The sequence below is a fragment of the Mercenaria mercenaria genome, unplaced genomic scaffold (assembly GCF_021730395.1).
Source record: "Mercenaria mercenaria strain notata unplaced genomic scaffold, MADL_Memer_1 contig_2041, whole genome shotgun sequence".
Lineage (NCBI taxonomy): Eukaryota > Metazoa > Mollusca > Bivalvia > Venerida > Veneridae > Mercenaria > Mercenaria mercenaria.
Window position 1 is genome coordinate 5,222 of NW_026460072.1, and position 65,152 is coordinate 70,373.

Here is a 65,152-nt window from a genome sequence, read left to right on the forward strand (position 1 = left end):
CAAGTGTCTATTCATTTTCCATTTAAATTTCAGATGAAACAGGTATTGTTTTTCATTTGAATAAACCTGTATGTTTCTTTTTTGTAACTTTAATCAATGTTTTTTTTTTGTCAAATCAATTTTTTTAACTTCTGTTTGATTGCCATTACTATTTAATATCTGTCAGGTGCGGGGAAGAAATTGACTGGTCAGTTCTTTCCCCCTTGCATATGCTTGACCTATCAGGTGGGGGAAAAATTGATCAGTCACTTATTTCCCCCCTAGCGTATATTTCACCTATCAGGTGGGGGAAGAAACTGACCAGTCAGTTCTTTCCCCCGTAGCATATAGGTGGGGGAAGAAATTGACTAGTCAGTTCTTTCCCCCCTTGCATATACTTGACCTATCAGGTGGGGGAAGAAACTGATCGGTCAGTTCTTTCTCCCCTAGACAGTACTTGACCTGTCAGGTGGGGGAAGAAATTGGTCGTTCGGTTCTTCCCCCCCCCCCCCACACCCCCCTACCCAGTACTTGACCTGTCGGGTGGGGAGAAGAAATTGACCGGTCAGTTCTTTCCCTCCTAGCATATACTTGACCTATCAGGTGGGGAAGAAACTGACCAGTCAGTTCTTTCCCCCCTTACATTTATTTCACCTATCAGCGGGGGGGGGGAAGAAATTGACTAGTCAGTTCTTTTTCCCCCTTGCATATACTTGACCTATCAGGTGGGGGGAGAAATTGACCGGTCATTTCTTTCCCCCCCCCCAGCCAGTACTTGACCTGTTGGGTGGGGAGAAGAAACTGACTAGTCAGTTCTTTCCCGCCAAGCCAGTACTTGACCTGTCAGGTGGGGGAAGAAATTGACCAGTCAGTTCTTTCCCCCTAACATATACTTGACATATCAGGTGGGGGAAGAAATTGACCGGTCAGTTCTTTCCCCCCTAACATATACTTGACCTGTCAGGTGGGGAAGAAATTGACTAGTCAGTTCTTTCCCCCCTAGCCAGTACTTGACCTGTCAGGTGGGGGAAGAAATTCACTAGTCAGTTCTTTCCCCCCTATATATAGTTAGTACTTGACCTGTGGTGTGGGGAGAAGAAATTGACCGGTCAGTTCTTTCTCCCCTAGCCAGTACTTGACCTGTCGGGTAGGGGGAAGAAATTGACCGGTCAGTTCTTTCCCCCCCTTGCATATACTTGACCTGTCGGGTGGGGAGAAGAAATTGACCGGTCAGTTCTTTCCCCCCTTGCATATACTTGACCTATCGGGGGGGGGGGAAGAAATTGACCAGTCTGTTCTTTCCCCCCCCCCTCCCCCTAGCATATATTTCACCTGTCAGGTGGGGGAAGAAATTGACTAGTCAGTTCTTTCCCCCCTTGCATATACTTGACCTATCAGGTGGGGGAAGAAATTGACCGGTCAGTTCTTTCCCCCCTTGCATATACTTGACCTATCAGGAGGGGGGGGGGGGAGAAATTGACTAGTCTGTTCTTTCTCCCCTAGCATATATTTCACCTATCAGGTGGGGGAAGAAATTGCCTAGTCTGACTGCACTTATTTTCTAACCCTTTGACATGTATTAATAACCAGCGTTTAAAGTAATTGCTCTACTAGTAATAGTTATGACTAGGTGTCATAGAATTGTCATTACGGGTTGTTTTTGTAAATATTTCATCTATAACATTAGCTCTCGCTCAGGTTTAAAGTATACTTAAATATGTAATTTTATCTGAAGAAAAGTCTAATTGAATAAAGAGAAAAAAGTCTCTCAGTGAAAAATTCTGTTTTAAAGCCTTACTTGATTACAGACTGATAGATAAAATCTATAACTCAGTGTAAGTTCTGTAACTACCATTTATTGTCATGAGTACAGTAGATTTGTTTTGATTGAATATTAACATTTTGGTATTGACTAAAAAGGTTGTTATTAGCTTAGTAGGTTAAATGTATATTTGATGCATTTTTGTTGTTGTTTTTTTTTTGTTACAGATGTGTATGCAATTCCACATCTGAGCACTGTAAGGTCTGGCAGCAAAATAAAGATATATTCAAATGGATCTTGTGCTGTGTCTCACATCTGACATCATACTAGAAAAGGGTATAATCATATCTTTGTTACTATCGCTTATCAAGCTTATATCTTACTGTAACTTTCACATAAACATTGTCCAGCATACAAGCAAAGTAAAGTATGTGCAGGGGCAGGGCCCATTATACATAAGGACAGGTCACCAAGGTGTTTATACTTAGGTTATTTTAAGGTTAAAGTTTTTTGGCAACCTTTGTTTTTCTGTCATATCTTTGTAACTATTGCTTATATCTTACTGTAACTTCACATAATCATTGTCCAGTATACAAGCAAAGTATGTGCCAGTGTTGGGCCCATTATACATAAGGTCAAGGTCACCAAGGTGTTATACTTTTATTTTTAAGGTTAAATGTTTTGACAGCCTTTGTTTTTCTGTCATATCTTTGTTACTGTTACTTATATCTTACTGTAACTTCACATAACATATAGCATAGCACACAGCATACAAACAGCTGCGCCCTTATACCCAAAGTCAAGGTCACTAATGTGTTAGATTATTTTTAAGGTTAAAGGTTTTCGGAAACTTTTGTATTTTCTGTCATATCTTTGTTACTGTTACTTATATCTTACTGTAATTTCACATAAACATTGTCCAGCATACAAACAAAGACTGTGCAAGGGCTGGTCCCATTATACCCAAGGTCAAGGTCAAAAAGTTTGTTATACATGGAATTATTTTCATGTTATTTTTTTTTTCAAAAGCTTCGTTTAAAGATATATCTTTAGTTGCTTGAAATTAAAAATATTTCTTTATTATTATCATCTGCATGTGTAGTTACATTCTTCATAGCTCTGATTGTATTTTTTACAGAATTATGCCCCTTTCATACTTAAAGATTTTTGGCAATCTTAGCTCTGTGGATATAACTTTACTGCAACATAAGATAAAGATTTGAAACTTAAGATGTATCTTTATCATCATCATCTGCATGTGTGGTAACAATCCCCATAACTCTGATTTGTATTTTTTACCAAATTATGCCCCTTTCATACTTTAATTTTTTGACAAATTTTGTTTTCTGGGCATAACTTTGGTACTTTATAAGATAATGACTTGAAACTCAAAATATATCTTTACCATCGCCATATGCATGTCTGGTAACAATCCAAATAAGTCTTATTTGTGTTCTTGACAGAATTATGCCCCTTAGTGTATCTTCCTTTTAAAGTAGAGGTCTCTTATTGAGATATATATTCATATTACGGTCAAATCGCTGGATAGTGGAGCACGCTGTCTTACGGACAGCTCTTGTTTAAAATTCTTTTTTAAATGTAATACTTTGTCACAAGGAAGATCTAATTAGGTCAAATTTTGCTTCAGTTGAGCGACTAAGGCCCACTTGGGCCTCTTGTTTTCTGGAAGTCTTATTATAAAACTTACTGAATGATTTTCCAGTCAATAGTCTAAACTGTGATCTTTCAGTGTAGACCTCGGGCAAAACTTTTGACTGTATATCCTGCAAGTTATGCAATAAGTGTATATTATCAGGACTCCTTATAATAGTTAATGTTGTCTGCTGTGTTAATAGTTGTGCACAACTCAAATAAGTCATTAACTTAAAGAAATAATAAAGTAACTGACAGCCATATATTCAGAGTTGAAATCGTTTGGAACTGAGGATTTTTTATTCGGACATTTAACCACAATATATGTTAGAAACGTCTTTGAATTATTTTGAAATTTATTTTATGCTATCCCGTACATAGATTTTACAACACTAAAGCAAATATACGTGAATGATGTAGTTCGAAATTTCAGTTTTGGAAATAGTCAACTCATTAAAACAACTAAGCAAATGTGACTGAGGCCATTTAGGTTTCGGGATTACAGACAATTAGAACAATAACTATCGGTAATTTCATTACGTCAGTCACCCAATGGATATCTCAAAAAAATGGCATATAACAAATGGTACTTTCATTTTCTTTAAATATGCTGGTTTTCCTGTGTTCTAAATATAGTTTTAACCTTTACCCTGCTAAATTTCTAAAATGGACTAGTCTGTCATAAAGTTTGGGCAGTGTCATTTATTATTAGAAGGGATGTTCACTCAAAATTTACTGACCGAATAGCAACCAATGCAGGCCATGATCGGCCCGCACATCTTGGCCTGCACTGGTCGCAAAGGCAGAATAACTTGCCGCCAAAAAGTACATCATTTTGCTAAGGCGTAGCCAGGGGTGGTTCGACTGGTACGGCCGCGTTGAACTTTTTTCCGGCTAAGTTTTTACTGATAAGATAAAGATACGTTTTCATGCCAATTGTACATTTATGTGTAATTACAATTTGCCACTTTTTATTTATATGTAATATGTCAGACAGTCGGTACACATTTCGGAAAGAAATCCAAAATATCTTAAGATTTCTATAAGTTTACGAAGCTGTAACTCGAACTCCAAAATGACAAGTGTGCGTTATTAGCTCCGCTATTCAAATAATAGGTATACAACTTATATAGGGACAAAAAAATATTTTTTTCTGAAAGTTCAAGGCTTACGCCTTTGATAGTTGGTATGTAGCATTTCCTAGGGGATCTCTAACAAGATTGTTCAAATTATGCCCCTGGGTGAAAAGAGGACACACCCTGGGGTCACTTGTTACATGAGTTATATAGGAATAGATACTTCAAAAATTATCAGATCATATTTCCTACACTGTTTAATTATAATTACCTGATGACCCCGAGCTTTAAGGGGTCACTTGACTGTGACCTTGACTTACTGACCTACTTCCTTGTTTTTTAAGATGCAGCCTTGAAATTTGGATGACATGTACAGTTTTGCACACTGATCTTAAAACTGACTTTCAGTGACCATGAATGTGACTTACTGACCTACTTTCTAATTCTTTAGCATCAGTTTGCCATTTAAAACATGTGGCTCATATTACTTAGGTGAGCGATTCAGTCATATGACCATGTTGTTTTGTAAAAAGATTTTTAAATAATTCGTCCTGTAACTGATTCTATTTTCTCGTGTAAGTTTGTATTCTACTTTATTTATTTTTCTATTACTCATTTCCAGGGGCAGGTCATACAAATACAATGTTTACGACATTATTGTTCTTTTTACAGGTCATGTAAACGTAACAAAAAGTCATGCGAATGGACATCAAAATGTTGACACAGATCGGTATTTGAGACTTAAATCTTCAGGATATAACTTCATAAAACTGGCGGATAAATCAAACTGCGAAGGTTCTTTCGAATGGCGAGTAAAACAGTTGTGTCTCTTCGTAGGAACGATGATACAATATTTACGTATGCACTCAAATGATGCTGTTCGAGGTAACAAGAAGAAGTTAACATTTGGCAGTGTGAGAAAGGAAATTTACTTCTGCATGACGGGAAAATGATGTTTGCATGCATATTTTATCGGAGGCAGCTGCAAAACCACCAACAGGAAACTCTTTTTGATATTATGTTGTGATAGACTGTTTGACGGTTTTCGGCCCGCTTTGGCGAGACGGTATTACGATAGTTTTATACGAAAATCTGCGATAAAGTCCGGAAATCTCGCTTGTGGAGAGAAGAAACTCGATTATGATGTTCCCGCGAAGGAAAAAAATCTTGCGTCGAACCAGAAGTTGTGTGAATATTTTTTCTTGAGGAATGTTGTCAGTGCAGTATACAAATTGAAAGAATGACTTATTTTCCGTGACAAGTTCTGTTTCTTTTTACGACGAAAATGCTACCAACATATCAAGGATATCTGTTATATAATTTGAGCCAAAAAGAATGCATCACACGAAAGGAATGTATTTCTACAGAGCCAAAACTGCGAACTATTAGAATCCGTTATTTTCTGTCATTTTTTTTCGCGCCATTTTCCTATTTGTTGATGTCTGTATACCTACTGAATTGCAATTTTGCACTTTTGAAACAAATATTTTTAAAATGCAGAATTTAATTGAATCCTGATTTTTCAAAACGAAGGACATTCAGCTATTAAAATGATAAGATCTCGTATGCTTGATTTATTGTAAGACCGATTCAGCCTTAATTTGTTCGAAAATTGAAGTAGATTGACAGTTTTCATACTTCAACAGTGTTTCTGTTATGTAATGACGGACAGTTAACCAAACCAGTGTTCATTTATTTTGTACCTGTACAAACTTGTTCTCCGCAAGTAACTGCCAACTTCCCCACATGAATCAGAGGTGGAGGACAATGATTTCAGGTACAGTGTCTTCTATCAAATCGTCACAGAGAACATACGCCTCGCCCGGGAATCGAACTCACGACCCTGCGGTACGTAGATCGGCGCATTCCTTAAGCTTAGCGGGCGGACTGAATCCACTGAATGACAGATATTACTGCACAAGACCAATTATTGCTTGGTTTTTAGCTCACCTGTCACAAAGTGACAAGGTGAGCATTTGTGATCACCCTTCGTCCGTCGTCAGTCCGTGCGTCCGGGCGTGCGTCAACAATTTCTTATCTGCACGATAGAGGTTTCATTAATGATTTTATTTTAACCAAACTTGCACATAACTTGAATCACCATAAGATCTTGATTCCTTTCTTGAACTGGCCAAATCCTTTATGGGTTGAGAGTTATGGCCCCTGAAAGTGCCAGAATTAGCTTTTTTGACATTGTCTGCACAATAGCAGCTTCATTTATTATTTGAATTTAATCAAGCTTGCACACAACTTGTGTCACCATAAGATCTCGGTTCCTTTCTTGAACTGGCCAGATCCCATCTTGGGTTCGAGAGTTATGGCCACTGAAAGGGCCAAAATTAGCTATTTTGACCTGTCTGCACAATAGCAGCTTCATTTATGATTTGACTTTAACTAAACGTGCGCACAACTTGTATCACCACAAGATCTTGGCTCCTTTCTTGAACTGGCCAGATTCCATCATGGGTACTAGAGTAATGGCCCCTGATAGGGCCAAAAATAAGCTATTTTGACCTTGTCTGCACAATAGCAGCTTCATTTATGATTTGACTTTAACTAAACTTGTGCACAACTTGTATCACCACAAGATCTTGGTTCCATTCTTGAACTGGGCAGATTCCATCATGGGTTCTAGAGTTATGGCCCCTCAAAGGTCCAAAATTGGCTATGTTGGCCTTTGCAACCATATAGAGATTTCTTTTATGGTTTGACTTGATACGAACTTCCAAAATATCTTCAACAACAATAAATCTTGGATTCCGTGAGTTATTTAATATCTGATTACCTCCCCTGATTGTAATCAAAATGGATTTATATCAGTAAGTACTTATAGGACTTATTTGAAATTTCATTATTGTCATTAGCTGGACTGAGACAATCAGGGTAGGTAACTATGGACTGATTTCAAATTACCTCCCTTTATTTGAAATTAAAATAGATATATCTTCGTAACCAACGAAGATACTGATCTGAAATTGCATTTATGTCAACAGATGGCCTTGGACAATCAGTGAAGATACATATTGACTGAATTTATGACAAATTACCTCCCTTTATTTTTTATCTAAATGTATACACCTTAGCATCTTCAAATGAGATTTGGTAACTCTTGATAGAACATTTATCGATATGAATACTTTACTAATATATTGCTGTATAGGCTTGTACTCTGTATCTTCTACATGCATATAACAATGCATCATTACCTCCCCTGATTTTAATAAAAATGGATGTTGATAGAACTCATTTGGAATTTCATTATTGTTTTTAGTTTGACTGAGGCAACCAGGGTAGATAGTATGGACTGATTTTATTTCAAATTACCTCCCTTTGTTTCAAATTAAAATGGTTGTATCTCAGTAACCAATGAAGACACTGATTTGAAATGTCATTTGTGCCATCAGATGGACCCGGACAATCAAGGTAGATAACTTTTGAGTGAATTTATGACAAATTACCTCCCTTTATTTTATGTAAACGAATATATAAGTATGTAAGGAATATCATGTTAGTACAAAAATGCAGCATTTGAGCCTAAGACCCTCTATGTCAAAACTTTATCATATCATTTTGAGCAATGGTACTCCGGTGAGCGATACAGGGCCATCATGGCCCTCTGGTTTATTTTTGTAATTGAAAAACGCACCACGTAGAGGTTGCTTATTACGAAAATGATATTTTTGTTTTAAAACTTAATTACTTTAAAATATTTTGTGTTTTTAGAATAGATGATACATCGGTTTTTATCACATGACGTGTTTAAAACATGTAAAGGTAGCTGTTCCTGTTTAATTTTGCTTCTTACTGTATTTTCTTTCGATATAATAATATTTTATAGTATCAATAAAGTTGATTTATTTCATGTTGAGATTTTAAATATTTTTATCGCCTTGTCTGTCTGTTCGACCTTTACTCACATTTTGCTACTGATGCATTACCAACTATTAGAAACATCTCTAAACCGATAAAGCGGGACAGCTCTATCTATCACGAAATCAATAATCCAATATCAGCGCTACCAGATGCATTCGTCGATTTCCGTATTAATTGTTGTTGTTGTAGTAACACGGGGATGGGGGTCGATAATTAACAGCTTTGGTCATTTTCTGATGCATTTTCTGGCGGGCGGTTTGCGAAACGATATACTTGAATGAAGTTTTAATAATATTAAAGTGTCGAAAATTTATATTATACTTTATCAGTTGTCAAATAAAAGTGATATTTAAGAATACGAATATGTTATCTAAAATATTTAGAAATCGTTACATTTTATACATCAAACACATAAATTTATGTTCTTTTCAATACATGAAACATCATGTTAAACATATATCTATGTACAAAAAAAAGAAATATTTACGCACAAGAAACTGTCTGTATATAAAATAAATATTCAAGAATATGAATAGGCCATCTAAAGTATTTTAAAAGCGTAACATTATTTTTTTTTTTAAATCTAACACATAACTTTACGATCAGTGTAGATGATGATCAGCCTACACATCCGTGCAGACTGATCATGATCTGCACTGTTTGCCATTCAGCCAGTAACTGTTTGGTATGCACCCCTTTTCATAATTTATAGTACTGTCCAAATTGAAAGATAGACAAGTTCAAAATAGAAACTTAGCATGGTAAGGATTAATTTTCTTATATCGTGCTTAAATAGAAATATCATATTTGCGGGACTTGAATAAGTACTGCTGACAAATACTACTACCATAGTATATTTTAACTATAAATACATTGAAAAAATCAACATTAAATATTAACAATAACTTAAGCAATAGCTCAATTTTAGAATAGCAGACTTAACTAAGTAATTACTTAAGTTTTTGTCATGAAATTTGGGCCAGGAACTTTACTTAGTAAATAATTACGGAACAAATCTATTAACGATTTATGGTATAATCTAAATTCATAGATGGACAAGTATAATATATTTCTGTGAATTCTAAATTTCCTACTGTCATACGATTAATAAAATAAGGGTAAAAATCATAAAAATAACTCCAGATGGAAAGGGAAAAGACTACAGTATATACATATCAACGCAAAAACCATAAAAATACCTAATAGTATCTTGTAATTGGGGTAACGTATTTTTATGACCCGATTTGAAACAACACTGACCGGATATTGTTTACCCCTAGGCAATATTGTAATACACAATAAATATCAAAGGGTAATTTTAAAACATTTACAATTAAATTATATTATGCTAAATGTGTGCAATCTTTGAACTAAAAAAATAATAGATAACGCAATTTTTAAACGAATAATTAAAAAATGTATCAAAATTATGCATTAATTTAAGAATACAGAATAAAATATTGCTTATATAGGCAAATTTATCGATTTTCCGACAGATCGATGTTACAAAAAGTTCGTAATGTACAGCCGACATTTCATTGAAACTAAAGATACACATAGATATCGTTGAGACGAAGTGCATCTTACAAGAACCTGATGTCTGTGTTGAAGAGTATTCGGATTATTTCCATTTATGTAGCTAATATTTTCTTGTCCAAAAGTACTAAGAACATCTCGGACAGTTTAACTTACATGAGATGCAGAGCAGTACACAAGAACAGTTACTACGTTGAATGCATTTAAAATTATCTCCATTTTGTACTTAATTCTTCCCGGTCCAATGCGTCATTTTCAAAAATGGTAATAAGTTGAAATCGTGATGAGACAAGTAAATTGCACGAGAATCTTTACTCAGTTTAGGTCATATCTGAAACTGTTTCCTTTTTGTCCTCTGCCAAAAGCGGAAGAATATTGCTTTTGTGTTGCCCGTCCGGCTAGCGCAGTCAGTCTGGGTGTTTATAATTGCGGATTGTATTTAAGCTAGAATCGCCACATTTTACATCACGTATTATCCCACTTGACCCGGTATATGCAGTTTATGCCCTTGATTTCTTTAATAAACATGAAAATTGTATTCAAGTTAAAATCACCAGATGTCATATAGTGATAATTTAGCATAGTGCAACTACACATTGGCTGATCATGATGTGTGTGCAGGGGCGGGGGTGGTGGGCTCTGTGGCCGAGTGGTTCTAGTCGATGACGTCAAAATATGATGCGTGTGCGTTACAATTTATATGCTATTTCTAGGGTACGCCCCCTCGGAAAGAGATAGATATATCTCAAGTTATGCAACCCGACGTACATATCATCTGATTGAGCCTTCCCTTTTGTCACAATATCATCTTTGAAGTCTGTAAATTCTAATGAAATCTCAAAGGAAAATGAAAACTATATAATCGAACTTTCGTTACTGGAGAAATTTCTCGTTCTGCTGCCAAATACGGCCAAATACACAGAACTTTGAATAGCAATTTAGATGGAAAAGCAAATGGTAGAATTTGCTGTGGCCGAATTATTACGGTTCCCCTCCCATTTTTTATATCAAACGAAATATACATTAATCTGTATTGCAGAAATAGGTCTACAACTGTTTGAAAATTTTAGGAAATATATGTCAGGTGTGTAATACGTTTATATTTTTTATAAGCCAGTAATGCTTTTCGTCTGACGAGAAAATCATTCATCCCCCGCGTTTTTAGCTCACCTGTCACAAAGTGACAAGGTGAGCTTTTGTGATCACGCGGTGTCCGTCGTCCGTCGTCCGTGCGTCCGTGCGTCAGTGCGTCCGTGCGTCCGTAAACTTTTGCTTGTGACCAATTTAGAGGTCACATTTTTTGTGGGATCTTTATGAAGGTTTATCAGAATGTTCATCTTGATGATATCTAGGACAAGTTCGAAACTGGGTCACGTGCCTTCAAAAACTAGGTCAGTAGGTCTAAAAATAGAAAAACCTTGTGACCTCTCTACAGGCCATATATTTCATAAGATCATCATGAAAATTGGTCAGAATGTTCAAGTTGATTATATGTAGGTCAACTTCGAAACTGGGTCACGTGCCCTCAAAAACTAGGTCAGTAGGTCTAAAAATAGAAAAACCTTGTGACCTCTCTAAAGGCCATATTTTTCAAAAGATCTTCATGAAAATTGGTCAGAACGTTCACGTTGATGATATCTAGGCCAAGTTTGAAACTGGGTCACGTGCCTTCAAAAACTAGGTCAGTAGGTCAAATAATAGAAAAACCTTGTGACCTCTCTAAAGGCCATATTTTTCATGGGATCTGTATGAAAGTTGGTCTGAATGTTCATCTTGATGATATCTAGGTCAAGTTCGAAACTGGGTCACGTGTGGTCAAAAACTAGGTCAGTGTGTGTGTGTGTTCGGGTTTAACGTCTTTTCAACTATTTTTCAGTCATATAAACGACGGTGTCCACTTGTAGCAGTGAGCACAATGCCCAACTTTATAGTGTTGCCTCACTGGAATATCACGCCGTAGACACTTGGCATGATACCCCACCCAGTCACATTATACTTACACCGGGCTGACCAGTCCTAGCACTATCCTCTTAAAACTAGGTCAGTAGGTCTAAAAATAGAAAAACATTGTGACCTCTCTAGAGGCCATATATTTCATGAGATCTTCATGAAAATTGGTCAGAATGTTCATCTTGATGATATCTAGGTCAAGTTCGAAAGTGGGTCACGTGCCATCAAAAACTGGGTCAGTAGGTCAAATAATAGAAAAACATTGTGACCTCTCTAGAGGGCATATTTTTCATGGGATCTGTATGAAAGTTGGTCTGAATATTTATCTTGATGATATCTAGGTCAAGTTTGAAATAGGGTCATGTGCGATCAAAAACTAGGTCAGTAGGTCTAAAAATAGAAAAACCTTGTGACCTCTCTAGAGGCCATACTTGTGAATGGATCTCCATAAAAATTGGTCAGAATGTTCATCTTGATGATATCTACGTCTGGTTTAAAAGTAGGTCACGTGCCATCAAAAAGTAGGTCAGTAGGTCAAATAATGGAAAAACGTTGTGACCTCTCTACAGGCCATATTTTTCATGGGATCTGTATGAAAGTTGGTCGGAATGTTTATCTTAATGATATATAGGTCAAGTTTGAAACTGGGTCAACTGCGATGAAAAACTAGGTCAGTAGGTCTTGAAATAGATAAACATTGTGACCTCTCTAGAGGCCATACCCTTGAATGGATCTTCAAGAAAATTGGCCAGAATGTTCACCTTGACAATATCTAGGTCAAGTTTGAAACTGGATCACGTGCCTTAAAAAACTAGGTCAGTAGGTCAAATAATATAAAAACCTTGTGACCTCTCTAGAGGCCATACCTTTCATGGGATCTGTATGAAAGTTGGTCTGAATGTTCATCTTGATGATATCTAGGTCAAGTTTGAAACTGGGTCAACTTCAGTCAAAAACTAGGTCAGTAGGTCTAAAATTAGAAAAATCTTTTGACCTCTCTAGAGGCCATATTTTTCAATGGATCTTCATGAAAATTGATCTGAATGTTCACCTGGATGATATCTAGACCAGTTTCGAAACTAGGACACGTGTGGTCAAAAACTAGGCCAGTAGGTATAAAAATAGAAAAACCTTGTGACCTCTCTAGGGGCCATATTTTTCATGAGATCTTCATGAAAGTTAGTGAGAATGTTCAACTTGATGATATCTAGGTAAAGTTCAAAACAGGGTCACGTACCTTCGAAAACTAGGTCAATAGGTCAAATAACAGAAAAACCTTGTGACCTCTCTAGAGACCATAGTTTTCAATGGATCTTCGTGAAAATTGGTCAGAATTTTTATCTTGATAATATCTAGGTCAAGTTTAAAACTGGGACACATGAGCTTAAACACTAGGTCACTGTGTCAAATAATAGAAAAAACGACGTCATACTCAAAACTGGGTCATGTGGGAAGAGGTGAGCGATTCAGGACCATCATGGTCCTCTTGTACTAATGTTTGAACGTAATTTCCGATTTGATAGTAAAACTTGAAAACTTGATAAATATGTTAAACACACTAAAACACATTTTTGTTGAAGTTTAATGAATGACTTTTTCGGACCTCGGGCAATATTTTTCCATTTTTTTACCGGCAAGCGATCCATCAAGTTTCTAATTGCATCAGGTCAGAAATAAATTTCCTTCAAGTTACGAGTTTAGTACAGGAAAATATACCGTTGTACTTTAGACCAGTTAATAGTATAAACTGTGGGCCGACGACTTAAATAAGGTGATATTTTATAAAAATTTATCCCTACACGAGAATGAAAAGGGTCCCCATAATACGAACACACAGTCAAAATATATTTGGTCCGTTTTGACATGACTTATCGCAGAATTTTCCATTCTTTCACATAATTCATTCCTTTCCCCAAATATATGACAGAGTGCACCCGCATGAACACTACGTGTTTAATTACAAAAAAAAAAAGTTGTTTTTAATTGATACATAGAATAAGTGCGTTTACTCTATTAGAAGGGTTCGAGTTTAACTGCATGAAGATAGTTTTAAACAGCTGGCCGTATCAGAAAAGTTTTCTCCAATTTACCCCAATATTTGCAATATAGAGATATCGCCCGAAGCTATTCGAGAAAAAAAAATGTACTAATTGTGAGACTCTCATTCTGATAAGGTAGATCACAAACAACACGTAACGTTCCGCCAAAGGCGGTATTGCACTTTGATCCTCTGACTGGCAGGATGGGATATTGTGTCATCCGGTTTCAATTAATTGTTTAGCGGGAGTAGCATTTTGCGCAGGTTTAAATATGTACAATCTTTAGTAACTATGATAGTGTATGTACAATTTTGCGAAAAGAACTTATGTTTCTTCTTTTTATTACGATATTTTTAGAGACATTCCTTATGATAAATTTTCTGATTTTCGTTGAATATTATAGTTGAATAATAAATTACATATTATATAAAGTTACGCATTTCTCCCTTTCTTTTTTTTTGATTGATTTTTAGACAGATGAGAGTTTATAGTACATACTAGGAAGAAAAACGTATCTATTCTAATATACGCTAGCTCCCGTATAAAAGCTGTATTTTTTGCCCTAATGTGAATAATCTATCAAATCATCACACTAAATCTAGCCTGTATTCTGTGACAGAGTTTACTCTCAGCGTAAATTTATATTTATAATTATTCAGCCTCAAAAGTTATTTAAAACATTTCATACAAGAATAATTATGATAACTTGGTATACACTCATCCTTGTAACAGTGGATTAAAAAACGCAGCAAAATCCATTAAAATGTATAAGATCATCACCGAGGCATTTGGAAATATATGGATAATTTCACCTTATACTTCTTTTTATTATCTGTTCATACAGTATGTTTCTTTTGATTTTATTTTTGTTGTGCGCTTGTATGTTCAGTCTGTCATATCAAGTAGTTTAATATGTATAGTAATTATAGGAGAAGGACACAATAAGTTACACTAACTTTGTTTCCTAATCCTCATTTTATCTTTAGAACTGTTGTACCATGTTATGCATACTTGTATAAAAATACTGTTTAAACTAATTTCACCTTTTCATTTAGACTTATGTAAAACAGCGTGTGTTTGAAATAATACAGAAGTTCACTGAAATGGAATTAAAAATGTATTTTAACACTTGTTTAGAACGAAACGATATGACATAAAAAGAAAAAAAAATTATATTTGTTCTTAAAGACAAAGCTTTAATCGGTAATTAATGAAGACCAATTAGTAAATATGTTTTGATTCCATTTAAACTTTGAAATGGAAGCAACAAAAGTTAAAAAATTCCACTTGTGATCATACACAGGCATCATGCAGACGACGCGAGCTGCGCATGCGCTTTACCATCTCCAGTCTACACGCTGCGCATGCGTATAATGCAAAAAACTCGTCTCCCGCTTCCGCACGCTTACACGGTTTAAAACTAATTTGATTGGCTGCACGATTAACTAAGCGTGTAACGTGAAACGTTTATGAATGGTGCCACGCAAGGGTTTAATCGTGTGCACGGGGAACCAACACGCGGGCGCCACTGTAACACAGGTGGTGATGTTAGAGCTCTTTTCAGTGCTTCAAAAGCTTTCTGCTCTTTGTCGCCCCACTTGAATGCGTTTTTGCTTGTCAAATTGTAGAGCGTCTGGGCCATTTCCGCGAAGTTCTTGATAAACACCCTGTGGTAGTTAGCTAGGCCTAAAATTCTTTCTACGTCTTTTGAATATTGTGGCACCGGCCAGGACGCTACCGTATCAGTGTCATGTGAAGCCATTGCGAGCTGGTTACTGCTGACTATTCTTCGTAACAATTCCACTTCTTTCTTAAAACGAACACATTTTCTTGGCTTCAACTTCATGCCATACTTCCGGAAACGACTTAAAGCTTCGGCTATATTGTTCAAATGTTCCTCAAAACTATTTCCCATTACAAAAATGTCATCGAGAAAGGCCAATACTGTTTTCCACGTCAAATCTCTCAGGATCAAGTTGACCACACGTTGCTGGAGCATTGGTAAGACCGAAACCCATTTTGATATGCTCGAATAAGCCGTACTTGGTCAGAAAACCCGTCTTCTTCCGATCTTCCTCCCTAACCCGAACTTGCCAATATGCTGAATTAGCATCTAGTTTGGAAAACCAGACACTTCCGGAAAGCGTATCTAGGCAATCTTCAACCAATGGCAACGGAAATGTATCTTTAACCGTGACGTCATTCAATGCCTTGTAATCGATACACCATCTGACTGTATTGTCACGTTTTATTATCAGAACAGGTGAGGATGCCCACTCTGATGTAGACTCCTGAATGACACCGGCATCTAACATCTTCTTCAGATGTTCCTCTTCCTCCCCGACAAAGCAAGCTGGGGTACGCCACATACGTTGCTTTACTGGTTTGGCATCTCCGGTATTAATTTCATGCTCACTCGCCGTAAAGTTTCCCAAGTTAAAGCCTTCTTTGGCAAACACATCTGAAAATTCAGAAAGAAGTTCTGCTAATCTCTCAATTTGCTCCCTGTCTAAATGCGTTGTAGAAGCTTTATACAACTCTCGAAGGTGATCTGGTATATTTGGTTCAACTGGTGCTTTTGGTGTAGCCTTCTGGCTAGAAGAGCTGAAAGCATCTTCTGCAGAAGACTGTTCTCTTTGTTTTACAGCATGGCAGGAAAATACATCAGTTTCATTCTGCAAACTCTTTTCTTCTAATATGGATTGCACTTCGTATGCTGTAGCAATAACCTTCCCCTTCTTGAACGTCTTGTAGAAGTTTGTAGGGTTGACTAAACACACCACGGGCATTGTATTCGAAGATCGGACTGTTCTTGGAATAAGAACACCAGAATTTGTAACGAGGTCGTCTGGCTCAATGAAGTAGTCTTCAAGTTGATTGTCGATCTTACATGTCATGCGAACAGCTGAATTTGGTGGTACTACAGAACGTTTAGTCACAGTGATTCTTGCTCTTGGTTTGCCCTCTTTGAACCTGGTATTCATGGGTATCCGCTCCCCGTTTAATATAAGTGTGTCAGAATGCATGTCTAACAACACTCCTAAATGATGAAGGAAATCTTGTCCCAACAGCATTTCATCACTTATGGGTGCTACATAAACTCTCTCCTTGAATACCTGGGAACCTAACTGTAAATGTAAAGGTATTGTAATGAAACCCTTCAAAACTGCATCTTTATCTGCCATCTGCATAACAACCTCTTTAACTTTAGCAGGCTTGGTCTTCAAATTTTTATAAACTTTTGTAGACAAGATGGTAATGTCTGCACCAGAGTCTATACGAGCCTTGACCTCTTGATCAGGTACACGTACGATGAACCTGCTTGAACTTGATGTACACTGACCGTTTCTTCTTCACGAACCTCTTTAACTGTAGTCGATTCTGGACTGGGAGTTGTATTGTCTGTAACTTCCTGTGAACTGAAAGCATCACAGTTAGTTTGTTTATTGCCTTCGCTAGACTGGTTAGTTAGTGCAGTTTCTGGTTTAGCCGCAGTCTTAATTGCATTTTCAGAGCTGGAAGCTTCTGTAACATGAATTGGTTCTGAGCTGGAAGTTCTTGTTGACTCTTGTGTATAATGGCCACCTACTCCTTTTCCTTTGGGCTGTGATGTTTGGCCTTGGCATCCAGCCCTTCCTTGTTTACATCCGACTCAGCTCTTCTATTTTTCGATTGCAGCCACTCTTTGTACTTTCTACATCTTCTTCTTAGATGCCCTTTAGCTTTACAAAAGTAGCATTCTATCTCGGATTTAACATGAAGTTGGTGGTTTGTCTTGAACTTCAGATTTCTTCGACTGCTCTCCTAACTTTCTAATTGCTTTGGCAGTCATATCTTCTACCCTTGCTTCTGACAATGAACCGACAGCATTGACTGAAACATCATCTTTTGCTTTTCGGCTTGGTCGTCTGCTATCTACAGCTTGCAAAATGTACTGGTGATGTTTAACGGCATTCAGTGCTGCTGACATACTTTTCGGCCGTTCAAAACAGGCGTGTTTTGCATCTTCTGTATCAGTACACCCTTGGCAGAACTTGAAAATAGCTTCCTGCATACGATGGTATTCTGGTAAATCTCCAAAAGCTGTAGTGGCGAGGGTAAGACATCTATCTGCCCAGTCTTAAAGAGATTCTTCTGTTTTTGTGAAGCCAGCTGAAATTTAGCTCTAGCTGTTTCCGTTAATTCTTTGAACCAAATCTAGTTTCTAGCTTCTTCATAATCTGACTGAAGGAGTACTGTTTTCCCATTCTGGTAGTGATTGTGGAAACGTCTAGCGCTTTGCCCTCTAAGCTCCAATTCAAATAATCTCGGCATTCTTCTTTAGACCAATTTAGAACAACCATATAACTTTCAAACTTCTGTTTAAATGACAGCCAACTGGAAGTCCCATCATACCTCAAATTTTTGGGAAGCCTTTTTGGATCGCCCCTTTTTTCTATAGAATAGCGTCTGTAAGATCTGTTATGTCTATAGTCATCTTCGTCGTCGCTATCGAAGAAGTATCTCTGGTGACGGTATGCTTCATAATAACTGTCACGTCTATATGGCGACCTTGACCTTGAATGTCGACTTGTCTATCTCTAGAAATTGAAACGTCTCTGTAATATCCAGACCCTGGTGATCTTGAATCGTCTCTTGCCTGAAAGGCTGTAGACGAAACGGGGACGTTGCCTTGAACTTGACCTTGACCTTGACCTATCTCTATAAGCTCTTGGGTCGATTCTAATATGGCGTTCAGTAGAGCGGTATCTGTTTCTATCACCCGATCTGCTTCTACTTCTTCAATATCTTGAATGTCTTGACCTTTCAGATGACCTTGGTGTGTATCGTGACCACCACAGGTTATCATCATATGACCTTGACCGATGACGCGGTGAATGGCTTGACCTGTGACTTTGTCTCGTATCCGTAACCGGTGAAACTGGTTCTGGAGATGTAGTCGTGTCATGTTCTTTCGGTTTTGTAGCATTATCTTGCCTTTCATCGTATCTATAATGTTGATGATTTCCAGTTGTCCCCATGTCATACAACCGAGAAGTTGATTTAGTGTCATCTGACCTATATTGATATCGGCTCATGTGTGTTGACCTATTTCTGGACGTTGATCTTGATGTTGACCTTCTATGGTGATGTCCATGTTTCAGTATACTAGAACGTTCACGTGACCTTGACCGTCTATCTCTTGACCTTTCGTATGGAGACAAAAGACTCTCTTCTGTATGTATCACGTGACCTTGGGCTGTAATGTTGATACGCAGACCTTCGTTCACGCCTTGGTGATCAGGAAGTCATGCGTCTTGGCGGAGATCTGAAAGACCGTTGCCTTGGCGTAGATCTCTGTTGGTAATGTCTATCATCTGGGTAATAGTCGGACCTATCAACATCTTAGTACCTGTCGTAAGATGAATCACGTGACCTTGTATGATGCGGTTTGACTTTTCGCGGTGAACTGCTTCTAGTATCTTCCGTATGGTTATGACCTGTGGTGCTACTCCCCTTTAAATTGCCTGTTTCTTTCTGCTGAGACAATCTATTTCTGAAAGAACTAGATTGATCTCCCCTGTTGCTAACTGTATCTTGGTTAAAACTGAAGGCTGTAGTTTAACAGAACTTTTTGGTCTTGCACCTGTATCTGTTGATTTATCTACAGCAGCTGTTTCAATGGTTGACAATGAGGCAATTAGATTTTCTATATCTTTATTACCTATACCTTGACTATAGCGTAAAAGATAATCAAATGCACCTGTTAGGTCATGGACATTACTACTTGAAGGTAATTGCACACCTTGGGCGCTGCCTTGTGTTGATACCCTTGGACCGGTATTAATAATGGTATTGACTGTTGTTGTTGTCGTTGAGGGGGCATTATTTACTGTTGTTGTCATAACAGTAGATGTTGTTTGGGTGTTACTTCCTAATTTTGTTATGGGTGTAGAGAATAAAGGAGCTTAATTTGACCCAGTGGTACTGAAAGTAACCACAGGTGAAATGTCTTGTGCACCTCTCACCCTTCTCGAAAGTTCTTCAGGTGACATGAAGTTAATAGAGTCTAGGACATATTTGGTACTTCTCCTGGGAATGCCAAGCAGAAGATGTCCTTTGTGATACGCCCATATGTGTGTCTGTAATTAAATAAATTGGCAGCTCTTCTAGGCCCAATGCATGGTATTGACCTCAGTTCTTCTTCAGAAGCTTGATTTATGAAAATCATGGTCAATGTCTATGTCAATCAATATCGGTCAACAATAATTAATTTTGTGTATGAAATACTCAAAATTATCTCAATTTATTTGAACCGAAATTTTATGTATGCGGTCAAGCCCAAATATTTTTCAGACAAACTGCAGTTGGTTCGAATGTAGCAGATACACTACTAATTCATATATTTAGACCGGCCACCCAGACGCTTCAATAAATATTTGATTTCTCAAAGGTCCATTACTAAAACCCGAATGAGTATTATATGAAAATCAGAGTTTGTAGCTGAGACTTCCTATTTACTGAAAATATGGCCCACTGCATCAGCTCTGACCAAATAGTCATGAATATGTTCAAGAATAAGTAACAAATAAACAAAAAATGTTGCCTATGTCAAACCGAAAGTATGTTTTCCGACTGCTTAAGAACCCGTCGAGCATCTTCGGATTTTTTCGGAAGAATCCTCCGAAACGAGGCTATAATTTATAAATAGATGCAAAACATATTATATGCCCAAACGATAACGTGATTTTTACAAACTTAGCACATGGAATTCAACAATTTTGTAACTCACAAAACCTTCATGAAAATCATTCTTATAATACACAATAAACAGCTATACTACAAGTTTGCGGGAGGACAATTCAGGCCCTTCCGTAATAAAAGTGTTTTTACAACTTCGTCTGCAAACTTTTTCAGTTAATCTCTTTTCAGTATAGTTTTAAGAATATAAATGAATAACTGTCATACACTGCCGAAACAAAATGTGATTGAAATTTACCTAAATACACTGATTTATGTACATATGGCTACATTAATTTAATAAGATTTTAGACATTAAACACATTGTCTTGGCCTAATATATGTCACTGTCAATTTTAAACATAAATTTTGTACATTTCATATTTTTCGTGCAAGTCGTGTATAATTACCAACATGGAAATAGAGTTATTTTGTCGCGCGTCTTTAAACGGATATTCGTTTGAAACAATTTTAAAATCACGTGATCCTGAAGAATTTCCGACCGATTACGGAAAAACGATAAACATGAAAGTAGGACAAAATGACCATCCATGTCAGTCTAAGAAAATACAGAAACAATCATTTGTTTCTCTGTTCTTGTGTTGATTTCAAGAGAATATTGCACGGCTATCATAATGTTTAGTACTATATTACAAAATGTGTAGTCTTTTTTATAGGATTTATGTCTATTCATTTGTCTTTATTTTGTACCTTCAAGGTAGTGTATAGGTTACATTGGTTCGAGTGCGACACTGGCCCTTTGAGAATCCAGTTTTCAAAAATAAAAAGCACTAACCTGCAGTGTCTTTCAATATGTATAGGTGGGTCCTGTAGACGTCCAGTCTATCTTGTTATACCTGTAAAGGGATTTAGTGAGTGTGGGAGACTTTCACAGAGACAGAGGTTTCCTTACCCAGAAAGTAATAAATTACTTGTCAGTAACCTGCAGCTAGATTTATATTAGCTTGGTAGAACCAATGCTCTTTGGTAGAACCCCTTGTTGATGTACAGAGAGTACTTTAGACTGAATGTCGTGAAAGCCTCTTTTTGTTCAATATCAACTTTATTTCAGGCAGAGCTGGCTTAGTGTTTAGAAAACACTCTAATATTTATGTAGTAAGGCTGTTCTTGAATTCTTCCCTAAGTAGAAAAGTCCACGCGAGTAGAAAATTCCACGCGAAAAATCCTAAGGTTAATTTAGCAGCCTTCTACCAAATAAAATTCTGCCAGCGTAATCCAGTTTATATCCATTATTGTAAACCTTGTTTCTCTGCCTAATAAAACTGGATAAGAGTCGGTTATACTTAGCAATTGGTTGTTGGCTCCTCTAGTTGTGCACTTCTGCTCTGTTGGGCGATCAGCTGTTCAACTGAAGTTCCGTGCGCAGTTACCGCCAAAAGTTACCCCTACACCGGCTAAACTTCCGGAGGTATAACACCACTAAATACCGATGGTGTCTGCTAGATGGAGTACCGTCACAACACAAGCAAGGGCAACAGTACTGCACGTGACTAGTGTGCACAAGCCTAGGGAGCTGGTGTGGAAACAGGCAAAAGTTTGTACTTCGCCAATTTGTGTGATAAATAATAGATGAAATGGATATATTAAAAAACACAGAAGGCGGCATATTCTCAGTCAAATGCATTTATTTCAATAAATGAGTGTAGATGTTATATAGGACCTACTTAAACAATAGAAAATCTACAGCGATATTCGCTAAAACTCTACGGGACACGCAACATTCATACGAGGTTTCGCTAATTCGAGCTATAGAAAACATAATCCATGATCTAACGAACAAACTTTGTCTATAACTTTAGTAATACTTTTTTATAGATTAAAAACCTCCCTGTAAATCTAAATACGATGTTTCAATACACAGAGTATTATTTACAAATAAACTTTGTTTAAAATTCACATTTAACTTTTTTTAATTAAAAGGACAAGCCGTGAAGTTTTAACTAATACTTTTCGTTGCTTGATATTGTCAGGATCCTGGTTATATGACCCAGGGAAGTGCCTACGCCTTTAGTATCTTGAAGAATGAAATGGGTCCTATCCCTAAGGTGACTATGTCTTAGACTAGCTGACAAACGAAATAGATTGTCATTTGTTAAAACGTATAGCTGGTGAGACCAAATTATTCATATATAGAATTTTCCTCTGGCTACCTTGCCTAAATGATTCGTGTACCTATGATTTGTAAATGATTTCTATTATGAACTAGACAATTTCAAGGATCAGGCAAATCACTAAATGTTTCAAACTAACAATTTTCAATCAGCTCAAACTTCTATAGGCTGGAGACTTGTTCCCGTCAGACAATGTCTTTGAATCAACAACATACGAGTCCTATCGCATAGATGCTCGGCCTCTGTCCTCTTAACTCTATATTAATGCCCTGACTCCTGGATGCTCAGCGCCTATATGCTACCATATGTAGCATTCAACTACCATATAGGTATATCGCCGATGCCTTGGCTGTACTTCGCTAATAATGCTGAACCTTCTATAAGCTGGAACTCTCCTACTATCTAAGTAGATTACCAAACTCTGGGTCTCTGTCTCAGCTTCCCGATGTTCAGCCTATATATGCTATTGTCTATAGCATTCAATTACCTTTAAGGTTAAACTCCTATGCGCTGGCCCTATAGCTCGAAACCTTATCGAAATTCTGCTACTCTTCTTTAGTCTAAGAACTTCCAAAGTTTTCTTTTTAATAATTTATCCGCCCTGACAGGGTAACTGCAATAGTCTCCTTATCAAGGTAGAGATTATAGATTATTAGTTAAATCCTCGATGTGTCTTCTTCAACCGCTGGATACCGAATGAGCTCTCTGTCATCCATCTATCTATTTATACCCGAGCAGACGTGCTATTTTTAGAACTTGTTTCTGATTGGTCCAAATTTAAACATAACGTCTTACAACGAGTACCTGCTCTATTAAATGTCCGGTTCCCTTTAACTATTGTATATGACTCAATGTGTGATGCTGGGATACAGCTATCGACATAATGAGCCCAAATCAGCCACAAATGACCCAAAGTCTATTATTAACAGCAATTCAACAATAATTATAACAAAGATAGCATGAAAAGGGAGTCGAGCACTATATGTGCTTATATGTTAAGTTAACAATACATCAATTATAAAAATTATTCTGACAGATATATTATTTGCGTATTCTAAGCGAATATTTCGGACTTCCTGTTGTAATAGTGGTCCCAGGTTCTAGCATAACCTCGGACTGACGGACAGCAAGTGATAACAATGGCGTTACACGGACAGACGGACGGATAATCATGAACACACTTGTAGACAGTGGGACACTGGATGTTGGGCACTGTTATTAAAGACGAACTAAATATATAGTGACTAATATATTTTATTTAGTATATATTCAATTATACTAATATAGAAGCTAGCTATTAAATGAATGATAATTATATTGTAAGTCCTAACTGTATTTAAAGAATTATATTTTATATTGATTTAATTGAAAATATAATGATATGGCCGTATTTAATGGTCAACGATATTCGTTTATGAGCAGTGGACTAAGTCCAAGTTTTAGTGTCAAGGCTAAGCCCTGTTATACTGACCTTAGAGGTGCAGTATCTAACCGACCGATCGCGATACACTATTGTGTCTCGGTATATATATGGTCAGTGGTAGAACAAAAACAATTGATTGGTTAATCTAAGGAATAAACAAGTTCTTAAACCAATCAAATATGTTAACCAAAGAAAATAGAATATAGTAAAATTCTGACCAATGACAAAAGGCGTATTATCTTAACATTAGCTAGAGTTTCCAAAATGGCGACTTCCATACTGAAAATGACAGAAAATTAATAACATATAAAAGTGGTAAGAATTCTGTCCTATTACATTCCTATCTCCTATGAAAAATAAGATTAAGCTGAAAAATTGAAAATTTAAGTAAAATGAATTTCTGAAATATAGCCTAATAGTCTGAAGTTATACTTAACAAACAAAGACAAATATCAAACAGGGAATGCCACGTACCAAAAACGCAGCCTCCTCAAAACGAAACCCCCAGCACGCGGACGCGTGCACCACACACACACACACACACACAAAGCCAGCACTCAAGGACAAAACGAACAAACAGTGGGGCACCGCCTTGTAACGGTCAGTGGCAAAAACACCACTGGGGAGCTTAAACCGGTTTATGGTGCGCACCCAACCTCACTCTTACCCCCATCATGTTCCAAAGACACGGGACAGTGTACATAAAAGTTATCCCCTCCAGGTGAATCTCTTACACATGTAATGGAAACAAAAAGGCATGGCATGTAGAACACAAAAATGTTCGTGTATAAATATATAATAAGCAAACCTTAAGAACCAAAAACGTATGTACTCAATGCCTTTTCAGAAGACAGAGCAACAAGAGAAACACCCTTAAGGGCCCGACGAAACAGGCCAGAAGACAAATATCAAAACAGTTTAGTCCTGGTAGGATTTAAAACTGCTTATCATAGAGTCCCCCCCCCCCCCCTCTTCCGTCAGACGCAATCAAAGGGAGAAGCGTAGTGTACAACTGTAAACGGGTTGAACACTAAACATGCGGTATGTCTCAAAACAGTTGTGTCGTAACCTCTTTTAATAAAACGTTTGATAATTTTTCCAAATACATTTGGAAAATTACCATGACCAAAGATCTTACGAAGTTTGTAAACCACATCCCCATAAAAAAACGGGTTTAGAAATACCTTCTCGCAGGTGTCTTTAAATTACTATTGAATTTTAAAACTAAATCAGAATTACGATAGTAAAATTTAGCAAAATATTTACGCAGTATGTAATAACGGTAGCCTTACAGAAGAAGTTTACTTGTAATATATTGATTACGTTCATTGAAATGCTTGACATGACTACACGCTCTGGCAAACCGAAGTAACTGAGAAATATATATCCCACCAGATGTAGCCTGAGGTACACCCCCATCCAAATGGGGAAACTTTACAATACTAAAATTAAAATAATCCCTCTTGTCATAAAGTTTGGTATGTACAATATTGTCATAAATAGAGAGATGTCAATCTAAAGTGAAGCATCAGTATCCGAAGTTTTAATTAACTGAAGTTCCCTAGGATAAATAGTACCCAACAAATGACCAAAAAAACGGATTATCCATATTAAGAATATCATCCAGATAGCGTGATGTATTGTTAAATGCAGTTATAATATCTGCCTGCGTATCTGGAGAAAGGTTCAACATAAAGTCTCTTTCATAACAATATAAAAACAAATCTGCGACAAGGGGTGCACAATTTGTTCCCATGGGAATACCACCAACTTGTCTTAAAACTGCATTCCCAAACCCGATGTAAATGTTGTTCAATAAAAAGGAAAGGGCTTTACAAACTTCGTCACAGGTCCACATTGTATAATTTTCAATAATATTGCTAGTAAAAAAAAAGCTTTATCAAATTTGCAAGCGAAAAATGTAGCATTCTCTCTGGCAAAAGTCAAAACTTACTTATTAACTTAAGACTAAACTTAAAACAAGTATTATTAATAGAGCTGTATGCTTAAGGAATTCAAACTATACTTAAGTAAAGGTAACCAAAACTTAAATGAAAGATGAATAATAACTGAATTTATAAAGTTTAGTAAATAAAACTTTACTATTGAAATATATGTGTAATTTCAAATTTATATGAACAAAAAATGAAAAATTCTGACACTGATAAATCCTAACAAGATTTTTGAGAATTCAAATGGGAAATACCTGAAAAAAATATTTGTCACACAAAACAACAACATAATTTCATTTAATCACTTCAATCAAAATTTAACTATCTATCGTAATACAAGTCTACAATGTCATTCATTGTCCTATTTCTTCTCTCCTCCGAATCCCTCCTCTTCCGTTCCTCCTTCTCTCGTCTGTCCATTTCCAGCCTCTTCTGCTCCACCTCTTTCCGTCTCTGTCTCAGTATCCTTGCAGCCGTCTCCTTCTCTTCTGCAGTGGGCAGTCTGGGCTTTATAGAGATCCCACTGGAAATATAATACGAATTTAATACTCTATGTTCCTCAGACAGTAATGATAAAGTAAAATAGCACAATCAATAGGCAATAAACTAGGGCATATTAGGTCTCTTAAAATAGTAATAAGATAAAGTAAAAAAAAATAAAAAAAGTCAACTGAAATGTTTGTAGGTAAATAAATTTTCAATATTGAAGTATAAAGTGTATTGACCATTAATTTAATCGTAGGTACGATAAGTGTATATATAATACTCGTTTAGTTCGGGTAGAACTGTGTTGATTATGGCAGAGGGTGTTAAAACATGTACTTCATATTCTACCGATGGTATCGGACCATATCATGTACTTGACATGACCAGTTTTGATAGACAAAATGCCGTCGAATTTTGTATCATAGATCAATATATTCATGGTTTAGGTAGCTTTGAACCGTAGAAACATGTGCAATATTTACATCCAATCACTTTAGACAAAGCAATTCGGTATAATGTCACACTGACACAAATAATGGTCATAAGGCGACTTTTGAGCGTTAATGATGAAGGAAGACCTCAGGCGCCCATAACTATTGCAAGGTCGGGTACCTTGATAGATCCAATACATTTGATAGATCAATGACTTAAGCCAGCAGGATGGCTTTCTTACATCAAGAATTTTTCCTTTATACCAAGCAAGGCTCGAAAAAAAAAACCGGTGATGGGCAAGTAATATAAGGTCAGAGACTTACAGCACTGGCCAAAGATGCCCATTATCATGGTATATTTAAATAGTAACGTATTTGTCAGTGAACTTAGCTTAAGCATTTTATATGTGCTCAGATATGTTAAAAGTATAGTAATTTATAATTACATGTCATATGACACATGTGACCGCCACCTGCAATAGTTTCTGTACTATTTAACAGTCCGTCGGACTTGTAGATTACCAAACGCTATTTTGAAACTGATCTATTAACTGACATCAGTATATGTACGTATTGATTTGCACTCTTTAGAAGAAGAAAAAACGTAATTGACAAGGTTAAATGTTTTAAGAAGTTTGTCAGATGCCAAAAAAGTCCCTCTTCTTTTCTCAATAAAATGGAAATTCTGCTTATAATGAAAAGAAAACCAGAACACAACTGCCTGTGCCATTAGGTACATTCAGTGTTCAACATTATGACTCAGCCAACTAACCTTTTAAAAGTTAAACAGTTCCTTTTAAATGCACCTTTTTAAATGTCATTTGTCATTGTGTGAACTTGTTGATTATAAATTAATGGAAGATAATTAAGATTAAGATGTGTACAAATTGTTTATTTGTTCCAAACATGCTTACTCTTTTATGAACATGAATTTTAAATAAATTCCCTTTACCACTTTTACAAAAGTTTTAAGAATATTTAAAGATTGCCATTGTCTCAAACACAAATAGATAAAGCGCATGACCTTGATCTCATTTACAGACATTTTAATTCTATTTTTCATTTTCTTTTCTAGTACTGCATGAGGTTTTAAATGACTACAGATGTTTCCAAATATATTTTATGTACTTTTTTAAAAGATGTGAGTACGAAATCAATAAAATATAATCAGAAAAAATCAGCATTTTATGCCATTCCTTACGATCCCTCTTTTTAACATAAAACATTGCTATATATTGGCGACAGCTATATAGAAGTTATCGTGAAAGTTCCAGTTTTAATATAGATATTGTCTTCGAGCTTTAACATGCCGACCGCCATTGGACGATTGCTATGGCGTATTTATTGGAAAGGCCATCTATCTAATACACTTAAGAGTTGTTTAAAAAACAACTTAGTAAAATAAAACGGCTGTATCTTTCGTTTCATTCCGGAATCAAAATCTGAATAATTAAAGAAATCAATGGAAAGGAAAAGACGGATTTAGGAAACATTTGTTGTAAGAAAAAAACAACAGTGAGACTATTTTAGGTGCTCTCTGCTTCCGAGAAATCTACCCTTATCTATCATCTTTCGTACATTTTTTAAGAAAGAGTGTTTAAAAACTATTTATGTACGATGGGCAGTTATACGTCGGGCGCAATTATTTTAAGCGGGCGCAATTTTCCCTTTTTGAATATGGTAAAGGAGAAAATTGATTCTGCAAAATTTATGTAAAATGGAATGAAGTATATCTTATTATTTATAAATCAAAGCATTTTCTTCAGAAGCAATTAATACTGAAATGGTTTTGTCGGTTTAACGGTTTAATATATATATATATATTAATAATTTAATATCTAATCGGTCCTTTCGTTCCTATAATAAATCTTTAATACGTGAAAGCTGAAGAATGCCATAAAATATTACTTCAATGTGATTGACCGCCTTTACAGAATGAAATGAAAAGAAATACTGTTCACAATTATTAGGGGGAAATTACAAAACAAATGGAATTGCCAGTATATTAAAATACACAATATACTCAAAATTTAATTACACATACCTTGTTTTTAATCGATTCTACACCTGAAGAGACACCGATATCTACACCGATATCTACAATATCACTCACAGTTGACAGTGCTGTTTTGTGTGCGTACTCTGAAACAGAAAATTCTACAAGGTTGTAATTTTGGGTACCTGTTAGTAAAGTATAGGAAACACGCATGTATCCGTAAACTGCATACATAATATGCTTTGAACGTAAAAGTAATATCAATATAAATACAACCGTTTGATTTATTGACCCGAATCTTGGTTGCAACACAATTTGTTATCATTTATCTAAAAAACAGAAAAGTCGATATGGTTGAAAACAAAATTACATTTTACCTTTTAGCGCAGAATAAGGGAGACATATGACTCTGTTACTGTATGCGTAATACGTTTGAATGTTAAGCTAAATTCAGTTCAATATCCTTATATTAAAGACACTCAAATCCAAAAGAGAATCAGGGTATCATAAGAAAATACCGACAAGTTTGATTATTACCCTTTTCAGGACCAAGTTAAAACTGAAATCGAAAATCGTATAATCAGTTCACTTTTCAAATATAAAAAGACGATACCGTTAAAAATGTGCAAGACGAGTGGTACATATTTATAATTCATCTCAGCCTCCCAGTGAATTTCACTTAATTCGGACAGAAATTAGCTCAAACACTGAAATATTATGGCCGAGTCCTGTGAGCCTGTTTTTAATTTTGCTCTCTACATTCAAAGATAGCCACGGGCAGAAGTAAAACCTACCTACATTTCTTCAACATTATGTAAACTAAAGAGTAAAGCCAATAATAACTTTTACCACATGTAACTCGGTTTTTCAAACCCTACACCCTTCTGTATAAGTGCTAAAATTTACTTTAAACAGCAGAAAATTGTTTATCAAATGAAAAAAATATAATCCGCTGGTGTACAATTAATCAATGATAAGTCATGAAATACAAACAGTTTAACTTACTAGAAAACAGAAATAAAAAGATAAAAAGTTTGGTGGGGCTTAAAGCTTCGCCCTCTTGAAAAATTAGTTAAAGTATGTGTATAGCAGGAATTGAATACTCTTCAATAATAAGGTACACTATTACGGGTCCATTACCTTAAATTTTCAATACAATTGTTATAAAATGTGTAATTTAATAAATTCATAATGTGAACAATGTCAGTTGCTTATCATCATTAATAAAGTATGCAAATATGAATTTTATGAAGTTAACATAAAATAGTTGTAGTTATTGCATACGGTCTATTTAACTTGGGATCATCTAGTCCATTCAACATATATGTAATAGAGTTCCGCTTAAGCCGGTGCTAGGGGGCGTGAGAGGTGTTCCCCTTTTTATTACCTCCCATGAACAGACTCAGTCAAACCGGGTCTGCTATTATTCTTCTTGGTTGCATTCTTTGCTTCAAAATGATCATTTTACAGATTTTATTGGTCAATGAATTTCTGTAATTCTATTTTATTTTTTATTTTTTAACCTGAAGTGTGCAATACTTAAAGCTGCTCGCGTGCTTGCCATTTTACCATAATAGAAGTCCGCTTAAGCCGGTGCAAGTAGGTTATAAAGCTGTTACACATGGAACAGACTTAATCAGACCGAATATGGAATTTTATTTACTTTGAAGCTTTCTAGGCTTCCAAAAGATCTTCTTTGTGTGTTCATAAACATTCACAACAGTAGTCTTTAAGTGACTTGTGGCGGTTGAAATTAGATTCCCCGATAGTGGACTCAGTGTTGTGTATCTCAAAGTCAAAAACAAAAACAAAATAACATTTACATGGAATTCGTAAAACAAAAATGTATTCACAATGTTACTGTTGATGACTGGGATACTTGATAACATCAATATTTGCTCGAATTTCATAAACAGTTATGACATTTTTGTTACAATGTTTCTTTGTCTAATTTTCAATGCAATGCAACGCATGCATTTTAATAAAGAAATTGTGGTTATATGTCATTTTGTTGATCATTTTGTTGATTATATTTTGAATAAATTTGCAATACATGTATAAAAAGAAATAAAATGTAAAGGTAACTGTCCTTAAATAATACCTTATTTTCGAAGTTTTATTTGGATTTCTTTTGAGGATTTTTCCTGTATTACAGAAGTGGCTAATGATTAAAAATCATCAATAAAACATCATTTCGGAATTAGTTTAAGATTATGACATTATTTCGAATAATATAATCGGTCTATCTCGGAATAAATCGGTAACTATTTTCCTTGTCATAAGTGAGACTTATTAGTTTTTGCAAACATTAACATGCACGTCTATTTTTGCACCACGTTTCAAAGTGATAAAAAGTCGATTTTCATTGTTTATTTTCAACTCAAACCTCACGCAAATGATTATATCTTTACTTTACCCGGAGCTAGAGGGCGTGGATGGTAGCATGCATTTCCACTACCGTCTATGAACAGGCTCAATCAATCCGAGCCTGCAACATTTTCGTTTTTGTCGTGTTGAGCGACCTGTAACTTTTCCACTTTTTCTATTCTTTTTAATCGTTGATTTTTGTACCATATCCGACGAACAAATAGGGTGCGCACTTAAATAAAAACACGGATATGATTTCGAAAAGATAATCTATGTACATTCACTCTATCTTGCGTTTAATGTCCGTGCATCCTCGTTTATAAACGAGCTTGAAACAATGGCGTTCTACCAGTTATTTTTGTTATCGGCCAATCAAGTAATACCTAAACGTAAATGCAATCAAAATCTTTATGGGCATTTCCAATAAATTCATCACCTACCGAATACAAAACCTTTCTATACCCATGTTTATTGTATTTAACAAGATTGCTTGATTAAAATAAGATATGCAACAAAGAGTTCATGTTTCAATCACTTATTATACGGTACCAGAATTCATATAATACCGCTTTAAAATCGAAAGGCCTAAGGTGGGGAAAAAAATGAAATGATTACGAATATAAGCTACGTCCTTTTCGTTTTATATCTAATTTATAATTACGAAAGTAAGACATATATTGTTTACTTCGTTTTCATTTATATTTCTAAAAGACAATACTGACACTCATTTACATGAAAAATATAATATCAAGAAAATAAATTAACGATGATGAATTATCTTAATATCAGTTTCGAAAAAAAGTCTCTGATTACGAAATGAGCCTATATCTATTATTTCTAAGTAAATTTGCGTACAATTTTATTGGCGCATATATTTTGTATGAACTATAAGTAACTTTGATTAAAACTGATGAACAAGTGGTAAATGTATTTTCTTATACAAAAACGTAGCTCAAAAAATCAATGTTCGAAAAGTAACGATAATAAGTGCGACGATTTGTGATATATTTTTTACCATTAGGCCTCAATTTAATTATATGTTCACTCCAAAAACAGAACCTATTAGTGCATTAAAAATCTACAGTTTATGTCACGGATCGTATTTCTTATACTGTTTTTATCTTTAATAGTAACGTGCGCCGTGCATTAAGTCTTTTCCAGAGCGGGAAAATAACACTTAACCCTCGCGCATGCGCCATATTTCCGATAGTGTCCGTCAGGTTTCTTTTATGTTGTATCGTCTGCTATTTAATTGAATCGGGGCTTCTCAGTAATGTACGTAATATCGCGGATATTAACGGAAGTTCCCGAGGCAATTCATCCGTGTGTTTGTCCGTGCAGTTTTGTGAACACTTGTCATGTTTGTCCAATCATCTTGTTTGTCTTACATGTTTGAATGAGAGATAGAATGAGAGAAAGATATACATTGGTCTGTTCTTTTTATCCTCTTTGCACTTTTCACCGCCAAAATCCTCCGGCCCTCAGTGCTGTCTTTCTTCTCTTACGAGTAAGATGGGAAAACCTTAAATACGAATTCAAATCATTTTGAATTTATTTAACAATCCTCAGTTAATTCACCAGACGCTGTGGTAAGAAATATTTAAATCTATTGTTCATTAATATTGTATTTTGTATTTCTTTACCCGACGCGTGAATTAATGTTTGTGCAATTTTGTATTATTTTATCTTTATTTTACCATGATTGTTAATTTCATGTTATTATATGTTTTAGGCTTTTTATATTACGGAAAAAAAAGAATAACGAACCTACGCCGGGACTGCTGATTAATTTAGCCCTGTGACATTGGTGGCCAGTATGGCTTCCGTTGGCCACAGTGTATGGACGGCAGGAGATCGCCGAGGATCGGACATCGGCAGGACGTCGATCCGTCAAAGTTAGAGAGAACTTTAGTTTTTTAGGGGGGGGGGGGGGGAAGATTTGAGGATTGTAGTTTTAGAGGTGGATTTATGATCTGTGAGGATATAAAGGATGTAGATCCAAAGATTTCACAGGATCTTAATCGGAGCAGAGTAATTCCTGATCGGAGGAAATCAGGATCGGAGAATTATTGCGGATAGACTATTAGACAGCTATCTTTGGCCTGATTTATTCTTGCCCAACTTTTGAACACTCATTCTGTACCATACTGTTTGCACAAATTCTTTGCACTGCACATAATCTCGTAGATGTTTGATTGAGAAGAGGAGCGGAAGAGGTAAGTGATATATGTTACGTGTTGTGATGTCAAATTTTGTGTTTCAGTTTGTGTTCACGTTAATATTATTAGTAGACAATCGTGTAAGATATACATATTATCCGTATAATAAGTTTAGCATTACGGTATAGCGTGCGTTTGAATTTTTTGAGAATTGAAGTATCATCGTGTACAAACCAGAAATACTTCAGGAAATAAAAGTACTGTAGTTAAGAAAGTACTGTAGTTGGTAGGAATTAGTGGTAGAGTACCCTACTGAGTATAGTGTACCCTACTTTGAGAATTTTCAAAATTATAGTTACGTGTTTTTGTGTTTGGTAAGAATATCATACACAATATTTTCTACAGTCTGGCTGTTTACGGGAATTTTTCAAGGTTATTTGGTGACCGAGCACCAATTAGCTTGTAAGGCTGTTATTTTGGTACTCAGTATTGACACTGCCAAACAGTTGGTCGGTGATTTACATAGTTTTTCATAGGGATTTTGGTAAGAAAATTGGTCGGAAATACATAGCTGAGAAAAACTGCATTTGAAAATAGTGTTATTAGTGAAAATTGTCTATAGTTATACGAATTGTTGAGGAATTCTTCAAGGAGTATATTCTATAGTGGTAGCCAGGTCATATTTAATTTTATCATTATTTCAGCTGCAGTAATTTTTGAATTTCAGCATTTTCTGTCTGTTGGGGTATACTTTCAGTAATTACAGGTTATTTGTATTTTGTGTGTTTATTTTATTATCTATAGCCATAACAAGTATATACAATGGGTGAAGGAGGGAAAGAGACCGGTGAAACTGGATTAGATAAAGACTCTTCTTTATCTGATGCTCAGTTGAAGCAGATTTTAGATGCACTTAAGAAGAGCGGTGATTATGTTGTTTTAACTAAAGATGAGTTTGTATCTTTACAGAAACCAGGATTTACTAGTACACCTAACCCTAGAGGTGCTAGAAAGAAACTTTCAGAGGTTATTAAAGAGTCAGGGACACAACCAATTGATAATTCTCTGAATATTTCACAATTTCAGGTTCCCAAATATGAGACGCCTAAGCTGCCTTATTTTTCAGGTGACCAACCACCTTTGAAGGGTGATGAATCATATGATGCATGGAGATTTGAAACCAAGTGTTTGATTTCAGAAAATTTACCTAAAAATGTTATTTTACAGGTTATTCGCAGATCTTTACGTGGTACTGCTAGGCGTACTCTTATTTCTGTTGGTGAACATGCATCAAGTAAAGATATTTTAGATAAACTTGACATTCTTTTTGGTGAAGTTTCAACAAATGAATCTGTCATGCAGACTTTTTATAATGCTTCTCAGAAAATTTCAGAGAATGTGACTGCATATGGATGCAGACTAGAGGCTTTGATACAAGTTGCAGTGGAGAGCGGTCATGTTAGTTCTGTTGCTAGAAATGATATGTTGCGTTCCAAAGTTTGGACAGGTTTACGTGACGAGAAGCTGAAAATACTAACCAGAAATAAATATGATACTATTTCTGATTATAACAGGTTATTGAAAGAAGTACGTTCAGTTGAACATGAATTAGTTGCTTCTAGTAATATTTCAGCAACAGTAAACGCAGCTCAACAGTCCACATCAGTTGACAAGAAAACTGTTGATGAACTCACAAGTAAAATGAACTTACTAATGAATAAAATGCTTTCTCTAGAAAAACAGATACAAGAGAAGCCCAAAGAAGCTGCAGGTTCCAGTAATAGAGACGTTATATTAGTTACAGGAACAGTAATTACAACAGACCGAGACGAGGCAGATATAACCCAGATTATGACAGATCAAAACCCAGATATGGCAACAGAAAGGATAATGCTAACCATAGATATAATGATAAGCGTAGTCACTTCTGTTCAAATGGTAGCAAAACTAAGAATGACCCAAAAGCCTAGACTCCTCAGTTGTAGGGCAATCTGGGGAAGTCAATATTGGTACTCGCCCTAAAACACAATCTGATTCTTTAGCAGATAAAATGGTTGGAAAAGCCAATGAGGGCTCAGCTATTATATGTGATGTTGAGACAAATGTACTTGTCGATAGTGGGTCAATGGTAACTTTAGACACTTTGGATCCAAAACCTGAATTGTGTAGTATGTCATATTTTAACCTAGATGTTGTTGGTGCATGTGGTACAAAGTTACCTTATTTAGGTTATATTGAGGGAGATATTTTAATACCTTCTATTTTAGAACCCAGCATTGTTGTACCCATATTAGTTGTTCCGGATAGAGAATACCGACAAAGTGTACCTGGTATAATTGGTACAAATGTGTTACGTTTTTGTAACAGTTTTTTTTAACAGTAGTACATCTTCATTAGAACCATACAGACTTGCTTTGGATGCGTTGAAGTGTACCAGTTTGGTTTCAGTGAAGTCAACCAACAAATTTCTAGTTGTGATACATCCTAACGAAGTTTCGACTCTTTCAGGTCTTGTTAGGAAACCGAATGGTGTGAAAACAGCTCTTACTGAGGCAACTGATAGACCTCAATTAGCTGGACTGAATGTGTGTCCAAGAGTTGTTTCTCTTGATGGTGAAGGGACAACTGCTAGAGTTCCTGTGCGTGTTTGCAATATTACTTGTAAACCAATTAGAATTCTATCACATACAAATATCTGTTCTCTTTTAGAAATCAAAGTTGTTGACTCATGGAAACCTGAACCAGTGTCTTCTCCTAAGCCTGATAATTGACAGTCTTTCCAAAATTTACAGGATTTAGGTAACAAAATCAACAAAGACAACTTGACAGAAGACCAGTACTTGAGAGCTCAACAGGAAATTGGGAGCATATTTTTCTAAGTCTTCCACAGATCTTGGTAAAACAGATTTGGTTAAACATCACATTAAACTTAATGATGATAAACCTTTTAAACAACCTTACAGGAGAATTCCACCTTCTATGTATGAAGAAGTTCGCCAGCACTTGCGTGAAATGATAGATTGTGGTGCAATTAAAGAAAGTCAATCTCCGTATTGTAGTAATGTTGTCTTAGTTAGGAAGAAAGATAACAGCCTTAGATTTCGTATAGACCTGCGTGAAATCAACAAAAGGGCGATTCGTGATGCCTATACTTTGCCTAGAGTTGACGATATGCTAGATTCACTTGTTCATTCTAGGTTTTTCTCTAAATTAGATTTGCGCAGTGGATACTGGCAAGTGGAACTTGCAGAGGAGGACAAAGAAAAGACAGCTTTTTCAGTTGGAAGGCTTGTTTTTTTATCAGTGTGAGAGGATGCCTTTCGGTTTAACGAACGCCCCAAGTACTTTTCAGCGGTTAATGGAAACCTGTATGGGTGATTTAAATCTAAAAGAATGCTTGATTTTTTTAGATGATGTGCTTTTCTTTTCACAGACATTCGAAGAACACATCACGAGATTGGAAGCTTGTTTTCAACGCCTTGAACGTCATGGTCTTAAGCTTAAACCTTCAAAGTGTGAATTTTTCAGCACTAGCGTTTCTTATTTAGGTTATGTGGTGTCATCTGACGGTATTCACACAGATCCTGAGAAAACAGCATCTTTGACTACTTGGCCGGTACCACAAGGAGTCAAATTTTTAAGAATTTTTCTCGGTTTTACAGGTTATTACAGACGTTTTGTCAAAGACTATGTCAAAATTGTCAAACCTCTTAATGATCTTCTTGTAGGCCATCCTACCAACAAAGCATCCAAGAAGTCCAAGAAGAATAAAACTCCATGGATCTGGGGAAATGACCAACAGAAGGCCTTTGACACTGTTATTGAAATGCTTACTAATCCACCTGTACTTGGTTATGCTGATTTTTCAAAACCATTTGTTGTTTCAGTGGTGCTTCGACAGAAGTATTAGAGCCGTACTCTATCAGGAACAAGATGGTTTAGAACGCGTCATAAGCTTCGCCAGCAGAGGTCTTCGTTCCAGTGAGAAGAACTACCTAGCGCACAAGTTGGAGTTTTTGTGTATGAAGTGGGCCATTACGGAGAAGTTCCACGACAACCTTAATGGAAACACTTTCATCGTGCGAACATACAACATCCCACTCACATATGTATCTTCAACCGCCAGGTTAGATGCGACTGGTCACAGATGGTTGGCTGCTCTAGGCAACTACAACTTTAAAGCTGTGTACAAGCCAGGCCATCAGAACCGTGATGCAGATGGTTTAAGCAGAAGACCACAGAATCAGCAAGAAGAAGAGGTCATGTTCACAGACGTCATCAAGGCCCTATGCACAGAAGCCAAAGCCAGGACTGACAACCATCCACTTGCTGAGTCACTGGTGCTCACAGAGGTCGGTAACCTAGAAACAGACCCTACAGAACCAACTTTCCAGGCAACAGAGATGAGTGATGTCAACTGGAAGGAGCAACAGCTAAAAGATCCAACCATTTCCAGGATGTATGACATCACTGACAACAGACTTCAGCTTTCCAAGGACCAACTGAGACAGGAAACCAAGGAAGTACAGAAATACCTCAGACACAGGAGTGCTTTCACCATTAAAGATGGGGTCTTATACAGACAGTGCCAGATAGACGACCAAACAGTGTTCCAGCTAGTGTTGCCAGAAAGCTACAGAGAATGGGCCATGAAAGGACTCCATGATGACGTTGGTCACCAAGGAAGAGACAGGACACTTTGGTTGGTGAAGCAGAGATTCTTTTGGCCAGGCCTTGAAAAAGATGTCATCAGGAAGGTTCAAACCTGTCCGAACTGCCTCAGAAGGAAGTCTCCGACCAAAGCCCAAGCACATCTGGTACCGTTTAAGAGCACACATCCCATGCAGTTGGTATGTATCGACTAAGGGTGGTTACGAAAACATACTAGTCATCACAGACCACCTTACACGCTACGCACAAGCCATTCCAACTCGCAACCAGACAGCACAGACGACTGCTAGAGTCCTTTTTGAGAAGTTTTTCTCACACTACTCCTTTCCAGCAAGGCTACATAGTGACCAGGGAAGAAACTTCGAGAGTAAAGTCATCCGGGAGCTGTGTAACATTGCAGGGGTGGAGAAGACCAGGACGGCACCCTATCATCCTATGCGAAATGCGGTCAATGAACGCTTCAATGGGACATTGTTGGGAATGCTGGATCCAGCCGAGAAGACAAACTGGAAGGACTATGTGAAACCACTAGTTCACGCCTACAACTCCACTCGACATGAGTCCACCGGCTTCTCTCCACACTACCTTCTCTTTGGATGGCACCCACGACTGGCTATAGATGCGTTTCTTGGAGTCAAAGATTTTACCGCACAAGCCAGCAGCAAAGACAACTATGCCGCCAAGTTGAAGAAGAGGTTTGATTTCGCCTATCAAGAAGCAAAGCAGAATTCGGACAAGCAGTCAGGTCGTCACAAGAAGTATTACGACAGCAAGATTCGGCATTCTTCTTTACAAGTTGGTGACCGAGTTCTGATCAAGAATGTGACACCAAAAGGAAAGCTGGATGACAAGTGGCAAAGGGAACCGTACCTTGTTACAGAAATCACAGATCAGAAATTGCCAGTTTACAGGGTAAAGATGGAAAATGGCAAGGGATCAGTGAATCTTCTCCTACCCCTGAACTCCATTCCATATGAAGATACTCATCAGGACACACAGAAACCCAAACAGAGACAATTGCCTGCACCAGAAGCAGAGAAGACCCAGGAGGTCAACAACCCATCAGATACAGAGTCAGACAGTGGTTCAGAGACCAGCGAGACAGTCCCGAGGTACATTATACCACCTAGGTGGAGACCGCTACCACAGCCCTGTGTCAATACTCCTCGACCAGTGCAGCCATCTAACACCACATGTGTTACTTGTGACTTGTACTGATCTTTAAATAATTAAGTTTCAGACTAACTACAGGTTTTGTTTCAGTAGAATTTGCATTTATTCTGATTATTCATTTTCTGGCATCTAAGAGGAATGTGTATACATGTAAAACAAGAACATGTGTTACCAAGTTACAGATTGTGAATTGTTTATAGTGTTGCACATAATTCAATTTATGTAGCAATTATCATCTTGTTTAAACCTTCTTTTACAGCTAGTTTCATTTATTTGTCCATTATCTTTGTTCCAAAAATATTTGGTACAGCACTTTTAATGGATATGTTTTTAATTGTAACAGTACCTTTAATTTCAGAAAAATTGAGTATCCACCTTTAATGTGCTTATAATTTTCATATACTTGTTAATTTATGTTACAGGTACATTAATCAAACATTTATGTCAGTTATGCATGTTTTGGTTATCTACCTTTATTTTCAGCATAAGTTCAATTACTGCTGAAGATGGCACATGACAGCAACAGCCTAATTTTACAAAGTCTTTTGATATGTTATTTCGAATTGTTTTTGCATTATGTGATCTTGTTTTATTGAATCTTACTGAAGGGAACTATTTTCAATTGCAACTCGGTATTTATAAGTAAATTTTTTTGAGATATATTCTTTTCAAAGATATTCAGTTTTCTAAAAAAATTAAATATGAGAATTAAGCATATAGGTTCATTGTGGGTAATGTAGTATTGTAGTTTATTGTAGATATTTTATAGTTGTAGTGTAATGAAATGTCAGGAGACATGTTCTCCTAGCAGGGGAGAATGTCACGGATCGTATTTTTTATATTGTTTTTATCTTTAATAGTAACGTGCGTCGTGCATTAAGTGTTTTCCAGAGCGGGAAAATAACACTTAACCCTCGCGCATGCGCCAAATTTCCGATAGTGTCCGTCAGGTTTTATTTATGTTGTATCGTCTGCTATTTAATTGAATCGGGGCTTCTCGGTATTGTACGTAATATCACGGATATTAACGGAAGTTCCCGAGGCAATTCATCCGTGTGTTTGTCCGTGCAGTTTTGTGAACACTTGTCATGTTTGTCCAAATCTTGTTTGTCTTACATGTTTGAATGAGAGATAGAATGAGAGAAAGATATACATTGGTCTGTTCTTTTTATCCTCTTTGCACTTTTCACCGCCAAAATCCTTCGGCCCTCAGTGCAGTCTTTCTTCTCTTACGAGTAAGATGGGAAACCCTTAAATACGAATTCAAATCATTTTGAATTTATTTAACAATCCTCAGTTAATTCACCAGACGTTGTGGTAAGAAATATTTAGATCTATTGTTCATTAATATTGTATTTTGTATTTCTTTACCCGACGCGTGAATTAATGTTTGTGCAATTTTGTATTATTTTATCTTTATTTTATCATGATTGTTAATTTCATGTTATTATATGTTTTAGACTTTTTATATTATGGAAAATAAAGAATAACGAACCTACGCCGGGACTGCTGATTAATTTAGCCCTGTGACAAATACATGAAAAATATAAAATTAAGAAAATAAATTAACGATGATGAATTATCTTAATATCAGTTTCGAAAAAAGGTCTCTGATTACGAAATGAGCCTATATCTATTATTTCTGAATAAATTTGCTCACAATTTTATTGGCGCATATATTTTGTATGAACTATAAGTAACTTTGATTAAAACTGATGAACAAGTGGTAAATGTCTTTTTTAATACAAAAACGTAGCTCAAAAAATCAATGTTCGAAAAGTAACGTTATTTAGTGCGACGATTTGTGATATATTTTTTACCAATAGGCCTCAGTTTGATTATATGTTCACTCCAAAAACAGAACCTATTAGTGCATTAAAAATCTACAGTTTACATCTTTAATTGACGAAATCACTTACTAGGTAATGTAAAATCGGTCATAGATGATTCAATATAAACAGCTTTCTGTGCCCTATCTAGAACGTTCATCAAATATGATTTTGTATTATATTTATGAAGTTTAAATTATATTAACGTAATGTTACAGTGGACATAAAGACATAAAAGATCCCTTTGTCCAGACAGTTGTTTCCTATTGAAATATTTTTTTTACAAATAGTCAGAAGAAGAAGTTTTTTTTTATTTTTCTAACTCTAATTAAGTAAGACGACTCTCTATGTAAATGATTCATAACTTGTAAATAAAATAGTAATGTTTTAGATCATATAGTGTTTTAAGCTTGTGCTAAAATATGTTTGTTAAATTAAATCATATTTTCCCTGATATTATCAGTGCGCACACATTTTTCCTACTGTTATATCTTAACTAACGTGCATTAATACCTTTTCCAGTTTTAGTTTCTAACACTTTTCATTTATAGCAGTCCTTTATAAACAGATAAGGAAGGATATTTTCAGCCTTTAAGGTAATTCATATTGAACTTTCTTTTATTATACGTTTCAACACTGCCACTTTTATGCCTCCATTTAGGAGCAGCAATGTACTTTTGCTAAAATGTTGTTTTTACATACATTTTATACTTTGTATGAATATGTACATTGATGAGACTAAAGAAAACTTACTAGCTTACTACAGTAAGTATAACTTTTAAAAAATATATTTTTTTTTCTGCAGACTATTATCTTATCTTTTCATCTATTCATTCTTAATTGTTTTTCCTTCGCTGCGTAGTTATAACAGTATAGCTGTTGACTGAATGTTTTAAGTTACAAAATAAAACCTATCCACAAGGGAAACAGCAGCGCCCCTCCTGATACAAAGTAGTAACCACTGTCACGACCATGAACTGCCTACACCCTACTTTTTATTCATGAACTATAATAACATGATATAATTCAATTGTTCTTTTAATTTGATTAAAATATCACATTATGTTTGTTCAAAAAACCACATTGCATTATTTCAGTTCGCGATGTCCTGATACAATGTAGTTTGTGTATCTAAACAGACACTTGGATTCAAGACACCTCCCAACCCACCTTCAAACTAACAGCATGTTTGTAGCATACAAAACACGCTCTGAGAGTAGGTGTCGATCGTAAAACAAGTTTTGTTACATATTCTAAAAAACATGAAGTCTCAGTTACAAATTCTGGTTTTCATATAATACTCGTCCGGGCTTTAGCAGTGGACCTTTAATGTTATTATTTTGTTTGTTTTTATTTCAATACCTATACGTGTGCGCTCTATCTATAATCACGTGATGTTTGCTGGCGGGAATTTTTATAAACCGGGAAACACTTATTAAAAACTGTAGACGAATGTTTTTATCTCAAATGTATTAGGAAAACAACGATTTTCAACAGAATTTTATGAAAAAAAAAAACATTGTAAGAAAATCGAAAAAATCTTGTTTACAAATGGAAAGGAAATATAATGTAAATATAAAAAAATGAAATATTTTTTTCGGTGTTCATGCGAAATGAACGACAAAATAGGATCGGCAAATTCATGAATCGTGCTTGCCGATCGTATTCCATTTGTAAACAAGATTATTTTATAAACTTCACATATTTTGTATTATTTAACATTAAAATCAGCTTCCCGGTCATTCTGTTCACTAGACGGAACAACTTTTACGTCCTCTAAGGAACGTTCTCCCCGAGTATACACGGACGGCGTCAAAACAGTGACCCGTTATCACTAAGCAGCATTGACGTCACGTTGGATCCTTTTCTTTTGCTGTGTATACAAAATGAACGTCATAATTATCCATGGATAAGAATAGTGCGAATGTAAATATATGATTTTGAAGTACTCATCTCCAGTTAAAAAAACACAAATGAAAAAAAAGTATGAAAAGTAAAAAAAGTAAACAAAAGTAAATAAAATGTGTTTACTTATACATGTATCATCCCCGTGCAGTCCAATATTACATGAAATAGTCTAATGTTAAACAAATATTGTACTTTATGTGAAAAACTACATTACGGATCCCCATTTAAAGCAATCCAATATAAAAGTTACAAGTTACGTTTTTATTTGAAAAGTAAGCAAAAATGCCTGGTAACCGTTATGCATAACGTTGCCCGGATAATATTCTATATCCCATGTATTAATTGTAAAACAAAAAACAAGGACATTACAATTTCATTTTAAATAATTTCTGAATTTTCTTCGGACACAATGATACGTTTAGAATAAATGTTACGGTAAAATTCTATAATATAACACTACATTCATGTTAAACTTGCAGAACTATTTTAGGTCCCGAGAAAGATTCACCTAAGTTCCATATCCGTGATCTAAGTTATGTCTAAATACATGTACCACAATTTGAATTACTAAATGTAACATAACTGGAAAAATCATTTTTAAACCATCAAAGCGGAAAGTCTGGTTTACAGTTACACAAGATCGAAAACAAGATTAAGTAAGTTGCAGTAGTAGAAAGTTAGCAGGATTTTTAAAGTACTGCACATGTGAGAACTCTTGTTAGTACGTAGTGGTATTTTCTGAACGGAATTCAGTTCTGAATACAGTACTTAAGGTTTTCTAATATCTTTACGAAAACAATGATTATTTTTCAAAATTATGTCAAATTTGGTAAACGAACCAAAAATTAAGGAAGTAAAACTAATAACATTTAATCATAACCAGTAATATCTAAAGTGTATAAGAAAAAGCTACCGCTTTAATGATTTAGTTGGAACCCCTGTAACGTTTTAATTTTATAGCAGCGTTTCGAACTAATGACCGCATAAGTGGACATTAGAATGAAAGAATAAAGTAAGTGAAAGGTCGATAATCATAAAGTGGTATAATAAAAAGTTCAGTGCAATTGGCAATATACTATCAACTTTAATCTGCAACAAATTGACTTGATTGTATAACAACTGTTATGACACTTTAAACGCGAAGCTTCTTAATTATAATTTCCACTTCATTGTAGATTTTATTACATGTTTATCTGAAAAGTAACCAAACTATAAACTGTTTCATGGTGGCTCCGCGCATCTGATTATCCGGAATTGACGACGTTATATTATTTATCCGGAACGCTTGAAATAATGCCTGGTAACCGTTATGCATAATGTTGCCCGGATAATATTCTATGGCCCATGTATTAATTGTAAAACAGAAAACCAAGGACATTACAATACCATTTTAAATAATTTCTGAATTTACTTCGGATACAATGATACGTCTAAAATAAATGTTATAGTAAAATTCTATAATGTAGAACTACATTCGTGTTAAACTTGCAGAAATATTTTAGGTCCAGAGAAACAAGTTCACCTAACTTCCATATCCGTGATCTAAGTTATGTCTAAATACCACACTAAATATAACATAAGTGGAAAAATCATTTTTAAACCATCAAAGTGGTAAGTCTGGTTTACAGTTACACAAGATCGAAAACAAGATTAAGTAAGTTGCAGTATTAGAAAGTTAGCAGGATTTTTAAGGTACTGCACATGTGAGAACTCTTGTTAGTACCGTAGTGGTATTTTTTGAACGGAAACATGGGATGTATATTACCTTTCAATGTTTTCCCTTTACCCATATGCATGATTGCATTCTTCGTCAGACCTGCTGCAGTCTTTTGTGCAAACGCTAGAAGTATAAAATCTTAATGCTACTGATGAATCACTATTTTACCTTTATGTTCAACTTAATACTATTTTACCTTTACGTTCGACTTAACATAATATCTTATTGTTTCTTTTTTTCAAAATTTTCAATGGTATTTATATCTTATATAACAGCCTCAGTATTAAGTATGATAAAGCTTTTATTTTAGCAATATTTTAAAAGTAAGTTCTTTCAAACACACGAATTCAAGCTTATGGCGTTTAATATTATTTCAATAGCAGTATTTAGCAAAATGATCAAAACTTTCTTATACTTCGTACAATGGCTTGGGCTGTCAAGCGCATATAAATCATTCTTCGAAGTATTTTTCTCTATTGATTAAAAAGTTAACTGGTACCTGAAATGTTTCCTCCATTACGACCATAATACATATAAAATGGTATAGTAACTGCGCCTGATACAATCTTCGCAACAATATTTCTCTGAAACGATTGTTCTCCAGTATCTAAAATTAAGGAGAAATTTAAAGCTTTAGTATACGGCCTACTCTCATAAAATGGGAATTTTGTAGACCATGCATGTGTATTGCGCAAGTCCTTTACATAAAACTTTTTTTTCTAAAATCCTTCTGCACGCAGAACACTTCCTTTTTCACAGCGACAATTTTAGTAATGTTACTATTACATGTTTATAATTACTAGCAATTAATATACCGGGGAAATGAATGGTATGAAAATATTATATTTTTATATTAAGGTGATTAATGTTGCTAATATAGGTTACATGTTCAGTTAACGCCATTACTCCACCTACCAACCAAAGTTGACCTAACTTCGGTTATTTCGATATTTCGATATGTCGACGAAGTCGAGATATCAAGATTTCACTGTATTTTGATAATTCAAAATATCATATAAATGCGTAAATCGTAAATCAAACTCGAATAATGAAGAATTATAATATGAAATTGTTTACGTCAAACTGTGATCATTAGATATAACAGCACTTCATGGGGCCTCCATGGTCGAGTGGTAAAGGTTGCTGACTTCAAATCACTTGCCCCTCATCGATGTGGGTTCGAGCCTCACTAGGGGCGTTGAATTCTTCATGTGAGGAAGCCAACCAGCTGGTTTACGGAAGATCGGTGGTTCTACCTAGGTGCCCGCTCGTGATGGAATAATGCACGGAGGGGCACCGGGGTCTTCCTCCACAATTAAAGCTGGAAAGTCGCCTTATCACCTTTAATTGTGTCGGTGCGACGTTAAACCCAACAAAATAAATAAATGAATAGGAGCATTTCAAATGAGGTTACTTTTTTATTTTGGCTAGATAAGAAAAAGAAAATCTAACTAACTGTCATGCGTGTATTGATTGGTAAACTGTAAAGATTAATTAAACCAAACATTAAACATTCTATTTGCATGAAACCATACATTCATGTATGGTCCTAAACATAAACTGAGGTACATTCAGCCTGTATTAAAACATCTACAAACTTACAATGCACTTTATGTCAAACAAAGGCAAAGTAACGTATACCATTCAATTAACATCTAATAAAAGTTTGAACTTAGATGGTCCCTAAATTTTGTTTCGATATAAAAAAAGCAGATATCACAATGCTTTCTTCTTCTGTTTATCGTACGCGACTACACTGTCAGACCAGTAGCCTCGATGAAACTTGTGGTTTGCCGCAGATCAACAATGCCTCCGTACAGTTTCTGGTGGACTGAGTTATCTATCGGCTAAGTCGCAGCTCGCTTCTGGTCATGCGTTTTACATCTCTGAAGTATACGCTCCGCAGTCTGATCTTCCTCACCGTATGGACTAGTTAGCGATGATGCCAGTCTGTATTTCTTGTACATGTGAACATTGAGCTTATTGTGCCCCTAGCAGAGTCTGACCATCATCACTTGTTCAGACCGATCAAGGAGATGAAAAGCATCTTCCTCTATCCTTGGTCTCATTCGTGCCTTGATGATAATGACTTTCTCCTTGTTCTGCTGGTTGATTTGACTGAGCTCCTAGCTTAGGCAGATTGGCTGTCTCTTCATTGCCTGCAAGTCCACAATGGGATGGAATCTACTGAAGTGCTAAAATGCTTTATGTTGGACAATAATATTGTCATCATTCGCATAAATATTATCAGCCTCGGATTCGCCTCGGTTTCCAGTATTGTCCTCATTCTGATAATTATAACTGTCTCATAACTTTCCAACGATATACAAAATATATGATCGGCATTGGTAACACCTTTGACGTTTAATTGAATTCCAACAGTGGTATAAAAGAAGTAGCACTGGTCGAATAACTTGACAAGTGACTCCGCTGAAAATCATTTAATCAGAGCATGGCAATAATATGCACAACTACGTTCCACACTTATCAATCGTCATGTCTCGTGACCTAATTAATGCATTTATGTTCTCTTGTAGAAATAAATGATGTTATATTTTGGTGATAAATGGTGATAAACTTATTTTGATGTTGTAAGAGATAACTTGTCTGCTACTATTCAACATTCAACATCTGTGGCCTTTCTGTTATACGGTTTGTTTCGTAAATTTATAATCTACATGCTTGGCGGCAAAACATGTGAGAAGTCCGTACATGTATTTGCCACGCCCTTGAACCAGTTTGCTAGCTGAAATCATCCGTACAACATCGATAGAAGAAATGCTGTATAATAGTTACCTCGTAGTATGAATTTAAGCAGTTACGTTGGTTACGTTGGTTGGATGGTATTCAGGAAAAGGCATGGTTGCTGGGACACAAAAGAAAGATAAGTTTTATATAATTGTGTTGTTGTCATGCATAACAAAGCATGTTTTAGAACAATGTTCAGCTTTGCATTCCATTCAACCATTCATTCAAAATCTCCAGCTCTGCACACATGTATGTTTGTAAATAGTTTGACAATTATCATGTAACAAAAGCCTATTTTTCTGTAATTTGAGATACTCAAAATTACTGGTATTAAATGATGATAGCGATGAATAAAATACCGATATCAAAGTGTTCAGTTTCGTCAGCATGATATAATGTTGTGACAAGTTCTTTAGATGATAATGACAATATGCGCTGATATATATAAAGTATGACAATGTTATTATGGTGTTGGTAATGATGATGATGGTGGTATGTTGATGATTGTGATATTATGATGATATGACAATGACATTGATGATGATGATGATGTTGATGCTATTATTAAAAATATAGTGATATTTAGTTTGTGTCTATACGATCATAATGAAATTATGATGATGATAAATTATGATGGTGATTTTATGACAAAATTGCGTTGATAGTACAATTTGACGTTATGATCATGAAGATGATAATCATTATATAATGACGATGATGATGATGATAATAATATAACATGATGATGATATGACGATACAACAATGCTCTGATGATAATGATGGTACGTTTTGAGAATATGGTGATATGATGTTACACGACAATATGATTTTGATTACGATGATGATATAGTATAATGAATCTGATAGTATGATGACGGCATGACGATGATGACAATGATGATTGTGGTATTATGGAATGACAATGATATGATATCATGTTGGTACATTATGGTACGTTAATGACGATGGTCACGTCGATAATGGTAATGATGACGATGGGATAATATTCTGATGATCATATGACAACAATGTCGATGATGATGATAATGAAGTTGATCTGAATAATTGTTATAATGCTCCATATTACTAATTCGTTTTAATATATTGTAATCATTAAGTATTTCGGTTTGCTAGCTATATTCAAACATAAGGGGGAGTACACCAGGTAAAATGAAAAAAGGGTAGAAGGGAAACGACAGGTAAAAGGTAAAATTACGTTTGACTTAGTATTGAAGTTGTTTGAAATTTTTTATTGTTCAATGTTTCAGAAACTTAATTTTAAAAATGAATGATAATAATGTAATTATGAAAATAGTAGATATAATTCATTTGCGGTCGGTAAAATATTAGTCATAAGGCAAGGATCAGTTGTCCCTCTCTGTTTGGTGTTCGAACCACGTTCAGGGTTAGATACAGCTTGTAAGAAGCAATTCAGCTGGCTTAAAAAAGGATCATCAAATTGAGTGTTCTACTGCAGCACTCGCTCTTGTCTTAATCATAAGTTGCTTCTAACATGGGCAAGGCTGTTCATTAAACGATATCGGCTCAGACCAGTATGCAATTATAAAAATGCAGGTATTAGATTATGAACTTGGGATGTCTAGTTTCATACTATTTCTGTCAGTAACAGTATTAGCAGACCAGGTATTAGCATATGTTTTGATACATATTAAGTCACATGTATAACCGCTGGCAGACTTTAAAGATTTATATATCATCTGTTACCATTCATCTAGTTTATTGAGATGTAAGAATTTATAAATGTTATTTTGTCAAGGCCTTTGTTTTAAATTTCGGTACAAGAAAAGATGACATCTAGATTTATCGACACATATGAAGGTGACCGTTACGGTAAAACAGAATACAGATGGAACTTCATTATAAACGGTAAAAAAGTGTCTTGTTTATGTCTTGAATTAACGAAGGTGAGATATTCCTTTTATATATTATTTTAGCTCATGTAATTAACATGTAATTTTGACAAAGAAAACTTGAAAACGAACAGCATACGTGTAGGTTCAAAGAGCATCTCATGCGACAAAAATCAAACAAGTAAAAATATTCACATAAAAATTATGTGTAAGGGTACAAGTTATGTATCAGGTAAAGATTAACTTAAAGTCTTTGGAAAACGCTGAATATTACATATACTTGTAAAAATGTAATTCACAATTTGTATGCACATGTGCATGATATCGCTATCTCTCAGTTACTTGGAATATAGCCTGCTGTTCATAAAAAATTCTACCATTTCCAATACAATAATATACAGCAAGTTGCGTAAACACTATAAAACATGGTAAATCAAGTGTCACAACTCTGCTGAAAATCAGTGAACTAGAACATGCTGATGACATGTATAACTACGCTTGACACTAACAACGTCTATAAGGTTTGATGGAAATCTGCCCAACAGGGTAAAGGATTTGCCAAAATATCATAACATTTGACAAATATAGTGTCATAACTGCCCCAGAAATCACTGAAACAGAACATGCTTATAAAACGAAATATAAGAATGGTAACTGCCCCCTCATGTAAGATTTGTTAAGAAAATAATCATTCACTACTTTGAAAGTGTAGTGGCTAAAATTGATAAATCAAGGGCCAAACCTCTACTGAACCGGAAAAAGTCCACAGCAAACAAAAAAAGAGCTTGGAGCTGATCAGTCTTGGGAGGTTTGGTAGAAATAAAAGGCGGCCAAACATTCGTAAAATCTGATAAATCAGGTCAATTACTCAACTGAAAATCATAAAACAAGATAATGGCGACGACATGCACATCAAGGCTTGGCAATGATAACTCATGTAAAGTTTTGGGTAATTTCATCTCGTGGGGTTGTAGTAGTTGTGTGGACAAATTTGTGACACTCAGACAGACAGACGGATGGACTGATAATACTAAATCAAAATGTTTCCCCCACTAAATGCAAGAGACCTTAATATTCGTAAGGATACAGTGATGGACGAATTCTTATGTGATGAGGCTGGACAGACATTGTGAACGAAACAAATATATATCAGCTTAGAATGTCAATAATAAATATTTTATTCATCAAATCCCGATACAAACGTAAGAGATTTTGTCCATTAGTGCATTGGGTACAATTAGCGAACAGTTTAGAAACAAACAGGGTAATACCTTGAGTACCTTTACGCTTCTGTTCTTCTGCAATAATTTTAGATTCAAGTTGACGAAAAATAGTAGAATAACTTTCGTATTCTTGAGCCATCTGCAAGAATAACAGTAGTGATGAAGAGAATGCATGTAAATTATTATCATACAAAAGCAAAAGGTGTTCAGTGTTTCATATAATAGCTATAGCAAATATAAATTTATCATAATACAGTTGAATATCGTTACCCCGATATCGGTTAACTCAATACACCTGATAGCACGATGTTTTTTTTTAGTCGGTCCCGACTTTTCTCTATATAGTTTTTTGGTAATATTTATCATTAGCTCGATATCATTAGCTCGATTTTTTTGTTTAGCTCGATGGGATTTTTTAGTCCCGTCAACTTACCTATACTGTTTTTACGCCCAGTTTCGTCGATGTCACAACTAGAGCGTCTAAAATATCGATGTTATTTTAAGGGGTGAAAATTAACCTATTGTTGTCCGTCGATGTACTAATTATAATTAGGTTATTTTGTGTGTGTGTGTGTTTTGTTATATGTTAGCAAGTTAGCATTTAATTCTCAACTATCAGTCTAAAAGGCGCGCAAGAGGGCAATCTCTTTCCCAGTATAACAATATTTTGTTTGAGTAACAATATGCGTATTACAATGACAACTTTTCGTTATTAAAACCCATTAAAATGACGTGTTTACGTTTTATATTATTCTTTTTTCCCCTTTTAAATCCACTAAAAGAAGCATGGGATGTACAATATAGACGTCCTAATCATATACAGATACAAAATATAGATATACGATATCATTACGTCGACCTTCGGATACGTCGATGAAATGTTTTGCAGTCCCTGGAATATTGAGGTAACGGTATTTGACTGTAATTCTAAACGAAATTGATGAGCAGTATTTTATAGATTTTATTGTTTATGTCCACTTCTTAATCAATATTTAAATACATTATTTAAATATTCGTTATGTCTGCTTCAGTTTAGAAACAATAAAATGAAGAAGAAAAAAACCTGTGGCACATTTCCTTGTGTTTGAAAGAATTCACTCTTCATAGAGTCACGATCTTTTTGAAAGGTAGATAATCCTTTTGAAATGTATGTCTCTGTGTCTTTTATGTGTTTTTTCTTCAGTTTGTCCAGTACACATTTGCATTCTTCTGAAAACATCTTTCGAACCTTTTTCTGTTAACAAATCATAAAAAGCTGTAATTTGAGCCATGTCAAACGCACCTTTTATATTCTAGGTAAGCATTGAATAATGTCAGAATACATGCACCCGAAACAGCTTTCAGTTCAGTGTGTACAATTAAGACCATTGCAGCTATCTGATGGGATTTGTAGTATTTGTCACGATAATGAAAATAGTAAAACGGAATAAAGTTATCACAGTTGTTGTGAAATGCACTAACAGTCTGAAGTATTGTTGCGGTTAGTTATTAAAACAGTTGTGTAAAACTGAGCATAATCTTCTATGGCATAGAATAGAAAATTCTTAATGGGGCACTTTTTCTGCACTACACTACTGCATTTTGACATATTTCGAGGTGAAAAAAAGAAAACGTAAAAACGTTTTATCTCTATTGCCACTCTATCACCTTTGCCGAATGGGGCACTTTTTCTGCACTACACTACTGCATTTTGACATATTTCGAGGTGAAAAAAAGAAAACGTAAAAACGTTTTATCTCTATTGCCACTCTATCACCTTTGCCGAATGGGGCACTTTTTCTGCACTACACTACCGCATTTTGACATATTTCGAGGTGAAAAAAAGAAAACGTACAAACGTTTTATCTCTATTGACACTCTATCACCTTTGCCGAATGGGGCACTTTTTCTGCAATACACTACTGCATTTTGACATATTTCGAGGTGAAAAAAGAGAAAACGTAAAAACGTTTTATCTCTATTGACACTCTATCACCTTTGCCGAATGGGGCTTGTTTGCTGCACTACACTACCGCATTTTGACATATTTCGAGGTGAAAAAAAGAAAACGTACAAACCTTTTATCTCTATTGACACTCTATCACCTTTGTCGAATGGGGCACTTTTTCTGCACTACACTACTGCATTTTGACATATTTCGAGGTTAAAAAAAGAAAACGTAAGACGTTTTATCTCTATTGACACTCTATCACCTTTGCCGAATGATTTTGTGCTTGAACTTTTAATTTTGCTTATTATACATTTCAGGCTCTCAGATTTCAGTAAAGATGACTAACGTTGTATTGAATTATCCTTAACCGCCTAAAAACTGCATTTCATTTACATTTCATTTCATTGTGTCTTAAAAGAAAAATGTCATGACGGTCTTAGATCATGACCAATCAAATGACTTTCACAGCTGAAACGGTAATAAAATTCCAGTGGAAGCAAGCCCTGCTAAATTGTCTTTTCTTCTACCATGACATTATTTAAAGGTATTTAGTTTGTTTCAGCATAATATAGTACGCAGGTGAAGTTTCCAAAATAAAGCAAAATTTGATATTACTTAAACAATTGACAAGGAACGTTGATTAAGTGTTTTGAATCCTCGATGCGCAACGACAGACACGAGCGACGTCATACATAACGTCGTAACGTAACAAAGGTAGCGATAAAAACAGATATGTACAGATATGTAGTCAAGACGAGTACAAAGCATTTTCGGATTTAGTACTTAATATTATATTTTGCATGTTTGATTTGTTTTTTATTTTGAAAAAAGAAAACAAAACAAAATGAAAAAGAAAGACAGGTTTTAAATACTTAATGAAAAACACTACGATGTTGAGGTAAATCATTGCATATATATATATATATATCATAATTGGCGTATTTACTAGCTTTGCGTTTCATTCAAACACATATTCACCTTATTATATTAAAGTGATTCATTTCAATTCTTCCATTTCAAGAAATACACACTAAAATTTCAGTATCTATCATTTGGGCCATAGTCTTCTTTTAAATAATTAAAACTAGTTGAAGGTACTCAAATCTTTCTTTATATTTTAAACATTGGACAAGTGATGAATAGTCTAGCTTTGTCTTACTTTAAGGTTAGAAAGCTCAAAGATGGAAACAATATCAGTTTTTACTAGTTTAGTGTGTTTAAACAAAGCCTACTATAATAACAGATTAAACGCACTTAGTGATGAAACAAATGATAAGCTATAGATATGAGGAAAAAACAGTTTCAATAAATTCGTATAAGCTGTTAATTAACCAATCGCAGTATAATTTACTTTCATTTCTGTAAAGTATAGAAAAAAAAACACGCAAATTCTTTAACAGAGTTTGCAATCTTAATTTCAAGGATACCAGTAGATAGCCCTGTCTCAGACAAACGCAGCGATATGAATATCAAATATAATAAATATAAATATCGAAACATTTTCAGAAATGGAATTTAGCGCACTTCAATAGTAAGGCGACAAGATGCCTACTGACTGCTCTTTCGTTCAGCTAGTGTGCTTAATAAATGGAATGCAGGGTATCACCGCTGTCTGCAGCAAAATCATATCGTCCTGATTGTTTTCCTTGTACTCTATGAAATTATTACGAGCAATAATAACGCGATCGCTGAAGAACGACACGTGGTCCTCTTGACTAAACTCGCAAGGTACGTATTTCAAGCTTCTTCATGTAACAAGTGAAGCTGCAGGACAAACGTTTCAAACTATAGTTTTTCATGTTATTAGATGAAATTTGTATGATAATAAGAGATATACTTATATTATTATATTAGATGTTAATACAAACATGCAAAAAAAATATATATGACGTTTTATTTTCAATGCATAATTAAATTTAGTACACTTTTCCGACAGAGACCGGTTGTTTAACGTTTCATAGAGCTATAATACAATTTGAGCACTTTTCAGGTTAGGTTTCAAGAGTCAATTAACTAAACCGATGTAACCTCACATGCAGTCTTCCCAAAAAAATTGAGTTGAGGAGGTATGACTTTAGATATATTCTCTCTGATCAAATTGTCACTGATATCAAACTCACAATATTTTGATTTGCGTTATAGAGTTGACTCACATGCTGCAATGTTTTTGTTAACTTAAATTTAGACTTTCTAAAAAAATAAGAATGATGTTCATGAACTGTTTATTTGCCTTATCTTGTTCTCATACGTAGACTTCAACAACAAAAGCTTTATTTTTCTGTAGGTGTAATTTTTGTTTACTTTTAACAATGATTATACATGAAATGAGATTTAATTTCACTCATAGATTTCTGAAATATCAATTCATATAACTAATGGCATATACCGAAGTATAGTTAATATAAAATTAAACATAAATCAGATAATATACCTAACAGGACCTGTTAGGTCAGAAAGCAGTCCAATGCATGTTAATCATCACAAAAGTTAAAATAAATGTCTTCTGTAATCCGGTTTACCGAATGCTACGACTTGTTTGAAATGTATTTACATTACTTAATCATAATTATATATGTGAAACATTATACAATCATCATAAAATCCGCGAGGCTTATATAACAGAACACATCTGTCATGTTCGAATCATTTACCAAAATCCTGACCGTTATAGAGTCATTCTAACAATAGACACAGGGTCGGATTTGGGAATGTGCTATAGAAGGTGAATGCGGCCTTTAAAGTGCTAACGAGTTTATTTTTAATAATTTTACAATGTCAAATTGAATGATTGTTTTTTTTGTCCTCATGTAATCCAGTCCTGAACTACATTTCATAATTTTCTGAGTTTAATGAGGATCAAGAAAAATTGTGGCCTCTAGAGTGTTGGCAAGATTTTTCTATGATTTAAACGAATGACAAAGCTTTTGATCTCGTGTAACCAAGTAGGAATATGTCTCTTAGATTTAATGAAAGCAAACATTCTGACAAAGTATTATTAAATTATATTATAAACATCAAGTACAGAACATGGCGTCTCTAGAATGTAAACCATAATTTACTTTGATTTGACATACTGACCTAGCTTTTGGTGTCAGGTCAACCATTTTTAAAATTGATAGGGAATTAGTTTATAGATACATATACCTGGGCAAAGTATTATCAGATATATTACAATATGTGACATGTTAAGTATTAACAATGTTGTTCTACAATTTTTACTAGTGACTTAGGGCTTGGCCTCGTGAAACTCAGTTTTAAATTTGACATCGAATTAAAAAAGCCAGATATTAAGACTAATTATTATGACGATCAATTACAAAATGTGGTCTACAGCGTATTAAAAACGTTTTCCTACCATCTGAACTAATTACCTAGGTTTTTTACCTTGTGACGTAAATATTCACGATTTATTATTTGAATTATGATTGCTTCGCTTCCTCTGACATGATATAAATGTTCTGAATATACACTCCGTTCTTTATGTGGTTGCTCCGTTAGTTTTTGGCGGCAAATTTCATGTAGTAGATATGCTCCGTCGTGATTGGCGGGAATTTTAGGAATAGAGTAACTCATTTTTCGTGCTTGGTTACTGAGTGATTGTCAAGTTAATTACATGTTACACGAAGTCTATCAATGTCATGATTTTTCTAGACTTGTATTCACTTTTGGCGGCAAAACTTGTAGGGTATATATATCACATGATTTTATATACATGTTAAAGTTGTGCAAAGGGAAATGTTAAAGGAGTAAATATAGGAATTAAAGAGCAAAATTGTAAAAATACGATACTTCGATTTAAATATAAATTTGGATGTGATAAAATTTTGGATTATATGAAAAATTAGAAGTGTAGAAGTGTAAAAGTTGTTATTTCTCATCGTGTCGTTGAATAGTTAAAAACTAAATAAAGAAATGGGTTCGTCGCCACATTGAAATGGTCCCGCGAACCGGATATTGAAAACGAAAATTTGAAAGTTAAGTAAACCATATAAAGTGAATATCAAGTTGTAGTGACAGCAAATTCGATAAGTGGTTGTTTAAAATTATGTGTGTACTTTTCACGTACTGTGATACGTGTTAAAAGGGTGACAAAATGGCGAATGTGTCTTCCGTCAAGGGTGTAAGAACGCGGTATCACAATACGCTGGAAAAGGAGTTCCAACATGCAAATGATATATTGGAAAGTGACGTGAGTACTTTTAATTTACCCGCAACTTTAAGAGCAATACAGAAGTTGACAGAATGCCTGGGTGAAAAAGAACCTGAATTTGTAGAAACTGTGTTAGATGAAGATTGCCAATTGAATTTTGCTGTTGAGAATTGCCTGATTGAACTTAAGCAGTTTAGTGAAAATTTTTCTGTTAAAACTGAACATTCAGATGAGCAGAAAACCCCGATTGAACCTTCAGGCACTGAGAGATTAATTCATGTGCAAGAACATATGCAGAAAATGATGTCTTCTCAGATGGAACAGCAAAAAGAATTGGTTGCAAAGATTGCATTAAATAAAAAATCAAAGTCCCGTTCAGTAAATCTTCCAAAGTTGGAACTGAAGAGAAGATGTTTTACGGAAATAAAGTGGAATGGTGTGAACTCTGGGATGTCTTTGATTGTACTGTGAATCAAAATACAAAATTATCAAACGTGAAAAAGTTCAGTTATCTTCAGAGCAAACTAGGTGGTGAAGCAAAACGCACGGTGGAGGGATTAGCTAGGTCAAATAAGAATTATGATATTGTAGTGGAGTTTCTTCACAAGAGATATGGAAACGAGCAGGAAATAGTCGACTTATATTACAAGGAGATGAGTGTGCAATCCCCTTCAAATAAAGTTGAAAGCTTGATACATCCTTAGATACGACAGAGAAACACTTACGGAGTCTTGAAGTTCTTGGGGAAAATGTTAATCAGCATGTGTTTGTGTCAATGATTCGAACAAAATTACCCGAGGATGTGCTCCGCCAATTAGAATTACACAAAGGAGCAAAGACACTTGAACTTCTTAGACTTCTGATGCGAGATTATGTTGTTGCATGTGAAAAGGCAGAGAAACGCAAGGGTGATATAGTGAACAGAACTAGTCTCTCAAACAATTTAAACAAAACTAAATAATTTGATAGTTACAGTTCAAGGCCTGAAAGACGTATTGAGGCGCCTAAAACTCGTAGCTCAGCAGTCTTTGTTTGCAAATGCAAATTCAACTCCTCATACATCAGTAAATAATGTGTGCAAGTACTGTGAACAAAAGACACTGGAGCGATGAGTGCACACGATATAAAACATTAGAAGAACGAAAGAGGAAGATAAAGGGATGTTATTATAGATGTCTAAAGATGGGTCATATGGCAAGTGAGAGTAAAACAAACAAAGCGTGAGTTTACTGTGGTGAATACAACAAACGTCATAAATGTTTGTGCCCCAAAAAATTTAGAGTGAAACAACGAACAGAAATAAGTGTAAATCTGTCTGAAGAAATAAATTTTTGTGCAGAGGATAGTGCGGTTGAAAAAGATAATGCTATGGTTTCTGTTGGTGAAACGTGTTTATGCAAACGGCTACTACAGAAGTGAAACATCCTTGCAATGCAGATTCTGTCAAGACAAGACTTCTCCTGGATTGTGGTTCCCAGCGGACATACATTACACAGTCTTTAGCAGACAGACTTGGACTAAAACCACAAAGGTCAGAAGAGTTGAAAGTAGTGATATTTGGAAGTAGTCTGTCAAGAGTAATGAAAACAATGCTGACAACATTATGTTTGAAACTAAAAAAAATGGACAATTTAAGAACATAGATGCTAACATTGTGCCTGTTATCAGTGGAAATATTCAAAGAAAAACACTTGGTACTTCAGCTGTGAACGATTATAGTCACATTATCAACAGTCTGGAACTAGCGGACATACTTCCACAAGAAAACGGGTCATCAAGTTTTGATTTACTTTTAGGAAATGATTATTACCTGGATATTGTGCTATCCAAAAAAAATGGAATTACTACCTGTTGAGCTACAAACTTGGGTGGACGAACAAGAACTGATGCTGGTTTTAAAAGTACGCCAAATTATTTCAATGTTACAAAGGCAAATATGTTTCAAAGTGTCGACAATACTTTAGATAATAAACCAAATCTCGAAGATTTCTGGAACGTGGACTCCATTGGAATTAAAGATCAACTTGCACAATCAAATGATGAAATAGCTATGAAAACGTTTAAACAAACAGTTAAGTTTGATGACAGAAGATATCAGGTCACTCGGCCCTGGAAACATGAACATCCACAGCTTCTAAATAACAGAGAGTTGGCATATGTAAGGCTAAAGTCAAGTTTGAAGAAGTTACCCGGAAAACCAGAACTTTTGGAGAAATGCAATTCAGTGATTCAAGAACAACTTGATAAAGTTATTATTGAGAAAGTGAACGATAAAGTTTTAGATGGCTGAACCATTACATACCTCACCATGCTGTGATTACACCAAAGAAAACTACAACTAAATTAAGAGTGGTTTATGATGCTTCGGCAAAGTTGAGCAAAGACAGCAAAAGCTTAAATGAGTGTCTATACAGAGGACCTGTTTTCTTACACGATTTGTGTGGACTGTTGATGAGATTCAATTTACACAAAGTTGCACTTGTATCAGATATAGAGAAAGCGTTTCTGCAAGTTTGGTTACAACCTAGTCAAGGGGGTGTAACTCGATTTCTGTGGTTGAGAGATACACAAATTCCAGAAGTAACAGCCGATAATGTACAGGCCTTCAGATTCTGCAGAGTATCTTTTGGAGTAATTTCGAGCCCAATTCTACTAGGAGCAACTGTTTAAGCACATCTAGACTCTTACGATACAGACATTACCAGAATGTTGAGGGACATTTATGTTGACAACATCATTACCGGAGAAAGAGATGATAAAGAGACCATTCAATTGTACCAGTCAGTTAAGTCTATTTTCAAGGACGCTTCAATGAACTTACGGGAGTGGCTCTCTCACAGTGCCAAAGTGAACGAATTCATTTCAAAGGATGATCGAGCAGACCTTAAGGACATGCAACTATTTTGCCTTGAAACAGCTAAAAGATATCGACGTGATTTTAAGTTATCAAAGAGAAACATCCTGAAGAGGATTGCCTCTGTGTTTGATCCTATGGGATTGTTTTTTCCTGTCATACTGCGTGGAAAAGTACTACTTTAAGAATAATGGACCAAACAGTTCGAATGGGACGATACGACTGAAGATGAGAGAACTGAGCAAATTTGGACTGAACGGAATAACGACTTAAGTGAAATCCACACGCACAAAGTTCAGAGGTTCATAGAAGACTTTGGTGATAAGAATATAACCTACAGTATTCTGTGTTTCTGTGATGCGTCAACGGCAGCATATGCTTCTACAATATCTCTTCATAGAGAAAGTGACAATGAATCAAAAACGGACTTACTTTCGCAGACACGACTTGCTCCTGTCAAAGGAATGACTGTCCCTAGCTTAGAGGTGATGGCTATTTTGATAAGTTTGCGATGCATTTCGTTTGTAAAACAACATTTGAATCTGGATATTGCCAAAACATACTTGCGGTGTGATTCTCAGGTTGCGCTTGGATAGATAAACAGTGATAAGAATTTGCCAGTCTTTGTGAAAAACCGGGTGGCTAAAATTCAAGAACATGGTGATTTAACAATCAGTTACATCAACACAAAAGAAAATCCTGCTGACATAGCTACTAGAGGTGCAACTCTAGAAGTGTTAAGTAATGATAAGTTGTGTTGGAATGATCCGTCTTGGCTCAGTAAACGATCATGCGAATGGAAAACAAGAAAATATTCTATAAATGGAGTCAGCTTAGAAACACCAGCTGAGTTGAGTGAGGAGGTCAATCCGTCAATTAGTGCTAATAAAAAGGATTCATATTCGAAAAAGACAATTCGATCTGATAGAAAGGAACTATTTGAAATAGACTGGGAAAGATATTCATCGGTCACGAGGTTATTGCGTGTGACAGCTTGGATTATGAAATTTATCAAGAAGCTGAGAAAGAAACAGGTTAAGGAATACATCACAAGTGACGATGACAAAGACGCTGAAACTATTTGGATATCATACATACAACATAAAGTGTATTTCAAGGAATGTGATGGATTGAATGACAAAATGATGATAAATGTGCAGTGGCAGTTGGGACTATACATGGATGAAATTAGTCTTATTCGATGTGCTGGAAGGTTAGACAACTCAGATTTGCGAGAAGGAGCAAGACGCCCAATACTTTTACCTTCGGGAGAAAGATTTACAAGGCTTATAAAAAAAGTACACAAAGAGAAATTGCATTCCGGGGAATCACAAACACCCGCAAGACTACGATATAAAAATTGGGTACCACAAGGTCGATCTACTGTAAAATCGATTATTCGTCTGTGCTCGATTTGTCACCGACACGAAGGTGATCCATACAGAATTCCGCCGATGGCGCCTTTACCAGCTTCAAGAGTACAAGAATCACGTGCGTTTTCAAGGTCATGAGTGGATTAAATTGGACCATTACTTGTGACAACTGTTGAAGGACCGACAAAAAAGTGTGGCTGTGTTTGTTTTCTTGTATGGTTACCAGACCAGTGCATGTAGAAGTGATTCAGGATATGACTTCAAAAGAGTTCCTACTTGGATTTAAACGCTATATATCACAACGTTGGGTTCCAAGGGAGATCATTAGTGACAATACTGCTCAATTTAAATTAGCTAGCAAAACATTGGATCTTATATGAAAAAATGTGACAAGATGTGATGAAGTGCAGTCATGTGTGTCATCTGCTGGGATAAACTGGCATTTCATTGTGGAGTTAGCACCCTGGAGGGGGGGTTTTACGAAAGACATGTTGGACTTGTTAAACGTGCTTTGCGAAAAACTCTTGGTAGTACAATGCTTACTCTGATTCAGATGCAAACATTGATAAAAGAAGTAGAGGCTGTAGTGAATTCAAGACACTTAGTTTACGTGTGTGATGATTTAAATTCCAACATCACTCTTACTCCAAGTCATTTCCTGACACCAAATTCACACACATGTACACCAGAAGCCAGTTTGGACAACTCAGATTTGGAATACACCCCTTACGAAAGTTCAAGTGACCATTTGCTGACAATATGGAAAAAGGGTCAAAGACTTTTAAATGAGTTCTAGAGAATTTGGAGAGACGAATATTTGAAAAGTTTACGTGAACGTATGCAGACATTCTTAAAAAACGGGGAGGGCTGTGTCAAAAAATCGACCAAAAGTTGAAGATATAGTACTTATTAAAGACAATACACCAATAGGTAGTTGGAAGATTGGAAAAGTACAGGAACTGTTGTTTAGCAGAGACGGCGAAGTCAGGTCTACTAAAATCAAGTTACCGTCCGGGAAAGTGCTCGGTAGAAAAAAACAAAGACAAATATTAAACAGGGAATGCCACGTACCAAAAACGCAGCCTCCTCAAAACGAAACCCCCAGCACGCAGACGCGTGCACCACACACACACACACATACACACGCACACACACGCATACATGTAAACGCAACCAATCGGGGATGTAAGCTATAAACCTACCAACTGGGAACTTCTTTATTACTGTAGCTACAGTTATCATATTTCTATCAACTCTTATTCTTATGATCTTAAAATTATCCGCACAAACACACACAAAGCCAACACACAAGGACAAAACGAACAAACAAAGGAACACACAAGGACAAAACGAACAAACAGTGAAACACAGTGGGGCACCACCTTGGAACTCAATATGTTATATCCAGTGGAATGTAGCACTACAGAGCCGGAACAGACGAAAATATATCAGCGGAATCTGAAATCGACAAAAGAGCAAACCGACCTAAAAAAAGCAGCGGAGCTGGCAAAAAAAGATAAAAGAAAGTGTTTAACTTATGGATAGATCCAGTTTAACAGAACAGTAATTTCGATAAATGTGGTGCTAATCGTCATATATATGATACTTTTAAAATCACAAAGGACAAATTATAATGAGACTTACTCAGATCGTTCAGCACGACTTTTATGTCGTGTTATTGGTACCGTTTAGTTTTTCAACATGACCATTTCGGCCTGGGTGGTTCAAATACTCCCGCTTTCATAGCCTTGGGTATTGTATAATCACCCTTTGGATATGTTGCCTGCTTTTTAATTGTGTCTTTTGACAGTTCCTGTGATACGCAGGCTCCATGACTTCAGATTTCCTTCCTAAATTCTAGTTTGTTTAGTTCTGCCCATTGTTTTCTCGTTTGGGGCAAACCCATTATTTTATCTGGGGACCAAACGCCGCTCTTCGTGGTATTACACGCCTCAACACGTGTATCATTGAAGGTTCCATGTTCACCGCCGTTTGAATACATCTGCGGATGTCTCTAAATTGCTTTTTGTACTTTTAGCATGTGTAAATGTTGAGTTCTGCTCAACCCGGGGCTAGAGGGCGTGGACGGTAGCATGCATTTCCACGCCCGTCCATGAACAGGCTCAATCAAACCGAGCCTGCAACATTTTCGTTTTTGTCGTGTTGAGCGACCTGCGAAGTTTCCACTTTTTTCTTTTTTCTCTCATTAGATATACCGGAGCAAAGGGCAAGAACAATTCAATAAAGTATTTATTTCCCTCGATAAAATACGAACGGAGCAAAGTTGTATAGGTGTGTATAGCGGATTACAATCATGAAATCCACGTGCAAGGGATTAGTGCATTTCATGTGCTTTTATTGTGAACACATAATTTACTTTGTAAGTGTTAAAAGTATATCGTTCTTCAGTGAAAATAGAAAAATGGGAAAGTTTTATTGTGACACTTGTAACAAATGTTTCACAGAAAAGAGGAATTTAAACCGTCATATTGATGAGAGACATTTCGATGTAGAGAAATGAAACTGCGTTTGTGATGACTGTGAAGCTACGTTTAAGAGAAAGTCATACTTGAAGCCACATCTTCGCTCAGTTCATGGACTTACAAGGAGAGAAGCATGCGATAGATATCTGTCAGCCAAACGAGGGGTGAGGAAACCCTGTTATTACGATGAAGTAAGCGTTAACGGTGATGTTATTGATGCTATTGCTGAGGAACAGGAGTTAGAGGAGATTGATAATATTATTAATAGCCACGAGCAAGCAATTGGTAGAAATGATGATTACTCGAATGAAGTGGTCAATGAAGTTGTAACTGAAAGTGCCAAAGTTGATGAAAATGTACTTGTTGAAAGTCAAAATGAAGATGTTAGTGTAAGTGTTAATGGAATGCTGAGTATAGCGATATTTCGGATATAGATGATATGATTACTGTAAGCGATGAGGAAAGAGCAGACAGTAACATTAAAGTCATAATGCAGTATTGTTGCATCAGTATGGAGCGAACATGTGTTTACAGAGGGGATGAACTTATACAAACTCAGGAATATATGTGGGCGAACATTGAATATGAACTGGAAATTAGAGGAATAGAACTGTTTCGAACGTTTGTGGTAATACTGGATTTTGTATAGAACACTAAGAAATGTTTATGGTGTATAGTATTAGTACAAGTTGGACATTACGTGATGTGCATAACTTTGATATATTGAAGGTTTGACTGTATTTGTTTACTTAATTACGACATAATGTTCTTTAACTATGTAATATATTTCATACTGTTTAGGTCGGGAGTGTCGTGAATATTCACGATTTATTATTTGAATTATGATTGCTCCGCTTCATTTGACATGATATAAATGTTCTGAATATACACTCCGTTCTTTATGTGGTTGCTCCGTTAGTTTTTGGCGGCAAATTTCATGTAGTAGATATACTCTGTCGTGATTGGCGGAAATGTTAGGAATAGAGTAACTCATTTTTCGTGTTTGGTTACTGAGTCATTGTCAAGTTAATTACATGTTACACAAAGTCATCAATGTCATGATTCTTCTAGACTTGTATTCACTTTTGGCGGTAAAACTTGTAGGGTATATATCACATGATTTTACATACATGTTAGAGTTAAAAAAATTGTGCAAAGGGAAATGTTAAAGGAGTAAACATAGGAATTAAAGAGCAAAATTGTAAAATACGATACTTGGATTTAAACATAAATCTGGATGTGATAAAATTTTGGATTATATGAAATATTCAACAAAACAGATATCGGGAGAGATCTATTCATATATATTCTCATTTAATAGCTGTCCTTCTATAGTGTTTTTATATAGAATATGTCAAATAACATTTCTATTCACGAGATAAATGTTTACCTACAGCAAATTGAAATATTTCTCTCGTTTTTCATACTGTGAAGCTTATAATTTATGTTCATATTTTAATCGCTAATACGACTGTGTTCGGACGTGGGCAAGTTAGATGTAATATCAGACTAAAATAAAATGAAACTGATAATTACGTCACGATTTTATATTACTCGCTTGTGTTCTATCCTGTAAAAGGGTCTTTCCCCAGATGTTATTTGTACTAAATCGTAATAGCAACATTTTTGGTATTGGCAAATAAATTCAGTTAAGTGCATATCATTGTTTCAGTCTCTAATAAATCA

General features: G+C 35.5%; 1 protein-coding gene and 1 long non-coding RNA gene across 3 annotated transcripts in view; one reads left to right on the plus strand and one right to left on the minus strand.

Annotated features, from left to right (window-relative positions):
- The window catches only part of LOC128552100 (uncharacterized), a 9,349-nt gene extending 3,097 nt beyond the window's left edge, over positions 1-6,252 (plus strand). For both annotated transcript variants that reach the window (XR_008368971.1, XR_008368970.1), the window contains exons 2-3: positions 1,969-2,077; positions 5,143-6,252. This is a non-coding gene — a long non-coding RNA (uncharacterized LOC128552100). The remainder of the gene's footprint in view (positions 1-1,968; positions 2,078-5,142) is intronic.
- A 17,619-nt stretch (positions 6,253-23,871) lies between these two features.
- Positions 23,872-60,038, minus strand: LOC128552099 (uncharacterized). The gene is made up of 6 exons (XM_053533110.1): positions 51,740-60,038; positions 50,725-50,815; positions 45,332-45,439; positions 44,881-44,955; positions 29,057-29,154; positions 23,872-26,618 (listed from the first exon to the last, which is right to left on the minus strand). The coding sequence occupies exons 1-6, from the start codon at positions 51,893-51,895 to the stop codon at positions 26,457-26,459; spliced, it is 690 nt and encodes a 229-aa protein (XP_053389085.1). The 5' UTR covers positions 51,896-60,038; the 3' UTR covers positions 23,872-26,456.
- Positions 60,039-65,152: the final 5,114 nt, after the last annotated feature.

Bases quoted from the DNA above. Each gene is read 5' to 3' on its own strand.
- LOC128552099 (XM_053533110.1), bottom strand. From the start codon at position 51,895: ATGTTTTCAGAAGAATGCAAATGTGTACTGGACAAACTGAAGAAAAAA. The intron at 29,155-44,880 runs GTAATATACATC...TTTCTGTTTCAG, and splicing joins TAAAGGGAAAACATTGAAAG to AGTACGCACACAAAACAGCA. The intron at 26,619-29,056 runs GTATGTGTAATT...TTATATTTCCAG, and splicing joins TAGAATCGATTAAAAACAAG to TGGGATCTCTATAAAGCCCA.